The following is a 72089-nucleotide window of genomic DNA, read 5'->3' on the forward strand; positions in this document are numbered from 1 at the left end:
AGAAATATTGCTCAGAAGTGATACATAATCTTGAGTATAGAATTGTTGGCATGAAGGAAAACAGTACTACCTTTCATGCATCTATACTGCACGAATTGGTTGCAATAACGTAAACGAATGATCATAAACTAGTTAGAGTACTCGTTTACGTTATTGCTACCGATTAATGCAGTGTGGATGCACTGCCTACTTTATTGTATACCAAAAAGCGCAACTAAACTCTTACTGCTGAAATATTTTTTGCTGGGCATATCGTTGAGAGATTTGCGGCAGTCGATGGCCGTTGTCGAGTTTAGGAACAGTGCCCAAGGATTTTATTGCAGGTTGACTTTCTGAGTATATATTCATGCAAAGATTTGTTGGAACATTACTTCTCAGCTAATTCGCCACCTCTCCTATTGCTAATATTTCAGCCTGAAAAACACTACAGTTATTATGCAAACGTTTCGCTAGTTTTACTTCCAGGTCTTTAGAATATACCCACTTTTTCCATCCAGTTTGGAGCCACCGCTCGTTTTTTCCGACCACAGCGATAGCTCACTCAATTGTACTGGCTTTGTTGCTGCTGACTGGTTGGCTAATATGTCTATAGGCAATATATGCAACATGACATTAAGGGAATCTGTTCCTGTCTTACTGAATGCGCCTGAGATACACAAGCACGCCATTCGCTGTACTTGTCGACTGCTGGATGGGAATTTTCCCCTGACCGCTAAAGCTACATCATCTGCGTATGGTACCAATTTTACCCTTTCTTGTTTTAGGGAAACCAGAAGGTTGTTTTTACCAACCTTCCAAAGAAGAGGTGATGGAACTCCTCCTTAGGAAGTGTCTAGTCTATATATAGGCATGCTTGGTTGTGATTTTTGGCTGTATTTTCCATCTGGACAAAAGGTAAATTGAAAATAAATGTTAAATCTAATATTTGTATTGTTTAAAGTCTTTGTACATACTATAGAACACGTCAACGTAAGCATTGAACTGATATACTTCAAATAATATAGAAGAAGGCGCTGAAATAAACAGTACAGCAAACTTGTTTATTATTTTTATACCCACCACCATAGGATGGGGGGTATATTAACTTTGTCATTCCGTTTGTAACACATCGAAATATTGCTCTAAGACCCCATAAAGTATATATATTCTGGGTCGTGGTGAAATTCTGAGTCGATCTGAGCATGTCCGTACGTCCGTCCGTCCGTCCGTCTGTTGAAATCACGCTAACTTCCGAACGAAACAAGCTATCGACTTGAAACTTGGCACAAGTAGTTGTTATTGATGTAGGTCGGATGGTATTGCAAATGGGCCATATCGGTCCACTTTTACGTATAGCCCCCATATAAACGGACCCCAAAATTTGGCTTGCGAGGCCTCTAAGAGAAGCAAATTTCATCCGATCCGGCTGAAATTTGGTACATGGTGTTAGTATATGGTCTCTAACAACCATGCAAAAATTGGTCCACATCGGTCCATAATTATATATAGCCCCCATATAAACCGATCCCCCGATTTGGCTTGCGAGGCCCCTAAGAGAAGCAAATTTCATCCGATCCGGCTGAAATTTGGTACATGGTGTTAGTATATGGTCTCTAACAACCATGCAAAAATTGATCCACATCGGTTCATAATTATATATAGCCCCCATATAAACCGATCCCCCGATTTTGCTTGCGAGGCCCCTAAGAGAAGCAAATTTCATCCGATCCGGCTGAAATTTGGTACATGGTGTCAGTATATGGTCTCTAAGAACCATGCAAAAATTGGTCCACATCGGTTCTTAATTATATATAGCCCCCATATAAACCGATCCCCCGATTTGGCTTGCGAGGCCCCTAAGAGAAGCAAATTTCATCCGATCCGGCTGAAATTTGGTACATGATGTTGGTATATGGTCTCTAACAACCATGCAAAAATTGGTCCACATCGGTTCATAATTATATATAGCCCCCATATAAACCGATCCCCCGATTTTGCTTGCGAGGCCCCTAAGAGAAGCAAATTTCATCCGATCCGGCTGAAATTTGGTACATGGTGTCAGTATATGGTCTCTAAGAACCATGCAAAAATTGGTCCACATCGGTCCTTAATTATATATAGCCCCCATATAAACCGATCACCAGATTTGACCTCCGGAACCTCTTGGAAGACCAAAATTCATCTGATTCAGTTGAAATTTGGTACGTGGTGTTAATATATGGCCTCAAACTCCCATGCAAAAATTGGTCGATATCGGTCCATAATTATATATAGGCCCCATATAAACCGATCCCCAGATTTGACCTCCTGAGCCCCTTGAAAGAGCAAAATTCTTCCCATTCGGTTGAAATTTGGTACGTGATGTTAGTATATGGTATCCAACAACCATGCAGGAATAAGAAGTTTTAAGATACCACAACCCAAGTAATTCGATTGTGGATGACAGTCTTTCGTAGAAGTTTCTACGCAATCCATGGTGGTGGGTACATAAGATTCGGCCTGGCCGAACTTGCGGCCGTATATACTTGTTAAAACTCATTACGTATAGTGACAACGCTTTATTTTAGGCTCATTGAGACTATTGGGTCTACTTCTCTCTTAACAATGAGTGCCGCCCGATTCTATGTTTAGTTAACGGCACTTCCGCATAAAAACTTCGTGACTCACGAAAACTTGGAAGACTTCACTAATGAACGATTTCCTGTCACACGACATTTAACTCATTCCGGAAACTTATAGTGAAAGACTATTGTGTGTTTCGTTTGAAATCTACTTCGTGAGAGTGCGTAGATGCGTGAAGCACGAAAATTTTGTGGCACATGAACACCTCTACCCTGAATATTATGGTGGAATGGATAGTAGATTAGAGGTGTGCACGTAACATGGCAACGGCGTAAGTGTGCGTTATCGTGATTAACAAACCAAATGTCGTTCGTGAGTTTGCGTGAGTAACGGATTTATTAAAAATACGCTTACGAAAGAAATTCCGTCCGCGGATGTAAAATACTTACGTGTTGAATTCATTTACAATTGTAGTGACACCCAGCATGTTCAGCGTTTAATAACGATCTCGATTTTAATCATGCTCATGTTTTCAGACATGTCTCTCAGGTAATTTACTCATAAAACTATTTGTGAGTCACGACATTTTTCTTGAGTCACGACATTTTCGTGCGTGAGTACAATTTTTCTATTCGGGAATGTGCGTGAGTCCTACCACACAATATCGTGCGTGAGCACGATTCTTCCGTCGTGGGTGAGCGTGAGTAAAATATTACAAGCACACCTCTATACAAGATCTATGTAATAACGCCATACTAAGAGTCGCCATCTTTGGATACTAAAACGAATCAAATCACATTGCACCATTGACACAAACCAGTTATGCTTGGTGCAAATGTTAGCCGTTAGATGTCGCCGATGTCGCAAGATTAGCTTGCATTGAAACATACTCAGGATGTATGTTATTTTCTACACCCTCAAAAACAATCGCCTCTCTAACATATGTTCCAAACATATTTAGCAGGAAGCACATATATTATTGGATACTGCCGAAACATTAATATGTTTGTTTTATGTGAACATATTCTATTTTTGGAAGCATTTTGAGCCAAAAATATTATATGCTTGGAAGAATTTTCCCCAAAGAAGATTGTGCTCATTCCCTAACATAATTTTCACTTCCACGAAATTTTTTAGTTCTTGGCACCTTTTTCTGTAATACAAATAATGTTGAAGAAATTATTCAATTTTATAATTTTTTTAAATTTTACCTTTCGCCTGGACGGAGAATCGAACCGAGGACCATATAGTTTGTAAGCCAACACACTACCACTGAGCTACGTAGCTGTTATAGTCACCAGAAGACAATTATCGTTATAAGTTACATTTATATAGCATAGTTTGCAGCGCCCACGAGCCCATGCAAACATAACATTATTTAACAGAAACATACATGTGTTGGCAACGTGGAGCAGTGGTTAGCATGTCTGCCGTACATGCAAAGGGTCGTGGGTTCAATCCCTGCTCCGACCAAACACCAATTGTTTTTTTTTTTTTTTTTTTAATTTACATATTTATATTTATACTATAAATTTTTATAATGAAACTTCGAAATGTGGGTTATTAAAGATTTACAGTCAGAAACAGTGCTTGATATAAACGAAATGGACTGAGCTTTTGGATAAAATATAATTTTTTTATTGCAAAAATAACAATTTTGTAATAAAAAACTGGTTTTGGTATAAAAGTTTGATATTTTGGAAGGGATTCAAAAACTCTAACAAAGGAAGAACGTGGGGTCGAGTATAAACATACATAAATAATTTTATAATATACACAAATTAAATAATATTTAGACTTAAATTAAATAATATTTAGACTTAAGCGTATAAAATTTTTGGCATTATCATAAAGCAGTTTCCGAAACAACATATAAGCGGTTTCACAGAAATTGCTCTCTTTCGATTCTCTCGCTGTGTTAATTTGATATCTTTCGTCAACCCTCCCGGTTTTTATCTCTATTTCTTTCTCTATACTCTCTCTCTCTCTCTCTCTCTCTCTTTCGCTCTCTGAATAAAATATCACAACATATATATGTTTAATCGAAATTTGTAAATTTATATATGTTTACATTCACACATATAATTTTTATGAAACATGCATGCCCCAAACATAATATATTCTAACATATTAACATATGTGTTCCAAACATTTAGTGTTAGTTTGAGAACATTACATGTTTGCACTTAAATATATTGTGTTTAAAAATTGTGCCCGAAACACATTTTGTTTATATCGAAACATATGAAAAACATATTTTTCTAACAGTGTATGAAATGCAACATGGTATTTGAAAATGATTAATTTTACCCAGAAATAAATTTCGGATGTGGACTTGATTGCTACAAATCAACTCTTAAGCGTATTTTCTATTATATAACTTTTGGTTTTGGACATATTTTATCTTAATGGCATGAAAAAAAAAAACCGTATAATATTGAATTCGAAAGCTCAAACACGAGCGATTTCAATTCGGCAAAATTTTGCGTGTTTGGATAGCCGGAACACAAAAAAAAAAATTCTGCGAAAGCGTTTGCCAGAACAGGCCTGTATGTTAAAGTGGATGGACTAGAAAACGGTGAAGTACAATGACTACAGCATGTCTGGATCCCATGCGGAGGAAAATGAATCAATCAACACACATCTGGTGCTTTTGTAAGACAGGCTTTAGACTTTAGGAGCATACAAAGGGGCAGGGTTGGTAGAGACCATAGACTAATATAACGTAACACATTTCAACCGGGTTGGATTAAATTTGATCATCCAAGAGGGAGGGGCTATACTTAAAAGTGGTCCGATATGGCCCATTTGCAATATCATCCCACCTAGGTTAGGTTAGGTGGCAGCCCGATGTATCAGGCTCACTTACACTATTCCGTCCATTGTGATACTGCATTGGTGAACTTCTCACTTAGTGCTGCCCGATTCCATCTTAAGCTCAATGACAAGGGACCCTTGTTATAGCCGAGTCCGACCGGCGTTCCACATTACAGTGAAACCACTTAGAGAAGCTTTGAAACCCTCAGAAATGCCACTAGCATTACTGAGGTGGAATAATCTACCGCTGAAAAACTTTTTGGTGTTCGGTCGAACAGGAATCGAACCCACGACCTTGTGTATGCAAGGCGGGCATGCTAACCATTGCACCACGGTGGATCCCTAGCTACATCAATAACAATTACTTGTGCCAAGTTTCACGTCGATATCTTTCGTTCGGAAGTTAGCGTGATTTCAACAGTCGAAGGGGTATGAAAAATATGCATATAAAGTGATTTTTTAACTATATCCTTTCGGCAATATGATTTAACAGATAGCGCACATTTAGTTTTTATACCCTCCACCATAGGATGGGGGGTATATTACCTTTGTCATTCCGTTTGTAACACATCGAAATATTGCTCTAAGACCCCATAAAGTCGTGGTGAAATTCTGAGTCGATCTAAGCATGTCCGTCCGTCTGTTGAAATCACGCTAACTTCCGAACGAAACAAGCTATCGACTTGAAACTTGACACAAGTAGTTGTTATTGATGTAGGTTAGGTTAGGTTAGGTTAAAGTGGCAGCCCGATTAAGATTCAGGCTCACTTAGACTATTCAGTCCATTGTGATACCACATTAACTAAAAGTACCTATTACATATGGGCACTTCTAGTTTTAACCGCTGAACCTTCTTGATTATTTTTCTTTGTTGAACCAACCAGATTGTTCCAGAAACATTAGCAGAGTGCTTAAGTTAACGTTTTCCAGATCCGCCAGTAATCTGAAGCTATATGCTCCAAAAAGTTGCTTGCGCTTTACACAAAATGCAGGACACTCACACAAGAGGTGTTTAATTGATTCTTTTTCCTCCGCATCATGACAGCTCATACAATAGTCATTATACTTCGCGCCAATAGTTTTTGCAAAATCGCCTATCAGGCAGCGACCCGTTATAGCAGATATCAGGAGTGATATCTGACGTCTCGAGAACATTAGCATATCTAGTGTGCGGTTTAAGTTGAAATGGGGCCATATTTGCTTGGTGTCGTTACAACCCTTGCAATTCTCCCATCGAACATTTGCCATCCTAACAGCCTTCTCACGCAGCATGAGCTTGCAGGTAGCTAGGGGCATACCAACAAATTCCAGTTCCCCTGGAATATGTAAGGTAGTCCCTAGCCTTGCCAACTCATCCGCTTCGCAGTTCCCCGGTATGTTCCTATGGCCAGGCACCCATATTAGGTGAATATTGTACTGCTCAGCCATCTCATTGAGAGATTTGCGGCAGTCGATGGCCGTTTTCGAGTTGAGGAACACAGAGTCCAAGGATTTTATTGCAGGTTGACTGTCTGAGTATATATTAATGCCAATATTTGTTGGAACATTACTTCTCAGCCAATTCGCCACCTCTCTTATTGCTAATATTTCAGCCTGAAAAACACTACAGTGATTAGGTAATCTTTTCGCTATTCGAATTTCCAGATCTTTAGAATATACTCCGAACCCCACTTGTCCATTCAATTTGGAGCCATCAGTGTAGAAATCTATATATCTTTTATTCCCCGGGGTCCGTGTACACCACGCCTCACTGTTGGGAATTAGAGTCTCAAACTTTTTGTCGAAAAGTGGTTTTGCCAGGGTGTAATCCACTACGTTAGGCACATCTGGCATTACTTTGAGGACCGAACTATGACCGTACATTTTTTCCGACCACAGCGATAGCTCGCGCAACCGCACAGCCGTTGTTGCAGCTGACTGTTTGGCCAAAATGTCTAAAGGCAATAGATGTAGCATGACATTAAGGGAGTCTGTTCCTGTGTTACTAAATGCGCCTGAGATACATAAGCTCGCCATACGCTGAACTTTATCTAAACAAGTCGGTTTCTGAAGTGCCGGCCACCAGACTACAACACCATATAGCATTATAGGTCTAACTACTGCAGTGTATAGCCAATGCACAATTTTTGGTTTTAGTCCCCACTTTTTTCCTATTGCCTTTTTGCACGAGTACAAAGCTACCGTGGCTTTTCTCGCCCTCTCTTCAATATTAAGCCTAAAATTCAGCTTCCTGTCCAAAATAACGCCAAGGTATTTTGCACACTCACCAAAGGGAATTTCAGTACCCCCTAAGGAAATAGGCCTAACCGTGGGAGTTTTACGATCTTTGCAGTACATGACTAGTTCTGTCTTTGCTGGATTTACACCAAGACCATTATCTTTCGCCCATTTCTCAGTCATCCGGAGAGCTCTCTGTATAATATCTCTGATTGTGGATGGGAATTTTCCCCTGACTGCTAGCGCCACATCATCTGCGTATGCCACCACTTTTATCCTTTCTTTTTCTAGGGAAACCAGAAGGTTGTTTATAGCAACATTCCAAAGAAGAGGTGATAGAACTCCTCCTTGGAGGGTGCCTCTGTTCACATACCTTTGTATGTTTGCTTGCCCTAGTGTGGCTGAAATACGTCTCTTTATTAGAAGTTCGTCTAACAGCCTAAGTATACCTGGATCAACATTCAGAGTTGTCAGTCCATTTAATATCGAGCTCGGATGGACATTATTGAACGCCCCTTCGATGTCTAGAAACGCCACGATTGTGTATTCTTTGACAGATAGTGAGCTTTCAATAAAGCTGACTAGTTCATGCAATGCGGTCTCAGTAGACCTGCCCTTCGAGTATGCATGCTGTCGTTTCGAGAGCAAACTTGAATCCACGCTAGTTCTAAGATACATGTCTATCATCCTCTCCAGGGTCTTAAGTAGGAATGAGGATAAGCTGATTGGTCGGAAATCCTTCGCACTCGAGTGAGAGGCTTTTCCTGCTTTAGGTATGAAGACGACTTTTGTTTCCCTCCACTTTTCTGGAATATATGCTAAGTTTACACATCGTTTATATATCACCGTCAACCAGGGGATAACTCTTTCAGCCACTGCCTGTAACTCCGCCGGAGTAATTCCATCAGGTCCGGGGGATTTGAATGGTCCAAAGCTATTTAAAGCCCATTTTATTCTAGATTCCGACACAATTTCCTCGATAGGAAATGATCGCTGAGCCTCTGTTACACCGCCGGAACATGGTTCAACCGTCTGATTTCCAGGGAAGTGTGTGTCCAAAAGTACCTCCAACGTCTCCTCACTGGACGTTGTCCAATTTCCCTCCGATGTTTTAATGAAACCTGGAGCGGTGTTAGTGGATGCTAGTACCTTCCGTAGTCTGGAAGCCTCTGACGTATTCTCAATACTGCTACAGTAATCATCCCAAGAGTTTTGTTGAGACCTTCTCAGTTCTCGTTTATATTCTCTCAGATTCATCTTGTAAGTGTCCCAATCCTCCGGAGCTCTTGTGGACTTTGCTTTGTTAAAGAGCTTCCTGCAGGATTTCCTCATATTACTTAACTCCGTAGTCCACCATGGCGGCCGATTTTTTCCCCTTGGCTTTCCTCTAGGGCAAGCAGCTTTCAGTGAAATGTTGAAGGCCTTAGTAATCCGCTCCACTGCGTGTTCGATATCTTGCACAGTGCTCATATTTGTCTCCGGCATTTCCGGTATCATCGAATTGAACGATTCCCTATACCTATTCCAATCAGCTTTCCTAACATTTGGCGGAAATATGGTCTTTGAAGTACGAACAGCCAATCTGAAACTGATGTAGCGATGATCTGAGAAGCTATGTTCCCTCAAAACTTGCCACTCAGATATCTTATCATTCAGTTCCGGAGAGGTCAACGTTACGTCCAAAACCTCTTGTCTGTTCCTGGTGACGAAGGTTGGTGCATCTCCCTTATTGCAAACTACCAGGTTACTACGCAAAATAAACTCTATTAGCGACTCTCCCCTTGCATTAGTATCACTACTTCCCCAAATACTATGATGTGCATTTGCATCGCATCCCATAATGAGTTTTGTCTTTGTTTTTAGTGACTCCTCAACTAAGGTCTTAACGGCACAGGGTGGCATCTCCCTATCATGTCCCATGTAGACCGAAGATACCCAATATTTGCATGTGGATATCTCTAGACTGGCTACGACAGTGTCTGCATTGCTCAATGAAGGAAGCAGAAACAAGTTTAGTTCGTTTTTAGCAATTATACATGCTCGATTTATATCAGTACCGGTATTATGGAAAAGTTTGAAACCCGGAGTGCTTAATTCACAGATCTTGTTCTTATATATGTATGGTTCTTGAATAAGAACTATATCTATGTCTCCTTTCATCAGGAGAACTTTTAAGGCAGCACAAGCGGCCTTACAATGGTGAAGATTTATCTGGAGGAACCGTAGAACCATCCAAATTTTCAACCACCGTCACATCAGCTTATTGATGTAGGTCGGATGGTATTGCAAATGGGCCATATCGGTCCACTTTTACGTATAGCCCCCATTTAAACGGATTGCGGAGCCTCTAACAGAAGCACATTTCATCCGATCCAGCTGAAATTTGGTACACGATGTTGATATATGGTCTCTAAAAACCATGCAAAAATTGGTCCACATCGGTCCATAATTATATATAGCCCCCATATAAACCGATCCCCAGATTTGACTTGCGGAGCCTCAAAAAGAAGCAAATTTCATTCGATCCGGCTAAAATTTGGAACATGATGTTGGTATATGGTCTCTAACAACCATGCAAAAATTGGTCCACATCGGTCCATAATTATATATAGCCCCCATATAAACCGATCCCCAGATTTGGCTTGCGGAGTCTCTAAGAGAACCAAATTTCATCCAATCCGGTTGAAATTTGGAACATGGTGTTAGTATATTATCTCTAACAACCGTGTCAGAATTGGTCCGTAATTATATATAGCCCCCACATAAACCGTTCTCCAAATTTGACCTCCGGAGCCTCTTGGAGGAGCAAAATTCATCCGATCCGGTGGTTGCCACTCGAGCCAAAAATAGTCCACCAAAATTTTATTTCTACTACTTGTGCCAAGTTTCAGGCCGATAGCTTGTTTCGTTCGAAAGTTAACGTGAATGCAACAGGCGGGCGGATGGACAGCGCTAGATCGACTCTGAATTTCATATCGACCCAGAATACATATACTTTATGGGGCCGGAGACCAATATTTCGATGTGTTAAAAACGGAATGACAAAGTTAATATACCCCCCATCCTAAGGTGGATTGAAAAGTCAACTTTTGATGTCGCATCTTTTTATGGGTACACACAAAAAAATAAAATATGAATTTGTACATAAATGTGTACATTTTTGAAAATTTATGGACTCTTTCATGAAATAGATGTATTTTTTATATTCTCCAAATTTGACCTCCGGAGCCTCTTGGAGGAGCAAAATTCATCCGATCCGGTTCAAATGTGGAACGTTGTGTTAGTATATGGCCGCTAACAACCATACCAAAATTGTTCCATATCGGTCTATAGTTATACTCCAATCACACAAAAATTGGTCCATATCGGTTCATAATCATGGTTGCCACTCGAGCCAAAAATAATCTACCAAAATTTTATTTCTATAGAAAATTTTGTCAAAATTTTATTTCTATAGAAAATTTTGTCAAAATTTTATTTCTATAGAAAATTTTGTTAAAATTTTATTTCTATAGAAAATTTTGTCAAAACTTTATTTTTATTGTTGTTTTTTTTATCTCAGCTTAAAGCCATGCATTGACTAAACTACAAGTGTAGCTTAACCAACAGAGGAAAAATATGCTTGTCAAATTTATTTGGGCAAAGCCCTATAGACTGCAAGATGGTTGGATGTACAGCTGTTTCGGAATTACCACATTCCTCATCAGCATCCTCTACTTGCAGCAAAACTATCAACCCATTATCAGAATAAATTCGGGTAATTCACTCAACCCAAAGTGAACTTTATTTCTATAGAAAATTTTGTCAAAATTTTATTTCTATAGAAAATTTTGTCAAAATTTTATTTCTATAGAAAATTTTGTCAAAATTTTATTCTATAGAAAATTTTGACAAAATTTTATTTCTATAGAAAATATTGTTAAAATTTTATTTTTATAGAAAATTTTGTCATCATTTTATTTCTATAGAAAATTTTGTCAAACTGAATTATATACGTATTTAATCGATCTTTTTTTATTTAATATATACCACGTATGCACTTACATACAATTTAGATCACGGTGTTAGGAGGTTTTAGGATACCTTGCCATCGGCAAGCGTTACGGCAACTTAAGTAATTCGATTGTGGATGGCAGTGTTTAGAAGAAGTTTCTACGCAATCCATGGTGGAGGGTACATAAGCTTCGACCGGGCCGAACTTACGGCCGTATATACTTGTTTGCTTTACAGTCAAACAATTTCAGTTTGGTCTATAATTTAACCATGAATGAAGGAACAACTTCTGCAAATTATTGTATTTTATTATTAAAATGCGTGAATTGTGTTTAGTGACGAAGCTATTTTTGTGGCTCAATGGGTACGTAATAAAACAGAGTTATCGATTTTGAAGTGAAGATCAGCCAGAAGCATTGCAAATACTAACAATGCATTCAGAAAAAGTCGCAGCTTGGTGCGGTTTATCGGTTGATGACGTCATTGGGCCATACTTCTTCAAAGAATTTGCGAATCGCAACGGAGTTGTTAATGATGAGCACTACCGTGAGATAATATTCACCTTTTTTGGATAAAAATGTAAGACCTTCACTTGCATGGTATATGGTTTTACCAACACGGTGTCACGTGACGCACATCACGCGTAACAATGGATTTATTGAGAGACGATTTCGGTGAACATTTTATTTCACGTTCGGGACTGGTCAATTGGCCGTCTAGATCATACGATTTAGCGCCTTTATACTATTTGGTGGGACTATGTTAAAGCTTGTGTATATACAGGTCTGTCCGTTTTAATTGACGCAGTGGAAAGCAACATTAAAGCATTCATTCATGAGAAACCTGCCGAATGTTGGTAATAGTATACGACAATTGGATTAAGCGGATGAAACAATTGAGGGGCGGTCGCGGACAACATTCGTATGAAATAATCTTCATCGATTATGAAATAATCGAAATCGATTATTTAAATAAAAATAATCGCAAAGCCGATTTTAGATTTTTTATTTTCAACTATTTCTTATTTTTGGCTATCAAAAATCGATATTAATATTTTGGTTTCATTTGAATTGAAAAGTACATAGACCGCTCATATTTCTTAATTTTTATTAATATAATTCCATTACCAATAAGAATAAAAATTCTGATTTGATTAAATAAAATATTAAATTGGTGGAATTGAATTGCGAAACAAAGTGTTATTAAATCTCCGTACATTTTAAAAATATTATATTTTTATATGTTATGTACATACGAGGGCAGTTCGGAAACTTCTGACCAAGAATATATATACTTTATATAGTCGGAAATCGATATTTCGATGTGTTACAAACGGAATGACAAACTTACTATACCTCCATCACCATTCTATGGTGGTGGGTATAAAAATAAAAATAAGAATAAGAAGTTTCCGAACCACCCTCGTACATATATAATGTATAAAAATGTAAATTTTTTAACATTTACAGAGATTTAATGACTCTTTATTTCGCATTTGCCCAAATAATGAAAGACACTTATAAATTAGAGGAAATTTAAAACCCAAAATAATTCAGTTCCATCAATTCGTAGATTGAATCAAAAGGAAAAAAGAAGAGACGTTTTTCCTTACAGTACCATTAAATGGGAAAAAGTAGGTGATGGTAGGTGATGTATGTAAGTCTGTGGACTACATCAACCAGTCCACAGACTTACATACATCACCTACCAAATTTCAACCAGATGGGATGAAAATAGTTCCTCTGCAAGCCAAATCTGGGGATCGGATTATATGGGGGCTATACCTAAAAGTGCTCCGATATGGCCCATGCAATAGCATCCGTCCTATATCATTAACAACTACTTGTGCCAAGTTTCAGGCCGATAGCTTGTTTCGTTCGGAAGTTAGCGTGAATGCAACAGGCGGACGGATGGACAGCGCTAGATCGACTGTGAATTTCATATCGACCCAGAATACATATACTTTATGGGGCCGGAGACCAATATTTCGATGTGTTACAAACGGAATGACAAAGTTCATATACCCCCCATCCTAAGTTGGATTGAAAAGTCAAGTTTTGATGTCGCATCTTTTTATGGGTAGTCAGAATAAAAATATTGTAGTGTGTTTGGTCACATATTCATGTTTGAATTCAAAATTGTCTTTTCGATTAGTCGATTTGTGTCACTAGCAAACTAGTTCGAGTACTCAGTGTGACTCGACCTTACCAATAGGAGACGATTTGCTCTTCAGAAAAGCCCGCTTGGGAATTATAGCATCTTGAGAATTCCATCCTACTTCCGGTGTTGAGCATGTGCCATTTTTAAGAATAAAACATAAAGCCTAAAAGCCATACTAAGTGTATATTATTAATTGAGTAAATTTAGCATAAAGAAACCACAATACCAAAATTAATTTCTTTTGTGTCTAGACATTGTCGCTGCATATATTTTACTTCAAGTAGACGGGTCAAAGTCATAGCATAGTTTTTGTTTTCTTCTGATATCTATTCATCCACTCCAATAAGCTTTTGATCATAATTTGTGTCAAATTATTCACGATCCTTTCGTGTTTGAAACCTATATCGTATACATTTTTTTTTTTCAAAACATCAGTTAGAGCATTAACTTTTGATTTTCCTGGTGTCCAGAAGCCTTGACCCTTAAAAATGAATGTATGAGGGAGATGAAGTGAGAGTATTGATGTTTAGAGTCTAATGCAAAAACTGCCTTGGGACTTTCATGACTGACAACTGACTGGGTGAGCTTTGCCTGGATGTGAGGCTTTCAGTGGCGATTTAATGATTTTAATGACGGTCAAAATTTGTCTGAATTACAAAAAGGAAAAAAACGAGTAAAACGAAATTGATGGAAATGATCAGCTAACTGAATTGCAAGATTATACCTGCTGTTCTAATTTTTTCACATTTTTTTAGTGCCTCAAATTTATGCAAATTGCCTATAACAAAGTTAGTTTTACCTGATGTTGCTAACGGAATTTTTTGTAAGGGCTTAAATCTACAGTTGGTTTCATTTAACGAATGGAACATTTTCAAGGCCAAATATTTATTGAAGGAAAAAACAAGATTCTTGGACATAAATATAGACGAATCGATTGAATTTGATTGATAACCTGAAGTCAACATTTGAAATGGGAGATATCGGGCCGTGATGCTAATTCATACAACCTGCATCACAATTTACATTCTAGTCGAAAGACATCAAAATGAATGAATAAGAACTAAAGAATTTCCTTTAGAGTTTGATGCGCTTATGGTTCCGTAATTTTTTTTCTACAAAATTTTCCCGATTCCCTATATAATGTGTGGTTAAATTTTAACGAAAAAGCTCTGGAATTGACTATAACGAATCTCTCAAACTCCAAAAAATAAATGACTGCTCAAACTGCGCATTTCGTTTCTATTTCACCGGCGCTAAGAAAATGAGACCCAAAAGCCAGATGAAACAGGGCCATAAATATGGTTCCGTAAGTTCCGCCAGACCGAATCTTATGTACCCTCCACCATGGATTGCGTATAAACTTCTGCGAAAGACTGTCATCCACAATCGAATAACTTGCGTTGTGGTAATACTTACCGATGGCAAGGTATCTTAAAACTTCTTAACATCGTTTTCTAAATTGTGAGTTAGTCCATACGTGGTATATATTAGACAAAAAAAGGTATGTGTAGGTAAGTCTACAAATAATTACGAATCGATATGGACTTTTACACGGTACGTAGACAGCCAGAATTGAAATATGGGGGTCGCTTATATGGGGGCTATATACAATTATGAACTTGATATGGACCAATTTTTGTGTGATTGGGGATCGATTTATCTGAGGGCTATATATAACTATAGACCGATATGGAACTAGTTAGGCACGGTTGTTAACGGTCATATACTAGTACAATGTACCAAATTTCAACTGACTCGGATGAAATTTGCTCCTCCAAGAGGTTCCAAAACTAAATCTCGGGATCGGGACTAATATGAACCACTTTTGGCATGGTTGTTAAATATCATATACTACCACCACGTACCAAATTTCGACCAGATCGGATGAATTTTGCTCCTCCAAAAGGCACCGGAGGTCAAATCTAGTGATCGGTTCATATGGGGGCTATATATAATTATGGACCGATGTGGACCAATTTTTGCATGGTCATTAGAGACCATATACTAAGACCATATACCAAATTTCAGCCGAATCAGATGCATTTTGCTTCTCTTAGAGACTCCGCAAGCCAAATCGGGGGATCGGTTTATACAGGGGCTATATATAATTATGGACCGATGTGGACCAATTTTTGCATGGTTGTTAGAGACCATATACTAACACTATGTACCAAATTTCAGCCGGATCGGATGAAATTTGCTTCTCTTAGAGGCTCCGGGGTTATATATAATTATGGACAGATTGGGACCAATTTTTGCATGGGTGTTAAAGACCATATACCAACACCATGTAACAAATTTCAGCCGGATAGGATGAAATATGCTTCTCTTAGAGGCCCCGCAAGCCAAATCTGAGGGTCCGTTTATATGGGGGCTATTCGTAAAAGTGGACCGATATGGCCCATTTGCAATACCATCCGACCTACATCTATAACAACTACTTGTGTCAAGCTTCAATTCGATAACTTGTTTCGTTCGGAAGTTAGCGTGATTTCAACAGACGAACGGACGGACATGCTTAGATCGGCTCAGGATTTCACCACGACCCAGAATATGTTACATATACTTTATGGGGTCTTAGAGCAATATTTCGATGTGTTACAAAGGAATGACAAAGTTAATATACCCCCCATCCTATGGTGGAGGGTATAATTAATTGAGTACTTTCGTGATTGAAGACAAATAGGGAGAACTTACAATGGACTTTGTTAGTCTCTGGCTATATAAAACACGTTAAATACGATTTCTAAAGGTATTGGCATAATAGTTCAAAATGTTTTTTTTATAGAAAATTTTGTCAAAATTTTATTTGTATAGAAAATGTTGCCAAAATCTTATTTCAGTAGAAATTTTTTCAAAAAAAAAAAAATTTTTTTCAAAAATTTAGTTATATGAAAAATTGTAGTCACATTTTATTTCTATAGACAATTCTATACCGATCCAGAAAATTGAATTCCGGATCTTCATGGAGGTGAACATTTCATTCGATCCGGTTTAAATGTGGTACGTGGTGTTAATATAGTCCACGACCCAGAATATGTTATATATACTTTATGGGGTCTTAGAGCAATATTTCGATGTGTTACACTGTTAGAAAAATATGTTTTTCATATGTTTCGATATAAACAAAATGTGTTTCGGGCACAATTTTTAAACACAATATATTTAAGTGCAAACATGTAATGTTCTCAAACTAACACTAAATGTTTGGAACACGTATGTTAATATGTTAGAATATATTATGTTTGGGGCATGCATGTTTCATAAAAATTATATGTGTGAATGTAAACATATATAAATTTACAAATTTCAAGTAAACATATATATGTTGTGATATTTTATTCAGAGAGCGACAGAGGGAGAGAGAGTATAGATAAAGAAATAGAGATAAAAACCGGGAGGGTTGACGAAAGATATCAAATTAACACAGCGAGAGAATCGAAAGAGAGCAATTTCTGTGAAACCGCTTATATGTTGTTTCGGAAACTGCTTTATGATAAGGCCAAAAATTGTATACGCTTAATTCTAAATATTATTTAATTTAAGTCTAAATATTATTTAATTTGTTTATATTATAAAATTATTTATGTATGTTTATACTCGACCCCACGTTCTTCCTTTGTTAAAGTTTTTGAATTCCTTCCAAAATATCAAACTTTTATACCAAAACCAGTTTTTTATTACAAAATTGTTATTTTTGCAATAAAAAAATTATATTTTATCCAAAAGCTCAGTCCATTTCGTTTATATCAAGCACTGTTTCTGACTGTAAATCTTTAATAACCCACATTTCGAAGTTTCATTATAAAAATTTATAGTATAAATATAAATATGTAAATTAAAAAAAAAAAAAACAATTGGTGTTTGGTCGGAGCAGGGATTGAACCCACGACCCTTTGCATGTACGGCAGACATGCTAACCACTGCTCCACGTTGCCAACACATGTATGTTTCTGTTAAATAATGTTATGTTTGCATGGGCTCGTGGGCGCTGCAAACTATGCTATATAAATGTAACTTATAACGATAATTGTCTTCTGGTGACTATAACAGCTACGTAGCTCAGTGGTAGTGTGTTGGCTTACAAACTGTATGGTCCTCGGTTCGATTCTCCGTCCAGGCGAAAGGTAAAATTTAAAAAAATTATAAAATTGAATAATTTCTTCAACATTATTTGTATTACAGAAAAAGGTGCCAAGAACTAAAATATTTCGTGGAAGTGAAAATTACGAGTATGTGAGGGAATGAGCACAATCGTCTTTGAGAAAAATTCTTCCAAGCATATAATATTTTTGGGCTCAAAATGCTTCCAAACATATAATATGTTCACATAAAATAAATATATTATTGTTTCGGCAGTATCCAATATTATATGTGCTTCCTGCAAAATATGTTTGGAACATATGTTAAAGAAGCGATTTTTTTGAGGGTGTATAAATTTCTTTAACAAGAAACGAAAAATACGAAAATTTGAGACAATTTTTGTACTGTATGTTTCTAGTAAATGGACATTTATACAAAAACTATAGCTGATATTTTTACGGTTTTTTTTTTGTATTTTTTCTCACACATTGAAAGATATTATAGGCCAAATAGCGCTTATTTTCGTAAGGCCATTTGGTCACAATTCAAGAATCAAGTTTTCAGAACAAGCTCATATAGCTCTTGAAGTAATTGAGGTAGGTTTTCCAAATGACAATTTTTGTTCTACATGCTGTAAAAATTTTGTTCTACATACAAGTAAAAAAAGAAGAAAAATAAAAGTTTTTATCATTAGGTTTATTTCGTTAGTGAAAGGGTTAATTACCCCCCATCCTATGGTGGAGGGTATAATTAATTGAGTACTTTCGTGATTGAAGACAAAAAATATTTTTTCTCTGTGTACAAAAAGGGAGAACTTACAATGGACTTTGTGAGTCTCTGGCTATATAAAACACGTTAATTACGATTTCTAAAGGTATTGGCATAATAGTTCAAAATGTTATTTTTATAGAAGATTTTATCAAAATTTTATTTGTATAGAACATTTTGTAAAAATCTTATTTCAATAGAAAATTTTTCAAAAAAAAAATGTTTTCAAAAATGTCGTTATATGAAAAATTTTATCCATATGTTATTTCTATAGACAATTTTATACCGATCCCCAAATTTGATTTCCGGATCTTCCTGGAGGTGAACATTTCATTTGATCCGGTTTAAATGTGGTACGTGGTGTTAATATAGTCTCTAACAACCAAGCAAATTTGGCCATATCGGCCCATAATTAAACCGACCCAAATTATTGACTTATGGAGCCTCTTGGATTAGCAAATTTCATCCCATCTGCTATCGGGCGTGATGTAAATATACGCCCTTTAACAAGCATTGCCCTATTAGACAAGATAATTTTTCGATGAAATTCCAGATGTAGTTTTCATGCAGTTTCAGGACTCATTATGAACTATAGAAGTAAATCCAATTAAATGTTAGATACCAAAAGACCATGGCTGATTTCACATACACTACTATATCCGATAGGAAATGCATGTCAAAATGGATCTTAAACAAAACCACATAACCATAATTTTGTCAAAATTTTATTTGTATAGAAAATGTTGCCAAAATCTTATTTCAGTAGAAATTTTTTCAAAAAAAAAAAATGTTTTCAAAAATTTAGTTATATGAAAAATTGTAGTCACATTTTATTTCTATAGACAATTTTATACCGATCCAGAAAATTGAATTCCGGATCTTCCTGGAGGTGAACATTTCATTCGATCCGGTTTAAATGTGGTACGTGGTGTTAATATAGTCCACGACCCAGAATATGTTATATATACTTTATGGGGTCTTAGAGCAATATTTCGATGTGTTATAAACGGAATGACAAAGTTAATATACCCCCCATCCTATGGTGGAGGGTATAATTAATTGAGTACTTTCGTGATTGAAGACAAAAAGGGAGAACTTACAATGGACTTTGTTAGTCTCTGGTTATATAAAACACGTTAAATACGATTTCTAAAGGTATTGGCATAATAGTTCAAAATGTTTTTTTTTTATAGAAAATTTTGTCAAAATTTTATTTGTATAGAAAATGTTGCCAAAATCTTATTTCAGTAGAAATTAAAAAAAAATGTTTTCAAAAATTTCGTTATATGAAAAATTGTATCCACATTTTATTTCTATAGACAATTTTATACCGATCCAGAAAATTGATTTCCGGATCTTCCTGGAGGTGAACATTTCATTCGATCCGGTTTAAATGTGGTACGTGGTGATAATATAGTCTCTAACAACAAAGCAAATTTGGCCATATCGGCCCATAATTAAACCGACCCAAATTATTGACTTATGGAGCCTCTTGGATTAGCAAATTTCACGCCCTTTAACAAGCATTGCCTTATTAGACAAGATAATTTTTCGATGAAATTCCAGATGTAGTTTTCATGCAGTTTCAAGACTCATTATGAACTATAGAAGTAAATCCAATTAAATGTTAGATACCAAAAGACCATGGCTGATTTCACATACACTACTATATCCGATAGGAAATGCATGTCAAAATGGATCTTAAACAAAACCACATAACCATAATCACATTTCCAGAAATGGAAAATATTTTTTTTGATACAAAATTAATTAGGCCCATTTTAAAAAACAAAAATTACATTTTCCCACAATGCAATTTGTGTGCGTCGTTCTTCGATTTTTAATAATCTCGAAAATTCACAGGATTACCACCAAATTGTTATGGACCATTTGATAGTATGTAAATTATTGATACTTTTTACCAAATTGGTTTTAATTTAATACATCGTCCTCCGTTTTGCCCCGAAGGTGCTTATTTAGATGGGTGATGGGTCTCTGCTCTTCTGCGACGACAAACAATATAATTTATAAAATCTACATATTCTACCAAAAGATCTGACAATAATCACGGGATATGGTCGGTGGTGCTGGTGGTAATGTGGTTAGAATTGATTGCCGTCATTCGATTGGCTACTTGCATGCAAAATACAAATCAAGACACCCATTATGAAAATTTTGCAAAAAGGTCTTCTTTGGACACCACATCAGGTAGCTACCAAGGCCATCACCAATATTCGATATTCTCCCAAAAACAAAACAAGAAAGAAAGCTCCACCAAAATGCAAGCACCTTACTGAAAGTGACTAAAAAACCAAAGCGCAAATTACAGTCATCAAATTAAAAAAAAAGAAAAATTCAAATTCAAATAAGTTGAAGACAAGAAACCATGAAGAAGATCCTCCACAAAAGGGTAAAGAGTTCCCAAATGAATGGGAGGAGGCAAACAGTAGCATCCTGACAGTAGCAGTAACTGAAACATTAAAGAAAATTTGCTATGTGGTTACACTCTCACATATGTGAATATGGTTGTGTAATTTTCATATTCAAATCCGGATAATTTTTAAATAGGGGGTATGGGTAATAAATGCAAGAAAAGGTATCCAAAAGCTGAAAATCGGTTTATGTAAAAAATATAGAAAAAATCTATATAAATATGTTGTATCAAATTGACTAATCCACTTTTGATGCTCGACTAAAGGGTGATACGGTCAAAATTTGGTCAATATAAACTTGACGTATTTCTTCCAATTTTGCATTTAAAAAACCTGAACACCCCTCATTTTGAAGGTGTGTGTGTGTGTAGAATGTTGCTCCTATTTTGATTTTGGAATTCACTCTTCAGTTGTCAAAATGCCGTCCAAGCAAGAAGAGCAGCGTATCAAAATTTTGCTCGCGCATCGCGAAAATCCGAGCTACTCGCACGCAAAGCTGGCAAAATCGCTAAAAGTTGCCAAATCAACCGTTACAAATGTAATTAAAGTGTTTGGGGAACGTTTGTCGACATCCAGGAAGTCTGGATCGGGGGGAAATCGAAACCCGGAAGCTGCTGAGACGACAAAGAGAGTCGCCGGTAGTTTCAAGCGAAACCCTAACCTCTCTCTCCGAGATGCCGCAAATAAGCTGGGTGTATCGTCTACAACCGTGCATCGAGCCAAAAAACGAGCCGGACTATCGACTTACAAGAAGGTAGTGACTCCAAATCGCGATGATAAACAAAATACGACGGCCAAAGTGCGATCCCGGAGGCTGTGCACGACGATGCTGACGAAGTTTGACTGTGTGGTAATGGACGACGAAGCCTACGTCAAAGCCGACTACAAGCAGCTTCCGGGACAGGAGTTTTATACGGCAAAAGGAAGGGGAAAGGTAGCAGATATTTTCAAGCACATAAAAGTGTCAAAGTTCGGAATGAAATACATGGTTTGGCAAGCCATCTGTACCTGTGGCTTGAAAAGCAGCATTTTCATAGCTTCCGGGACTGTCAACCAAGAAATTTACGTGAAAGAGTGTTTGAATAAACGTTTGCTGCCTTTCCTGAAGAAACACGGTTATTCCGTACTGTTTTGGCGGGATTTGGCATCTTGCCATTACGGTAAAAAGGCCATGGAGTGGTACACCGCCAACAACGTGCAGGTGGTTCCCAAGGACAAGAACCCTCCCAACACGCCAGAGTTCCGCCCAATTGAGAAATACTGGACTATTGTCAAGCGGAACCTAAAGAAGACTAAAAAAAACTGCTAAGGACAAGCAGCAGTTCAAGGCAAACTGGCTTTCTGGGGCGAAGAAGGTGGACAAGGTGGCTGTACAAAATGTGGTGGCAGGTGTCAAGCGTGAGGCCCGGCAATTCGGATTTGGAAAAGCGAAAGCCTAACTGAATATTTTTTTTGAATTTTATACTAATTGAACTTGAAAAAGAAATTTAATTTGATTTTTTAAATAAACGCTTTCACCGATTTACACGCGTTTTCCCTTGACCAAGTTTTGACCGTATCACCCTTTAAAACACATTTTATAGTGACCAAAATCGAGAAATCGACCTTTAACGAAAAGGCCAACTCCTTTTATTCTGAATATTCCGTATTTACTTGTTTTTGATTCATTATGCTCAGCCCTATTTCTTATTCCAAACCATGATTTTTTCATCAATGCATCATCAAATTCAAACAGAAGGGGACCCGAGGTTGGACCTGTAGAATACCACTTTGCAGATTGCTTCCTTTCTCTAAGAGATGATGTGAAAATTCCGACTTATCAACATATTAAAGCGAGACATAGATTCAGCCATTGTTTGATCGCAGATATTCGATCACAACTGTGAGCAATCTAATCTTGGTGTCATTAGTTTAATGAAATTATGAATAAGTTCGCCAATTCGTTTTGTATTTGATTTTATTGAGAGGGAATATTTTAGGATTTCGTATTAATCTACACAACTATAACAAAAAGAATTCATATTTTGCAAAATCCACTTGACTAAAGTAAACGATTTCTTCTAAAATAAAAGTAAGTGATTTTCGATTTTATGGAGAACTAGTTTCTAGATTGAGTTTGAGTTTGAGCCAGAAACGTTAACTTGTAGAAAAATAAAGTCGAAATGGAATCTTTGTAAACTACAAGTTTGACTAATTGAAATTTTGTTAACATAAACAATTTTTCTAAAATCACCCTTTTTGTTGGACATAATCGACTTTTGAAGTTAACCAAAATCAATTAATCGAATTAAATTATTCGACCAAACCAACTCTTTGCAATTTTCAAACTCTACACGCAAAGAAAAAACCGTTTGAAAAACGTGCACCGAAAACGTCTTTCTTTTGTTAGAGTTTTTGAATTTCTTCGAAAATTTCCATCTTTTATAACCAAAAAGTTTTTATACCCTCCACCATATCGAAATATAGCTCTAAGACGACATAAAGTATATATATTCTGGGTCGTGGTGAAATTCTGAGTCGATCTAAGCATGTCCGTCCGTCCATCTGTTGAAATCACGCTAACTTCCGAACGAAACAAGCTATCGACTTTAAACTTGGCACAAGTAGTTGTCATTGATGTAGGTCAGATGGTATTACAAATGGGCCATATCGGACCACTTTTACGTATAGCCCCCATATAAACCGATTTGGCTTGCGGAGCCTCTGGGAGTAGCAAAATTCATCCGATGCAGTTGAAATTTAGTACATTATGTTAGTATATGGTCTCTCACTACCATGCAAAAATTGGTCCAAATCGGTCAATAATTATATATAGCCCCCATATAAACCGATCCCCCGATTTGGCTTGCGGAGCCTCTATGAGAAGCAAATTTCATCCGATCCGGCTGAAATTCGGTACATTGTGTTAGTATATGGTGTCTAACAACCATACAAAAATTGGTTCACATCGGTCAATAATTATATATAGCCCCCATATAAACCGATCCCCAGATTTGGCCTCCGGAGCCCCTTGGAAGAGCAAAATTCACCCGATCTGCTTCAAATTTGAAACGTGGTGTTAGTAAATGGTTTCTAACAACCATGCAAAAATTGGTCTATACCGGTCTATAGTAAGGTTAGGTTAGGTGGCAGCCCGATGTATCAGGCTCACGTAGACTATTCAATCCATTGTGATACCACATTGGTGAACTTCTCTCTTATCACTGAGTGCTGCCCGATTCCATGTTAAGCTCAATGACAAGGGACCTCCTTTTTATAGCCGAGTCCGAAAGGCGTTCCACATTGCAGTGAAACCACTTAGAGAAGCTTTGAAACCCTCAGAAATATCACCAGCATTACTGAGGTGGGATAATCCACCGCTGAAAAACTTTTTGGTGTTCGGTCGAAGCAGGAATCGAACCCACGACCTTCTGTATGCAAGGCGGGCATGCTAACCATTGCACCACGTTGGCTTGGTCTATAGTTATATATAGCCGATCCCCAAAACTAATCTACCAAAATTTTATTTCTATAGAAAATTTTGTCAAAATTTTATTTCTATAAAAAATGTTGTCAAAATTTTATTACTATAGAAAATTTTGTCAAGATTTTATATCTATAGAAAATTTTGACAGAATTTTATTTCTATAGAAAATTTTGTTAAAATTTATTTCTATAGAAAATTTTATCAAAATATTATTTCTATAGAGAATTTTGTCAAAATTTTATTTCTATAGAAAATCTTGTCAAAATTTTATTTCTATAAAAAATTTTGTCAAAATTGTATTTCTATAGTAAATTTTGACGAACTGAATTATTTACGTATTTAATCGGCCCTTTTTTGTTTAATATATACCCTGTATGGACTAACTTACAATTGAGAAGACGGTGTTAAGAAGTTTTAAGATACCTTGTCATCGGCAAGTGTTACCGCAACCCAAGTAATTCGTTTGTGGAAGACTGTCTTTAGTACAAGTTTCTATGCAATCCATGGTGGAGGGTACATAAGATTCGGCCTGACCGAACTTACGGCCGTATATACTTGTTTTTTGTTACAAAACTTTTATTTTTGCAATACAAAAAATTATTTTTAATCCAAAAACACAGTCCATTTCGTTTATATCAAACAATGTCCTTTTCTGATTTCAAGTCTTTAATAAGACACATTTTGAAGTCTCATAGTAAAAATGTAGTAGTAAGTAGTACGAAATGTAGGTTGGAATATATGTAAAGGGTGATTCTTTTGAGGTTAGGATTTTCATGCATTAGTATTTGACAGATCACGTGGGATTTCAGACATGGTGTCAAAGAGAAAGATGCTCAGTATGCTTTGACATTTCATCATGAATAGACTTACTAACGAGCCACAACGTCGAATTTTCAGTGAATGGGCCCTAGAAAAGTTGGCAGAAAATCCGCTTTTTTATCGACAAATTTTGTTCAGCGATGAGGCTCATTTCTGGTTGAATGGCTACGTAAATAAGCAAAATTGCCGCATTTGGAGTGAAGAGCAACCAGAAGCCGTTCAAGAACTGCCCATGCATCCCGAAAAATGCACTGTTTGGTGTGGTTTGTACGCTGGTGGAATCATTGGACCGTATTTTTTCAAAGATGCTGTTGGACGCAACGTTACGGTGAATGGCGATCGCTATCGTTCGATGCTAACAAACTTTTTGTTGCCAAAAATGGAAGAACTGAACTTGGTTGACATGTGGTTTCAACAAGATGGCGCTACATGCCACACAGCTCGCGATTCTATGGCCATTTTGAGGGAAAACTTCGGAGAACAATTCATCTCAAGAAATGGACCGGTAAGTTGGCCACCAAGATCATGCGATTTGACGCCTTTAGACTATTTTTTGTGGGGCTACGTCAAGTCTAAAGTCTACAGAAATAAGCCAGCAACTATTCCAGCTTTGGAAGACAACATTTCCGAAGAAATTCGGGCTATTCCGGCCGAAATGTTCGAAAAAGTTGCCCAAAATTGGACTTTCCGAATGGACCACCTAAGACGCAGCCGCGGTCAACATTTAAATGAAATTATCTTCAAAAAGTAAATGTCATGGACCAATCTAACGTTTCAAATAAAGAACCGATGAGATTTTGCAAATTTTATGCGTTTTTTTAAAAAAAAAGTTATCAAGCTCTTAACAAATCACCCTTTAATAAAATATTTGGTGTTTGGTTGAAGCGGGGATCGAACCCACGACCTTTGTATGCGAGGCGGCCATGCTAAACATAGATCCACGGTGGCTCGTGGGTGCCGAAAACTATGCTTTATAAATATAACTTCTCGACTGTTTGTTTTGCTTGTGCGTTGATTGCTATATTATATTTGTCTGTTGATGACAATAACAGCTACGTATCCCAGTGAATTATGTGTTGGCTTACAAATTGTATGGTCCGCGGTTCGATTCTCCGTCCAAGCGAAAGGTAAAATTAAAAAAAATATATAAAATCGAATAATTTCTTGTACATTGTTTGTGTTACAGAAAAAGGTGCTAAGACTCGTGGAAGTGAGAAAGATGTGAGGGATGTGAGATGCAATTAGGCAGATTTTATTTTTGTTAGTTTGTATGAAATTGTTTTTACATCCTATAAAAGAATCAACGTTTATCACAAAAAGTATACACTTTTCTCCCGAACAAACTTCCTTATAGCGAAAAGCAAATGGGAAACGATATTTGTTTGTCTGAAATTTCATTTGGGAGGTAAGAATTATTTTTTTTTGAGTGTACTAATGAACTTTTGATCTCTATGAAAACAATTGCTGACTAAAATAGAATAGTCGATTTATGAAGTTGGCGATTAAATCGCCAACTACTTCCTACCATCTGTTTGAGGTATAAAAGTCGAAAAAAACCTGTTGTTTTGGTTCTTGACGAGCGTGTGAATGGGGGTATACTAACTTTGTCATTTCGATTGTAACACATTGAAATATTGGTCTCAGGCCCCAAAAAGTATATACACTCACTGTCGTAACTACAAGTAAATTCCATAATATTGAGTAGTTAAAAATTTTACTCACAGTTAGTTAAATTTAACTCAGTGGAAGTAAATTGAACTTATGGCCATTACCAGCAAAATGGTTAAGAACTCCCAATAAGTTCGTAAATGGACTGAAGAAAATATAATAATAGGGAATACGTATTTTCTCGTACTTACGAAGAAGTTTCTCAGCGTTACTGAATTTTTACTGTGCAATATACGAAGTCTAGTTGGACACGAAATTTCCATTTTTAGTATAAATAAACTAACGATGCATGTCAATTCTAACTACCGTTAAGTGAATCAATTTCTAGACAATAGTTCGTCTCCGAAACAAGTGTTCGTGTGGTCTTGACTGGTAGACACCCTTGACTGCCAAAAAAAAAAAAGAATAAACAAAGTCACATTTGGTTGTTGATGAGTATAAGAGCTAAGTGGCCCAGTGGATAGTGTGTTTAGTTAGAAAACTGATGGTACGCGGTTCGATCCTCCGTCCGGACAAAAGGTAAAATTTTATAAAATGATAAAAATAAATTCTAACAAGTATATACGGCCGCAAGTTCGGCCAAGCCGAAGCTTATGTACCCTCCATCATGGATTGCGTAGAAACTTCTTCTAAACACTGCCATCCAGAATCGAATTACTTAAGTTGCGGTAACGCTTGCCGATGGCAAGGTATCTTAAAACCTCCTAACACTATCTTCTAAATTGTATGTAAGTCCATACGTGGTATATATTAAATCAAAAAAGATCGATCCAATACGTATATAATTCAGTTTGACAAAGTAGACATAAAATTTTGACAAAATTTTCTACAGAAATAAAATTTTAACAAAATTTTCTATAGAAATAAAATTTTCACAAAATCTTCTATAGAAATAAAAATTTTGACAAAATTTGCTATAGAAAGAAAATTTTGACAAAAATTTCTACGAAAATAAAATTTTAACAAAATTTTCTATAGAAATAAACTTTTGACAAAATTTTCTATAGAAATAAAATCTTGGTAGATTATTTTTGGGTCGAGTGGCAACCATGATTATGAACCGAATAAAATTTGAACAAAATTTTCTATAGAAATAATATTTTGACAAAATTTTCTATAGAAATAAAATTTTGACAATGATGCAAATTTTATTATGAACCGAATAAAAATTTAACAAAATTTTATCTAGAAATAAAATTTTGACAAAATTTTCTATAGAAATAAAATTTTGGTAGATTATTTTTGGCTCTAGTGGCAACCATGATTATGAACCGATATGGACCAATTTTTGTGTGATTGGACCAATTTTGGTATGGTTGTTAGAGACCATATACTAACACCACGTTCCTAATTTGAACCGGATCGGATGAATTTTGCTCCTCCAAGAGGCTCCGGAGGTCAAATCTGGAGAACGTTTTATATGGGGGCTATATATAATTATGGACCGATATGGACCAATTCTGGCACGGTTGTTAAAGATCATATACTAACACCATGTTCCAAATTACAACCGGATTGGATGAAATTTGCTTCTCTTGGAGACTTCACAAGCCAAATCTGGGGATCGGTTTATATGGGGGCTATACATAATTATGAACCGATGTGGACCAATTTTTGCATGGTTGTTAGAGACCATATACCAATATCATGTACCAAATTTCAGGCGGATCGGATGAAATTTGCTTCTCTTGGAGGCTCCACAAGCCAAATCTGGGGATCGGTTTATATGGGGTCTATATATAATTATGGACCGATGTGGACCAATTTTTGCATGGTTGTTAGAGACCATATATCAACATCATATACCAAATTTCAGCCGGATGGAATGAAATATGCTTCTCTTAGAGGCTCCACAAGCCAAATCTGGGGATCGGTTTATATGGGGGCTATATATAATTATGGACCAATATGGACCAATTTTTGCATGGTTGTTAGAGACCATATACCAACATCATGTACCAAATTGCAGCCGGATCGGATGAAATTTTCTTCTCTTTGAGGCTCCGCAAGCCAAATCTGGGGATCGGTTTATATGGGGGCTATATATAATTATGGACCGATGTGAACCAATTTTTGCACGGTTGTTAGAGGCCATATACCAACACCATGTACCAAATTTCAGCCGGATCGGATGAAATTTGCTTCTCTTTTAGGCTCCGCAAGCCAAATCTGGGGATCGGTTTATATGGGTGCTATATATAATTATGGACCGATGTGGACCAATTTTTGCATGGTTATTAGAGACCATATACCAACACCATATACCAAATTTCAGCCGGATCGGATGAAATATGCTTCTGTTAGAAGCTCCACAAGCCAAATCTGAGGGTCCCTTTATATGGGGGCTATACGTAAAAGTGGACCGATATGGCCCATTTTCAATACCATCCGACCTACATCGATAACAACTACTTGTGCCAAGTTTCAAGTCGATAGCTTGTTTCGTTCGGAAGTTAGCGTGATTTCAACAGACGGACGGACGGACGGACGGACATGCTTAGATCGACTCAGAATTTCACCACGACCCAGAATATATATACTTTATGGGGTCTTAGAGCAATATTTCGATGTGTTACAAACGGAATGACAAAGTTAATATACCCCCATCCTATGATGGAGGGTATAATAAATGATTCTAAAGGATTTGTACTACAGAAGAGTAAGTGGTTTGTATTAATATAATATGACATGTAGAAATGGGGATCTTTCCCCTTCATGTCTCCTTGCTCCAAGTCACCAGGTGGTCTAGGAAATCCAGAACATTAATTTATTTCGTTTTTAAAAAATGTATTATTTGGTTAATTTGTTACTTCTGAAGAGTTAAATTTTAACTTGACAAAAGTTAAAACAAATTACTAACGCATAGGAAAATGTTGAACTTACTATGGGTACATGCTTCTTTAGCGACATACGAAGTTCAATATTAACACTGGTTAGTTAAAACTAACTCGTTAATGGGTTCACTCTTCTCTGAGTGTATATTCTAGGTCGTGGCGAAATTCTGAGTCGGCCTAGCTATGTCGGTCCGTCTGTTGATATCACGCTAACTTCCGCAAAAACATGATGTCGACTTGTAACATGATACAAAAAATTTGGAAGTTATTCCAAAGGCACAACTTTAAAAGCACTTCCAGAAGATGCACTCCCAATGATGTTCTTTATTTTAACTACCCAGGAAGTTCTTTTAATTCAATTTTTTATAACTTGGTTTTTTCATACTTTTAAGAGTTAATTTTAACTTTTTTGTTTCAAATAGGTTAAAAACAAAGTAAGAATTCATAAAATGGTAGAAATCATTTAAATTTTGTCGAAAAAAATCCTAATTCCAATCTAAAAAAAAAATTGTGAATTTTTGAAAAAAATTGTAGTGAAACGTTTGCGAAAAGCGTTAGAATCCATTAAAATTATAAAAAATTATAAAAATTATTTATTTGACAAAATATAACAGAATTTGTTTATTTACATCCAAAACATTGAATTCGGATCACATCTAAAGAAGTGAAGAAAATTCAGGAAGACTTCCGTCCTATGACAAGCCCATGTTAAAATCATCGCTTCTGCGTCAATTTTGCACCACTTCCGGATCCAAAAAGAAAATTTTCATTACTTTTTTGCTGGGTAATTGTTATTGATGTAGCTCGGATGGGATTGAATATGTCTCATATGGGACCACTTTTAGGTATAGCCCTATAAACCGACCAACATTATTCACTTACGGAGCCTCTTGGAAGAGCAAATTTCATCCGATATGGTTTCGTGCGTGACGTAAGTACGCGCCCTCTAACAATGTTATAGTGACATAACGCCCCAATAAACCAATCCCAGAGCAGTGTTATATCATCTAATAACTGTGCAAAAATTTGTCTATATCGGTCCATAATTATATATAGCCCCCATATTAACCAATCCCCAGATCAGACAACCGCAGTCTCGTGGAAGAGCATATTTCAAGTAATTCGATTGTGGATGGCAGTCTTTAGTAAAACTTTGAACGCAATCCAAGGTTAAGTGTGCATAAGACTCGGCCTGGCCGAACTTTCATCTGTATATTCTTGTTTTTATGTCGGCTTATACTGCACAATGTAAGAAATAGGTTAGGTTAGGTTAAAGTGGCAGCCCTAATTATTGTCAGGCTCACTTAGACTATTCAGTCCATTGTGATACCACATTAACTAAAATAACAATGGGCACTTCTAGTTTTAACCGCTGAATCTACTCGATTATTTTCTTCTGTTGAACCACCCGATTGTTCCAAAAACATTAGCAGACTGCTTAAGTTAACGTTTTCCAGGTCCGCAAGTAATCTAAAGTTGTAACATATGCTACTAATATTCGCTTAAGCCTTTCACAAAATGCAAAACATTCACACAAGAGGTCTTTAACCGATTCTTCCGCATCATGAGAACTCATGCACTTCGCGCCAATAGTTTTTGAAAACTCGCCTATGAGGCAGCGACCCGTTATAGCAGATATCAGGAGTGATATGTGACGTCTTGAAAACACTAAGATATCTAGTGTGCGCTTTAAGTTTAGATGGGGCCATATTTGATTAGTGTCGTTGCAACCCTTACAATCCTCCCATCGGACATTCGCCATCAGAAGTAACGAACATGGTTTAACAATATTTGTTACTCTATCAATGTTCCGAAGATCCATATAACCCACAATTAACTTCACTTATTTGCTAGACTCTCGTATAAGGGAGTTCCAAACTATGGCTAAAATGTCTTTTCTCATTTAAGGCGAAGTCTTTCAATATTCTTCATGGTAAATGAGAAACATCCATTAGACAATTGAAATTTTGTTTTTGTTTTTGAGTTTATGTTGTTATTTTCAGATTTTGTGGCTATTTTGTTCATGTCCTAGCCATCCTCCCCATTTGATGTGGTGTGGTTGGTTGACTGGATATTGAGAATGAGCTGCAGAAACCAGAGCTGTATAAGACGTCATAATAATCTTAACTCTCATGTGGTCGTTGTGTTTGGTCACACAGAGTGCTTGGGTTCCAATCGTCCACCTTCCTCACCCAATCATGTGGAAAACATGGATTGGATATTGACTTGGTCGGCGACGACTGTAACTGCCACTTAATGATATGCCACACTAATATTGTAGCTGGTCTTTTTTCCTGCTTTTCTTCACTTGGTATCCTCCAAAGCCTGAGAAAATTTTTCATTTCACCATCTTCGTGGAGATGGGCTTCTTATGAGTTGGATTTTCTTGCAATATTTACGTTCTGATATTAAAACTAACGCGGATACTCTGCCATGGCATGGACACATATGGTTATGGAAGTGATTTAATGTTTACCCCTCTTGTATTTCGTGGAGATAGTATTACTACGTTTATGCTGGGACATCCAATGGATGACCAATTTGTGTATTTCGCTTATATTAATCTTTGCGTGCAGATACGATTGACCATAGTTGCTTTTGTGATAACCCACAAAACCGTTTGTTGAAGTTCTTCGATTTAATTTTAATCAATTTAGGGTGACCATTACATTGTAATGATCAATATGCTGGACTGGGATTTATAATAGGAAATAAAAAGAGGTTTTTATGTCATCTTTAGTAAGATCATCATTCTTACGATATACACAGAAAAAAGTCTGTTGTTAAATTGATGCTACACAGAAAAAAATTTCGTAGTAAAACTAACGCTAAGTTTAAATTATTTTTATTGAAAAAAATTATTTTACTAACGCAGTTAAATTTTATTATAGTTCTCGAACCTTTCCACAGTTTAATGAACTCTTACTTTTTTAATGTATATCTCAATTATTTTATGAACTAAAGGGTATAAAGTATATAACTTCGATATGAACGAAAGAAAAAAAAAAACAAGTATATACGGCCGTAAGTTCGGCCAGGCCGAAGCTTATGTACCCTCCACCATGGATTGCGTAGAAACTTCTACTGAAGACTGTCATCCACAATCGATTTACTTGGGTTGCGGTAACTTTTGCCGATGACAAGGTATCTTAAAACTTCCTAATACCGTATGGACTACGTATGGACTACGTGGTATTTATTAAACTTAAAATGGCCGATTAAATACGCATATAATTATGTTTGACAAAATTTTCTATAGAAATAAAATTTTGACCAAATAAAATATTGACAACATTTTCTAAAGAAGTAAAATTTGGACAAAATTTTCTATAGAAATACGATTTAAAAAAAATTTTCTATAGAAATAACATTTTGACAAAATTTTCTTAGAAATAAAATTTTTACTAAAATTTCAAAAGATTTAAAATTTTGACAACATTCTCTATAGAATTAAAATTTTGACAACATTTTCTACAGAAATAAAATTTTGTCAAAATTTTCTATAGAAATAAAATTTGACAAAATTTTCTATAGGAATAAAATTTCGACAAATTTTGCTGGATTATTTTTGCTCGAGTGGCAAGCATGATTATGAACCGATATGGACCAATTTTTGTGTGATTGGGCATCGGCTATATAAACTATAGACCGATATGGACCAATTTTGGCATGGTTATTAGCGGCCATATATTAACACCACGTTGCAAATTTCAACCGGAACGGATGAATTTTGCTCGTCCAAGTGGCTCCGGAGGTCAAATCTGGAGAACGGTTTATATGGGGGCTATATATGTAAGTTATGGGCCGATATGGACCAATTCTGGCACGGTTGTTAGAGACCATATACTAACACCATGTTCCAAACTTCTACCGGATCGGATGAAAACGCTTCTTTTAGAGATTCCGCAAGCCAAATCTGGGGATCGGTTTATAGGGGGGCTATATATAACCAATGTGGACCAATTTTTGCATGGATGTTAGAGACCATATATTAACACCACGTTCCACATTTGAACCGGATCGAATGAATTTTGCTCTTCCACGAGGCTCCGGAGGTCAAATCTGGAGAACGGTTTATATGGGGTCTATATATAATTATGAACCGATATGGACCAATTTTGGCCCGGTTGTTAGAGATCATATACTAACACCACGTTCCAAATTTCAACCGGATTGGATGAAATTTGTTTCTCTTTGAGGCTCCGCAAGCCAAATCTGGGGATCGGTTTATATGGGGGCTACATATAATTATTGACCGATATGGACCAATTTTAGCATGGTTTTTAGAGACCATATACCAACACCATGTGCCAAATTTCAGCCGGATCGGATGAAATTTGCTTCTCTTTGAGGCTCCGCAAGCCAAATCTGGGGATCTGTTAATATGGGGGCTATATATAATTATGAACCGATATGGACCAATTTTTGCATGGTTGTTAGAGACCATATATTAACACCACGTACTAAGTTTCAATCGGATCGGATGAATTTTGCTCCTCCAAGAGGCTCCGGAGGTCAAATCTGGGGATCGGTTTATATAAGGGCTATATATAATTATGGACCGATATGGACCAATTCTGGCGTGGTTGTTAGAGACCATATACTTACACCACGTACCAAATTTCAACCGGATCGGTTGAGATTTGCTTCTGTTAGAGGCTCCGCACGCCAAATCTGGGGATCGGTTTATATGGCGGCTATATATAATTATGGACCAATGTGGAACAATTTTTGCATAGTTGTTAGAGACAATATATTAACACCATGTACCAAATTTCAGCCAGATCGGATGAAATATGCTTCTCTTAGAGGCTCCGCAAGCCAAATCTGAGGCTTGTTCCGTTCGGAAGTTAGCGTGATTTCAACATATGAACGGACGGACATGCTTAGATCGACTCAGAATTTCACCACGACCCAGAATATAAGTTAATAATCAGAAGAAAGATTCTCCCATTGATATTTAGCTGCCTATACTTTGTCTCCCAAAGCGTAAGAGCAGATGAGTGTTAAAGTGGTGAATTTGAATAAGTAATAAAGTTCAATTCGATGTACTGATATAATATTACAATAACAACAACACTAACAACAATTCATTCATAAAGAGAGATTGAATGAATGTTGTGATGAATTGGAAATTTGAATGAAGCGAGTAGTCCAGTTATAGCAGCCGAGCTAAAATATTCTCATAGAGAAATAACATAAGCGGAGATTGCCTCTGGGTTATTTATTAGTACATTTAATTAAAAATATTTCTATGTAATAAGACCGTGAATGAAAGTAAATAAAATATTCTAATAAAAAACACTGAACTTGAATTTATTATTAATTTATATAAAGGGTGATACGGTCAAAATTTGGTCAAGGGAAAACGTGTAAATCGGTGAAATCGTTTATTTAAAAAATCAATTTATATTTATTTTTCAAGTTCAATTAGTATAAAATTCAGGAAAAATATTCAGTTAGGCTTTCGCTTTTCCAAATCCGAATTGCCGGGCCTCACGCTTGACACCTGCCATCAGATTTTGTACAGCCATCTTGTCCACCTTCTTCGCCGCAAAAAGCCAGTTTGCCTTGAACTGCTCTCGTTCTTAGCAGTTTTTTGGTCTTCTTTAGGTTCCGCTTGACAATAGCCCAGTATTTCTCAATTGGGCGGAGCTCTGGCGTGTTGGGAGTGTTCTTGTCCTTGGGAACCACCTGCACGTTGTTGGCGGCGTACCACTCCATGGCCTTTTTACCGTAATGGCAAGATGCCAAATCCGGCCAAAACAGTACGGAACAACCGTGTTTCTTCAGGAAAGGCAGCAGACGTTTATTCAAACACTCTTTCACGTAAATTTCTTGGTTGACAGTCCCGGAAGCTATGAAAATGCTGCTTTTCAAGCCACAGGTACAGATGGCTTGCCAAACCAGATATTTCTTTGCGAACTTTGACAGTTTTATGTGCTTGAAAATATCTGCTACCTTTCCCCTTCCTTTTGCCGTATAAAATTCCTGTCCCGGAAGCTGCTTGTAGTCGGCTTTGACGTAGGTTTCGTCGTCCATTACCACGCAGTCAAACTTCGTCAGCATCGTCGTGTACAGCATCCGGGATCGCGCTTTGTCCGTCGTATTTTATTTATCATCGCGATTTGGAGTCACTACCTTCTTGTAAGTCGATAGTCCGGCTAGTTTTTTGGCTCCATACACGGTTGTAGACGATACACCCAGTTTATTTGCGGCATCTCGGAGAGAGAGGTTAGGGTTTCGCTTGAAACTACCGGCAACTCTCTTTGTCGTCTCAGCGGCTTCCGGTTTTCGATTTCCCCCCCATACAGACTTCCTGGCTGTCGACAAACGTCCCCCAAACACTTTAATTACATTTGTAACGGTTGATTTGGCACCTTTAAGCGATTTTGCCAGCTTTGCGTGCGAGTAGCTCGGATTTTCGCAATGCGCGAGCAAAATTTTGATACGCTGCTCTTCTTGCTTCGACGGCATTTTGACAACTGAATAGTGAATTCCAAAATCTAAATAGGAGCAACATTCTACACACACACCTTCAAAATGAGGGGTGTTCAGGTTTTTTAAATGCAAAATTGAAAGAAATACGTCAAGTTTATATTGACCAAATTTTGACCGTATCACCCTTTATATGGCCTTATTGGAGCGTTTGAAGGTCGAAATCGCGGCAAAACGGCCCCATATGAAGAAGAAACAAGTAAGGAAAGTCTAAAGTAGGGCGGGGCCGACTATATTATACCCTGCACCACTTAGTAGATCTAAATTTTCGATGCCATATCACATTCGTCAAACGTGTTGAGGGCTATATATAAAGGTTTGTACCAAATACATACATTTAAATACCACTCGATCTAGACAGAATTTGATAGACTTTTACAAAATCTATGGACTCAAAATTTGTGTCGGCTAATGCGCTAGGGTGGAACACAATGTTAGTACAAAAAATATGGGAAACATTTAAATCTGAAGCAATTTTAAGGAAACTTCGCAAAAGGTTATTTATGATTTATCGCTCGATATATATGTATTAGAAGTTTAGGAAAATTAGAGTAATTTTTACAACTTTTCGACTAAGCAGTGGCGATTTAACAAGCAAAATTTTTGTATTTTGACCATTTTTGTCGAAATCAGAAAAACATATATATGGGAGCTATATCTAAATCAGAACCGATGTCAACCAAATTTGGCACGCATAGCTACAATGCTAATTCTACTCCCTGTGCAAAATTTCAACTAAATCGGAGCAAAAAATTGGCCTCTGTGGGCAAATGAGTGTAAATCGGGCGAAAGCTATATATGGGAGCTATATGTAAATCTGAACCGATTTCAACCAAATTTGGCACGCATAGCTATAATGCTAATTCTACTCCCTGTGCAAAATTTCAACTAAATCGGAGCAAAAAATTGGCCTCTGTGGGCAAATGAGTGTAAATCGGGCGAAAGCTATATATGGGAGCTATATGTAAATCTGAACCGATTTGGCTGATATTCTGCAAGTTTTTCGAGACTCATAAAATATTCGGATGTACGGAATTTGAGGAAGATCGGTTGATATACACGCCAATTATGACCAGATCGGTGAAAAATATATATGGCAGCTATATCTAAATCTGAACCGATTTTTTCCAAAATCAATAGGGATCGTCTTTGAGCCGAAACAGGACCCTATACCAAATTTTAGGACAATCGGACTAAAACTGCGAGCTGTACTTTGCACACAAAAATACATCAACAGACAGACAGACGGACAGACAGACAGACGGACATCGCTAAATCGACTCTGAATTTAATTCTAAGACGATCGGTATACTAAACGATGGGTCTCAGACTTTTCCTTCTTGGCGTTACATACAAATGCACAAACTTATTATACCCTGTACCACAGTAGTGGTGAAGGGTATAAAAAGTGTTGTTCCACCAAGACAACGCACCGTGCCACAAGTCATTGAGAACGATGGCAAAAATTCATGAATTGGGTTTCGAATTGCTTCCCCACCCACCGTATTCTCCAGATCTGGCCCCCAGTGACTTTTTCTTGTTCTCAGACCTCAAAAGGATGCTCGCAGGGAAAAAATATGGCTGCAATGAAGAGGTGATCGCCGAAACTGAGGCCTATTTTGAGGCAAACCCGAAGGAGTACTACCAAAATGGTATCAAAAAATTGGAAGGTCGTTATAATCGTTGTATCGCTCTTGAAGGGAACTATGTTGAATAAGAAAAACGAATTTGGACAAAAAAATTTGTTTTTCTTTGTTAGACCGGGGACTTATCAGCCAAACTGTTACGGAATGACAAAGTTAGAAGTGTTGGGTATAAAAAGCGTAACATATTGTGTTGTAGAAATTTAAGCTGCAGATGGCCACTCTTAAACGATTGTTTACAAAAATTTTAAACTTTGGAATAAAGTTAAAAAAGAAAAATAAACAGCAAATAAAAATTCTCATCATACGCAAATGTGGTAAGACCAGAAGCCATTCATTTAAGTAATTACAATTAATAAAAGGGAGTTGTTCACTTAACTGAGAAAGGAGTTTCATTGCCTTAACGCTCCAAAGGTGCAGGTTTCATTTATGTTTTCTTCGATGAGCCATGGATCGAAATAAATGTAGTTTGGGTCAGCAGTTAAGGCGGCCCAATATTCATAACGAAACACTTTGACATTAAATCAATATGGCAGTTCTGGTTTGAATTGCAGTAATCGACGGGTTATTCTCTCTCTCTCTTTCTCTCTATACACACATAATGCTAGAGCATTATGAATTGACTTTTTGACTTTCTTTTATAGAAGTGATTCAATGGTGATCACGATGATTCTAAGAAGACTTTACCATTTGCCACAATGTAATACATGACTGCTACACTGCACATATTTATATTCATGTGGATATAAGGCTGGAGTACTCACTACCATCTGCGATTGAATTGGTGGTAAGGTTGGTTGGTATGCGCAATGGAATTACCATGATATGGACAGAATTCGATTGCTGTATAACCTCAATAACTCTCTTTCATTATGGGGTACGCTTTAAGGATTTTTAATTTGTATGATGTGATGTACGTTGCGTCAGTTTGTAATAAATCTCCGAACTTCTTTTTGCCATGGCTCATGTCATGGCTAAATGACTTTGCTGTTGGCTAATCTTAAGGATCGATCCATTCATAAATTATTACTTCTTGGGGGCTCATTATTATCAGTTATTTGTGAAATTATCCTTTTTTTCTCTCAACTACAACAAATCAATTGTAGGTTAGATGCTGATGATTTTATGTTGGTTGCATTTACCCCAAAGTGTGGGAATATTTTTGTGATAGAATTTGAACCAAGAACATGAGCTAAATTGTGCAGTGTTATTGGATCAGAAATTATAAAGTGGCAAATAATTGGAAATTATAATTTCTGTCACAAAATGGACATTATACACATAGAGAAATTACCCAATACGGGCGAATATGGGTTTGGATGGACCGAATCAAGATAGTCTCTAATCTAATAAAGATTGGTTTAATGCTAACTACAATTTCTACCAACATGATCACGATCGATTAAGAATTAAATTTACTATATTCTCTACACAGAACACAAAAATATCACCAATATTTCCAACTAAAAAGTTGATTGAAGTTGAAATTTTTTTCAATTAATAAATTAATTGATACAATTAACATTTTAATCAAAATCGATATAAATATTTTTAATTAAAAATGTATCTCAAACAATGAATTTTTTAATCAAACTAAAAAAAACTAATGAATCTTTTTTAATGTAGCTCCGTTAAACTTTAACTGCCAGTTAATAGAAAGAAAAGTGGAAATATATTTACTCCGGTTAACTTTGACTTAAAAATTTTTAGCAGTTAAGTTCCTAACTGGCATATGAAATATATACGCACGATGACATATGTGTACATAGCATGGTTTAAAAGTTCGTTAGCTACGTGGCACTAACGGAGCTTCATGATCATGGTGATAAGTCAATTAAGGAATTAATTGAAAATAGTTACGTTTTGAATTAATCAACATCAATTAAATTTAATTGAATCAATAAAAAATTATTTGAAATTTGCTAATGAAATCAATTCATTTTATAATCAAGTATTTTTTTAATGTCCAATTAAAACTGTGATTGATACTATCATTCTCGTGATTGAAGACATTTCAATTAAAAAATTAATTGGATCAATTAATTTCGTGATTGAATCAGACTTTTTTTGTGTACATGCAAAGAAAAAATACTTTGCTCCGGATTTATGAGACGATTGTCTCTATGATGTTTAATTTTCCTTGAAACTTTTTTTCGGTAAATGGTTTGTCTCAACTTTCGACTATGAGAAAAGAAAATTCTTCATTCAGTGTATGGATTTAAAATTACATACAAATTGTGCTATTTGTGCAGAAGGAATATGACCATCTCAAACATGTTTCTAGAGCAAAATGTTTTTTTTTGTATGGGTAACATTTTTGCCGTAAAAATTTTGTTTTCTCACCAAACAAAAAATTATTCCCGAAATCGGATATATACACACAATTTTTTTTTTCAATCACGATCCAATTAATTTTTTAATTGAAATGTTTTCAATCACGAAAATGATACACAAAAACAATTCAGATTCAATCACGAAATTAATTGGGCGAATTAATTTTTTAATTGAAGTGTCTTCAATCACAGAAATGAGAGTATCAACCAAAAACTTAATTGAAAGTCAATTAAAAAATTTATTTATCCAATTAAAATATTAATTGATACTATTAATTTTCGGAATTGATTTTTATTTCAATTAAAAAATTTTTGCATCTACAAAATTTTTAATTGAATTATTATATTGTGAGAAAGTTTCCTTGACAGTAATTATTTTATGCGTACGTCATTCCTAATATTTCGCAATTTTCACTGAATTGCTTCTTCAGAGGGGATTTGATATATGAGACAATGATCACAAAACAATTCTTATTATAATGGAGCATCACTGCACTCGTCTACTTTATCTATTGCAAAGTAGACGAGAGCAGTGATGCTCCATTGAAAATTGCGAAATATTAGGAATGATGGATGAAAAATAAATAAAAAAAAACTAAGATCTCAAGCTTAATAAAACTATTTACATTTATTGAAAGAAAAAGATCGAATAATACACCAAAAAACAAAAAAAAAAAGACAAGTATATAAAGCAGTAAGTTCGGCAGGGCCGAATCTTAAATACCCACCACCATGAATCAAATATTACTTTACTTTGAAAACTCATCGTCGTAGCTGGTTACTTGATAATATATAGCATTTTAGAGGGTTTGATGACAAATATTCTCCCAAGCAAATCAGTTCAACCAGTACGCTTCCCGAAGAAAAAAATTAAAGATTCTACCCATGAAGTCCATATCAGATTCTGGATTTTTGAGAATTAATTTTGTTTGAGTTTTAGAGAAATCATAAACATATCGTGTATATGATGAAATAACGCCTTGAATTGAAGTCCTAGAAATAAATTCGGGAGTTAGGTCTATATGGGGCATATACCAAAACATGGACCAATACTCACCACCTCTTAATGTTCCTCAAATACCTCTAGAATTCCACTTTCAGACGAATTGGTGAAAAATACGAATTCTACAAGTCCAAGAAGTAAAATCGCTCTATACAGGGGCTATACCAAAACATGGACCGATACGGACCATTTTCGACACACTCTTTATGGTCCTAGAATACGTTTTTATTTCTAATTTCCGGCAATTTGGATAAAAACTACGATCGGTCTATATGGGGGCTATACCAAAATATGGACCAGTGGGCACCATTTGCGACACACCTATTTGTGATCTTAAAATACCTGTAGATTTTCAATTTCAAGCAAATCGGCTAGAAAATATAGTCTCTAGACGCCCAAGAAGTAAAACCGAGAGATCGGTCTATATGGCGGTTATACCAAAACATGGTCCGATGGGCACCATTTTAGGTACACCTCTTTATGGTCCTCAAGTACATCTAGAATTTCAATTTCAGACCGATCCCCCCATTTGGCTTGCGGAGCCTCTAAGAGAAGCAAATTTCATCCGATTCGGTCCATAATTATATATAGCCCCCATATAAATCGATTCCCAGATTTGTCCTCCGGAGCCTCTTGGAGGAAATTTGGAACATGGTGTTAGAATGTGGTCTCTAACAAACACGCAAGGATTGGTTCATATCGGTCCATAATTATATATATAGCCGTTCCACAGATGTGATCTCCGGAGCCTCTTGGAGGAGCAAAATTCATCCGATCCGGTTGAAATTTGCAACGTGGTGTTAGTATAAGGCCGCAAATATACATGCCAAAATTGGTCCATATCGGTCTATAGTTATATATAGCCGATCCCCAATCACACAAAAATTGGTCCATATCGGTTCATATTCATGGTTGCCACTCGAGCCAAAAATAATCTACCAACATTTTATTTCTATAGAAAATTTTGTCAAAATTTTATTTTTATGGAAAATTTCTATAGAAAATTTTGGCAAAATTTTATTTCTATAGAAAATGTTGTCAAAATTTTAATTTTATAGAGAATGTTGTCAAAATTTTAATTTTATAGAGAATGTTGTCAAAATTTTAATTCTATTGAAAATTTTGTCAAAATTTTATTTCTATAGAAAATTTTGTCAAAATGTTATTTCTATAGAAAATTTTGTCAAAATTTTATTTCTATAGAAAATTTTGTCAAAATTTTATTTCTTTAGAAAATTTTGTCAAAATTTTATTTCTATAGAAAATTTTGTCAAAATTTTATTTCTATAGAAAATTTTGTCAAAATTTTATTTCTAAAGAAAATTTTGTCAAAATTTTATTTCTATAGAAAATTTTGTCAAAATGTTATTTCTATAAAAATTTTTTTCCAATTTTTTTTTTCTATAGAAAATTTTTTCCAAATTTTACTTTTATAGAAAATGTTGTCAAAATTTTATTTCTATAGAAATTTTTGTCAAACTTAATTATATACGTATTCAATCGGCCTTTTTTAGTTTAATATATACCACGTATGGACTACCTTGCAATTTAGAAGACGTTAGGAAGTTTTAAGATACCTTGCCATTGGCAAGTGTTACCGCAACCCAAGTAATTAGATTGTGGATGACAGTGTTCAGTAGAAGTTTCTACGCAATCAATGGTGGAGGGTACATAAGCTTCGGCCTGGCCGAACTTACGGCCGTATATACTTGTTTTTATTTGCAGTTACATGATGTCTGCGTTGGTATATTTGATGTGCACGAAGTAAATATGGAATGATTATTTATTGTTGAAATTGAACCAAAATAGAGTGTGTAAAAATATGTGATGTTTGCTTGCACGACATTATAAATACAAATAAACAATGACTTAGATTATAAATAAATAAAAACAAATAAATAAAATTTTGTGTGTTTCTTTTCTCAAGTGGCGTCCTTTTTTCGACGACGAAAAAAGTTTTTTCATAAAGATTAAAACATTTTAGGTTGTGTCCATGTTATTTTAACTGGAAGAAAAATATTTTCGACGAATACCATAACAGTTTAGATCGTGACCATTGTCTTTTAATGGAAACAAAATTCTTCTTATCAATTTTAGATGAGGACAATATTATTTTTCTCAGAACCATGTTCACTGACTCAATATGGTTGCAGTTGAAAATGTTATCATATTATCATATTATTTTGCCCTTCGAATATGATTGTGACAATCATAATTCTTCTCTGCGTGTTACTTATTTTCACTTAATTGTGTTTCGTTTCACAGCGTTAGCCGATTTAAATTTCTCCAAGTCGGTTCTGATTTAAATAATTGTATATGGGAATATAAACCTTTATATAGATCCCAAAAAATTTGAAGGTGGTGAGATGGAGACTACTGTCCATGTTTGGGATGTGTACGGCTTTCAGAGTGTCCCAGGTTGAGACGTTTCACTGTACATTGTAACATGTACCGGATTTTAACCTTATCTAGATATTGGGTATGGGCTTTCACAAACGTTACGTATCTACTTGTCCATAAAAAAGACAACAGTTATGTTATGTATCATTAAATTATAAGCTAGGACAATATTTTTTCCGTGTACTAAGTAAACGATTCAAATGTTTCTTTTCTATTGATCTAAGGAAAGCTAGCTCTATAGCATAGATTCTACATTGTCTAAGGAATATAGAAACATAATAATTGCACACATATGAAACATATAAAGATCCTTCCCAACATATCGTGGTTTGACCAAGACTATGAACATGATGGCTGTCTGGTAGGCCTGTTGGCATACGTAAGCAAGTATTTTAAATGGGATTGCGTGTTCCATTTTATCTTAAGGATTGTCACCCATGCCAAAGAGAAACTTCAATTCTGTACTAATATCTGAGGACATAGACATATTCAACTGAACATATTCGTGTCACAACAAAGTTTTTTAGTTCCAACTATAAATATTTTGTAAGCTGGCATAAGTACATACATGTAGACAATAACGTTTACAACGACCTAAATGAATGAAGGTAGGAAAGATGGGTAAACTAATTTCAATTATGAATGATAGAATTTTTAATTGAAACAAGTAAGTATACAGCAGTAAGTTTGGCCGGGCCGAATCTTAAATACCCACCACCATGAATCAAATATTATAGTTTCCTTTGAAATTTCAGGGGGGTTGGATGACAGTTATTTTCCCAAGCAGAGCAGTTCAACCAGTACACTTCCCAAAGATAAATTTAAAGATTTTACCTATGAAGACTATATCAGATTCTGGATTTATAAGAACCATTTTTGTTTGAGTTTTAGAGGAATCATTAACATCTCTTGTAAGTGTGCAAGAAAATGATGAAATAACTCCTTGATTTGAAATATAAGATCTGCAGATTTTCACCCCAATTTTTTAAATGATTACGAGAAGTGAAATATGGAAAATTTACATTCAGTTTCAAGCAATTCTCATGATTAGGGCGCCTTCTATACCCTCAAGAAGTGAAATCGTTCTATATGGTGAGTCTAAAATACAATTTCAGGCAAATCGGGTAAAAGTTACGGTTTCTAGAAACCCAAGGAGTTAAATTGGGAGATCGGTCTTATGTGGGCTATACTAAAGCATGGACCGACACTCACCGTTTTCGACAAACCTCTTTATGGTCCTAAACTACTTCTAGACTTCAAATTTCAGGCAAATTGGATAAAAACTACGCTTTCTAGAATCTCAAACAATAAAATCATTTCTTGCACACCTATTTATAGTCCTAAAACGCCTCCAGATTTTTAATTTCAGACAAATTGGACAACAACTAAGTAAAAATTGGACAACAAAAAGTAAAATTGGCAGATCGGTCTATATGGGGACTATACTAAAACATTGACCGATACTCACAATTTTTGGCACACCTCTTTATGGTCCTAAAACACCTCTAGATTTCCAATTCCAGGCGAATTAGATAAAAACTACGGTTTCTATAAGCCCAAGACCTCAAATCGGGAGGTCGGATTATATGGGGACTATATCAAAACCTGGACCGATATAGCCAATCTTCGAACTTGACCTGCCTGCATTCAAAAGTCGAGTTTGTGCAAAATTTCAGCATGATTGCTTCATTATTGAAGACTGTAGAGTGATTAGAACAGACAGCCAGACAGACAGACCGACCGACGAACATGGTTGTAACGTCTTAGAATTTCCCCTGATCAAGAATATATATACTTTATATAGTTGGAAATCGATATTTCGATGTGTTACAAACGGAATGACAAACTTATTATACCCCGTCATCATTCTGTGCTGGTAGGTATAAAAAAGGGAGAAAGTACAAATGTCTATTGGCGGTGAATATTGAATGGTCTCGTGGGGTTATATACACGGATGCCACTACCAAAATTTTCAACACATTTCGCCAAAAAACTACCAAACGAAAAAATCTAAATTTGCAAAATTGTATTTCTTAACAAAATTTTGTCAAAATCTTAATTCTATAAAAAATTTTGTCAAAATTTTATTTCTACAAGAAATTTTACAAATTTTGTTTCTATAGAAAAAATTTACAAAATTTTGTGAAAATTCTATTTCTATAGAACATATTCTCAAAATTCTATTTTGTCAAAACTTTATATCTATAGAAAATTTTGTCAAAATTTTATTTCTATGGACAATTTTGTCAAAATTTTATTTGTATAGAACATTTTATCAAAATTTTATTTGTATAGAAAATTTTGTCAAAATTTTATTTCTACAGAAAGTTTTATCAAAATTCTATTTTTATAGAATGTTTTGTCTAAATTTTATTTCTATAGAAAATTTTGCCAAAATTTTAGTTCTATACAATATTTTAAAATTTTATTTCTATAGAAAATTTTGCCAAAATTTTATTTCTATAGAAAATTTTGCCAAAACCAACAATAACCAACAAAACGAAAAAAAAATATTTCTATAGAAAATTTTGCCAAAATTTTATTTCTATAGAAAATTTTATTTCTGTATGAAATTTTCTATACAAAATTTTGTCAAAATTTTATTTCTGTACAAAAATTTATTTCTATAGAAAATTTTGCCAACTTTTATTTCTATAGGAAATTTTGTCCAAATTTTATTTGTATAAAAAAGTTTGTCAAAATTTTATTTCTACAGAAAGTTTTATTTCTGTAGGAAATTTTCTATAGAAAATTTTGTCAAAATTTTATTTTTATACAAAAATTTATTTCTATAGAAAATTTTGCCAAATTTTATTTCTATAGGAAATTTTGTCAAAATTTTATTTGTATAGAACATTTTGTCAAAATTTTATTTGTATAAAAATTTTTGTCAAAATTTTATTTCTACAGAAAGTTTTATCAAAATTTTATTTTTATAGAAAATTTAGCCAAAATTTTATTTCTATAGAAAATTTTGCCAAAATTTTATTTCTAGAGAAAATTTTGCCAAAATTTTATTTCTATTGAAAATTTTGCCAAAACCAACAATAACAAACAAAACGAAAAAAAAAATATTTCTATAGAAAATTTTGCCAAAATATTATTTCTATAGGAAATTTTGTCAAAATTTTATTTCCATATAAAATTGTGTCCAAATTTTATTTCTATAGAAAATTTTATCAAAAATGTATTTTTTTTATTCACATGACCTCAAGCCGAACTAAGCAAATATAATTAAAAGTTTAAAGGTCAACTAATTAAAACAACAAAAAAATTTATTTCTATAGAAAAGTTTGTCAAAATTTTATTTCTATAAAAAGTTGTGTAAAAATTTTATTTCTATACAAAATTGTGTCAATATATTATTTCTATAGAAAATTTTGCCAAATTTTATTTCTATAGGAAATTTTGTCAAAATTTTATTTCTATATAAAATTGTGTTAAAATTTTATTTCCATAGAAAATTTTGTCAACATTTTATTTCTATACAAAATTTTATTTCTGAAGGAAATTTTGTTATAATTTCATATCTATAGAATATTATGTCAAAATTTTATTTCTATAGAAAATTTTGCCAAAATTTTATTTCTATAGAAAATTTTGTCAACATTTTATTTCTTATTGTTGTTTTTGATCTCAGCTTAAAACCATGCATTGACTAAACTACAAGTGTAGGTTAACCAACAGAGGAAAATTATGCTTGTCAAATGTATTTGGGCAAATCCCTATAGACTGCAAGATGGTTGGATGTACAGCTGTTTCGGAATTACCACATTCCTCATCAGCATCCTCTACTTGCAGCAAAACTATCAACCAATTATCAGAATAAATTCGGGTAATTCACTCAACCCAAAGTGAACTACACTTGAACCTTCCGAAAAAAGTTTTGATAGTCGGCTACTGCCTAAACAAATTTGCAAGCATATCTGTTTCCTTTGTCAAACTCAAATCATCGATTTGAATGTAGTTGGCTGGGCTTTTTTTTGAGCGTGCTTCCTCTATCTTCATTCGTTTTGTTTGTTATTGTTGGTTTATCTTCAATCATTACTGTTGTTTTTGATCTCAGCTTAAAACCATGTATTGACTAAACTACAAGAGTAGATTAAATAAATTTGACAAGCATACTTTTCCTCTGTTGGTTAACCTACACTTGAAGTTTAGTCAATGCATGGTTTTAAGCTGAGATCATAAAGAACAATAATGATTGAAGATAAACCAACAATAACAAACAAAACGAAAAAAAAATTATTTCTATAGAAAATTTTGCCAAAATTTTATTTCTGTAGGAAATTTTGTTAAAATTTCATATCTATAGGAAATTTTACCAAAATTTTATTTCTGTAGAAAATTTTGCCAAAATTTTATTTCCATAGAAAATTGTGTCAACATTTTATTTTATTTCTATAGAAAATTGTGTCATAATTTTATTTCTATAGAAAATTTTGTGAAAATTTTATTTCTATACAAAAATTTATTTCTATAGAAAATTTTGCCAAATTTTATTTCTATAGGAAATTTTGTTAAAATTTTATTTCTATATAAAATTGTGACAAAATTTTATTTCTATAGAAAATTGTGTCAAAATTTTATTTCTATAGAAAATTGTGTCAAAATTTTATTTCTATAGAAAATTTTGTCAAATTTTATTTTTATACAAAATTTTATTTCTTTAGGAAATTTTGTTAAAATTTCATATCTATAGGAAATTTTACCAAAATTGTATTTCAGTAGAAAATTTTGCCAAAATTTTATTTCTATAGGAAATTTTGTCAAAATTGTATTTCTATAGAAAATTTTCTCAAAATTTTATTTGTATAGAGAATTTTGTCAAAATTTTATTTCTATAGAAAATTTTGCCCAATTTTATAAAAATTCAACCGATCTCCTGGGGGGGTATGCTTAATCGAATCTACATGAAATCCTATATTTTATCAAGAAATTTTTTATATTTGATTCATGGTGGTAAGTATTTAAAATTTAGCCCGACTGAACTTATGACCGTATATACTTGTTTCTTAATATATTATATTCCTCAAAAATATGGTTGTTTACTAATACAGTAGGTTATGTTTGGTCATATAGTCGGAACACACAATTTTTAGTTCTATATTAGTTATGCAAAATAACCTTAAAATAAGAGGCAGGGAAACAAAAATATAGTACTCTCCTCTAATCCGAGTACCGAAAAGGAAACAAGTAATATATGAAATTGTTCTCCCACATTTAGTACTAAACTAGACTGCAAACTTTATAATCATTCCCAAAGTCAACCCTTTAATATCTTGTGTATGAAATAAACAATACACATGCAAATACACAGATACATTAATGCGTTTCTCCACACTGTCTTCTATGGTCATGCATTTTGTTTTTGATGAGCCACACGAAAGGACACCCACTTTCAGTTGCCTGTCAACTCTGTCATTTTGAGGGCAATTTTATGGTCATGTAAACGATTTGTGTTCGCATATAGCTATGGTTATGTAAGTGCGTTTCCCTTAGTATGTGTGCGTGTGTTTGTGGTGTCGTCAATTTTTATGAATTGGGTCTGTCATATGCCATGACATTAAAATAGACGACATGGAGTTCATTTTGTTTAAAATATTAATGACATGAAATATTAAGACTATCCTCTGTGGTCTGTCCTCTTCGGACTATGCCATTCGACCAGCCAATGGTTCTCCATATTTCCTTAAAGGTAAAATGTCATACTATTGTGGGGATAATAACCTCAATATGGGTTGATTTATGTATGTTGCAATGGTGGTTAAATAATCCTAACTAAAGGAGTAGATGGTAACCACCCACCTATACTATAAAAGGTTACTATGTTTCATTGGTGTGTAATAGGATAAAACGGAACAATAAAGGAACAAAAAAGGTGGATCGGGCACGATTTCGTACAACGGGACAAATTTGACCAATAACTGGACTGAATTACATCTTGTGAGTTCCAGACATTCGTCTATTTTGGAAGACTAGAGGTGTGCACGTGACACGAAATTGTAGTGACTCACGTAAATTTTCGTGATTCGTGCGTGAGTCACGCTCATGACAACAGCGTGAGTGTGCGTGAGCAAACAAACCAAAATGTCGTGCGTGAGCGTGAGTCACGAAAATAATATCTTCGTGAGTGTGCGTGAGTAACGAATTACACTCACGAAAATATTCCTGCTCACCAACATAAAACTCTTAAGAGTTGAATTCAAATACAATTTTAGTGACACCTAGGATGTTAAGAGTTTAATAACACTCTTGATTTTAATGCTCATGTTTTCAGACACTTCGGTAAGGTAAATTAATCATAAAATTTTTCGTGAGTCACGATATTTTTCGTGAGTCACGGTACTTTTTTTGAGTCACGACGTTTTCGTGCGTGAGTATGATGTGAGTGTGCGTGAGCGTGAGTAAACTATTACTCACGTGCACTCCTCTCGTTTCGACATTTCCTTTAGCAATTACTTTTTAACTGACTTAGTTTTTAGTTTGATGAAAAACAATATTGTTTGCAATAAATCTTTGTTTAAAATTAAAAAAAAAACATAATTTTTATACCCTCCACCATAGGATGGGGGTATATTAACTTTGTCATTCCGTTTGTAACACATCGAAATATTGTTCTAAGACCCCATAAAGTATATATCTTTTGGGTCGTGGTGAAATTCTGAGTCGATCTGAGCATGTCCCTCCGTCCGTCTGTTGAAATCACGCTAACTTCCGAACGAAACAAGCTATCGACTTGAAACATGGCACAAGTAGTTGTTATTGATGTAGGTCGGATGGTATTGCAAATGGGCCATATCGGTCCACTTTTACGTATAGCCCCCATACAAACGTACCCCCAAATTTGGCTTGCGAGGCCTATAAGAGAAGCAAATTTCATCTGATCCGGCTGAAATTTGGTACATGGTGTGAGTATATGGTCTCTAACAACCATGTAGAAATTGGTTCACATCGGTCTATAATTATATATAGCCCCCATATAAACCGATCCCCCGATTTGGCGTGCGAGGCCTCTAAGAGAAGCAAATTTTATCCGATCCGGCTGAAATTTGGTACATGGTGTTAGTATATGGTCTCTAACAACCATGCAAAAATTGGTCCATAACGGTCCATAATTATATATAGCCCCCATATAAACCGATCCCCCGATTTGGCTTGCGAGGCCTCTAAGAGAAGCAAATTTCACCCGATCCGGCGGAAATTTGGTACATGGTGTTAGTGTATAGTCTGTAACAACCATGCAAAAACTGGTCCACATCGGTCCATAATTATATATAGCCCCCAAATAAACCGATCCCCCGATTTGGATTGCGAGGCCGCTAAGAGAAGCAAATTTCATCCGATCCGGCTGAAATTTGGTACATAGTGGTAGTATATGGTCTCTAAAAAGCATGCAAAAATTGGTCCACATCGGCTCATAATTATATATAGCCCCCATATAAACCGATCACCAGATTTGACCTCCGGATCCTCTTGGAAGACCAAAAATCATCTGATTCAGTTGAAATTTGGTACGTGGTGTTAATATATGGCCTCAAACTCCCATGCAAAAATTGGTCGATATCGGTCCATAATTATATATAGGCCCCATATAAACCGATCCCCAGATTTGATCTCCAGAGCCCCTTGGAAGAGCAAAATTCTTCCCATTCAGTTGAAATTTGGTACGTGATGTTAGTATATATATGGTATCCAACAACCATGCAGGAATTGTTTCCTATCAGTCCAGAATTATATATAGCTCCCATATAAACCGATCCCAAGATTTGACCTCCGGTGCCTTTTGGAGAAGCAAAATTCATCCGATCTGCTTGAAATTTGATACGTGGTGGAAGTATATGATATTTAACAACCATGCCGAAAGTGGTCCATATCAGTCCATCAGATTCAGTCCCGAGATTTGGGTTTGGAGCCTCTTGGAGGAGCAAATTTCATCCGATTCAGTTGAAATTTGGTACATTGTGCTAGTTTATGGCCGTTAACAACCATGCCTAACTAGGTCCATATCGGTCTATAGTTATATATAGTCCTCAGATAAATCGATCCCCAATCACACAAAAATTGGTCCATATCAAGTTCATAATTGTATATAGCCCCCATATAAGCGACCCCCATATTTCAATTCTGGCTCTCTACGTACCGTGCAAAAAGTCCATGTCGATTCCTAATTATTTGTAGACTTAACTATACATAACTTTTTTGTCTAATATATACCACGTATGGACTAACTCACAATTTAGAAAACGATGTTAAGAAGTTTTAAGATACCACGACCCAAGTAATTCGATTGTGGATGTTAGTCTTTCATAGAAGTTTCTACGCAATCCATGGTGGAGGGTACATAAGATTCGGCCTGGCCGAACTTACGGCCGTATATACTTGTTTTAAAGTGACTTAGTCTTTTGAGTTGGATTAAAAAGTTAATTGCATGAATTATTTTTTAATTAAGAATTTTAAAATTTTGAATCTTTGACTTAATTAACTTAATGTTTCTATCTTGATTAAAAAGTTGATTGTATCAATTAATTTACTAATTAAAAAAATTTTCAACTTCAATCGACTTTTTAATTGGAAATATTTTGATGATATTTTTTTCTGTGTACTGAAATGAACTGACGGTTACGCGTAAGTTAGAATAAGTTCACCATTGTGGTATCACAATGAACTAAATAGTCTAAGTGAGCCTGAAATATCTGGCTGCCACTATACGTAACCTAACCTTGTACGCAATCGATGCTGTCGGGTACAAAAGTGGATCTAAAGATTTAGACTTTCCCTAAGGATTTTGATTTCCCTAAGCATTTTGATTTAAAATAAAGACAGTTTTTAGGCAGTTATCTGTCTTTAAATCTAAGCTCTATACATTTAAAATTAGGATAGAGATACATATATTTTTTATTAAATTAGAATGCAGATATATATTAACAAAGTTATTCATGTAGAAACACATTTCAGTTTAAAAATCTAAATTATAACAAATACTGTTAATTTAAAGACTATTTCTTTAAATCAAGCATGTTTTTCTTTGCATTAACGAAAATTTGCTTACCTCAAAGACGTGCGACTTTGACAGAGGGACGCGACTTTCAAAGATACATGTCCTAAAAATAAAGAAGAATATTTTTAAATCAAAGATTAGTAACTTTATTTTAATTAAAATTTCTTTATATTATTATACAAATGTGTCCTTAGTATTCTGTAAATTATATTTTTTATTAAATTAGAATGCAGATATATATTAACAAAGTTATTCATGTAGAAACATATTTCAGTTTAAAAATCTAAATTATAACAAATACTATTAATTTAAAGACTATTTCTTTAAATCAAGCATGTTTTTCTTTGCATTAACGAAAATTTGCTTACCTCAAAGACGTGCGACTTTGACAGAGGGACGCGACTTTTAAAGATACGTGTCCTAAAAATAAAGAAGAAGATTTTTAAATCAAAGATTAGTAACTTTATTTTAATTAAAATTTCTTTATTTTAAAGAAATGTGTCCTTAGTATTCTGTAAATTGCGTGACCTAAAATTAAGGTTGCATAATCTTTCACATAAATCAATATTTTTTCAGTGTACATAAGATTCTTCCTGGCCAAACTTCGGCATACTTTGAATATAAAGATTAATGCATCAGTTAAAAATGTACTTATTTATTTTAAAGAAAATATACTTTACGTCTAAGACAAATGATTTTAACGGAGAGACGAAAATTTCGAATATTATAATCCTATATTTTGTTAAAAAAAATTATAAAGCACGAATTATAAACTTAGTTTCAATATCCATTCGTAATTAGATATAGCCCCCCATATTGACCGATCCTTACACTCAAAACAAAAAAATTTACTTGGATCCAAAAGTTTTGACCTTTCCTTTGAGATTTTGGTATCCGAGTCAATAAAATAAAGAAAAATGTTAGGGACCTATTTAGCTTTAAATCTAGGATCAATAAAATTAAAATTAGAATACAGATCTCATTTATGGAGTTTTCATTCTCTTATTACAATATATTTACAAAGCTATTAATGTACTAGCAAATGCCAGTTTAAAAATCCATATCATAACAGATACTTGATATAAAAAAACCTTAAGCCAAATATATAAAATCCTTAAAATAACCCTGCAAAAGACACAACTTTAAAAGCACGTCCAAAAATTTCCTCCCAAAGATGTACTTTTTTATCTACACAGGAAATTCTTTTAATTCATTTTTTGTATAACTCGCTGTTTTATATTTTTAATGGGTAATTTTATTTTTTTTTTTGTTTCAAATGGGTTAAAAACATATTAAAAATAATAGAAGGGTACAAATTACAATTTTGTCGAAGAAATGTAAAATCCAATCTAGAACAAGTATATACGGCCCTAAGTTCGGCCAGGCCGAAGCTTATGTACCCTCCACCATGGATTGCGTAGAAACTTCTACTGAAGACTGTCATCCACAATCGAATTACTTGGGTTGCGGTAACTTTTGCCGATGACAAGGTATCTTAAAACTTCCTAATACCGTAATATATACCACGTAGTCCATACGTGGTATATATTAAACTTAAAATGGCCGATTAAATGCGTATATAATTAAGTTTGACAACATTTTCTATAGAAATAAAATTTTGATAACATTTTCCATAGAAGTAAAATTTGGACAAAATTTTCTATAGAAATACGATTTTAACAAAATTTTTTAAAGAAATAACATTTTGACAAAATTTTCTAGAGAAATAACATTTTTACAAAATTTTCGAAAGATTTAAAATTTTGACAACATTCTCTATAGAATTAAAATTTTGACAACATTTTCTACAGAAATAAAATTTTGCCAAAATTTTCTATAGAAATAAAATTTGACAAAATTTTCTATAGGAATAAAATTTCGACAAAATTTTATACAGAAATAAAATTTTGACAAAATTTTCGATAGAAATAAAATTTTGCTAGATTATTTTTGCTCGAGTGGCAAGCATGATTATGAACCGATATGGACCAATTTTTGTGTGATTGGGGATCGGCTATATATAACTATAGACCGATATGGACAAATTTTGGTATGGTTATTAGCGGCCATATATTAACACCACGTTGCAACTTTCAACCGGATAGGATGAATTTTGCTCGTCCAAGTGGCTCCGGAGTTCAAATCTGGACCAATTTTTGAATGGTTCTTAGAGACTATATACTAATACCATGTACCAAATTTCAGCCGGATCGGATGAAATTTAGGGGTCCGTTTATATGGGGGCTATACGTAATACGGTATACGTATACCGTCCGACCTACATCAATAACAACTACTTGTGCCAAGATTCAAGTCGATAGCTTGTTTCGTTCGGAAGTTAGCGTGATTTCAACAGACGGACGGACGGACATGCTCAGATCGACTCAGAATTTCACCACGACCCAGAATATATATACTTTATGGGTTCTTAGAGCAATATTTCGATGTGTTACAAACGGAATGACAAAGTTAATATTATATGGTGGAGGGTATAAAAATTGCGAATTTTTGAAAATATTTGAAGTCAAACGTTTCAGAGAAGCGTTAGAATGCATTAAAAATCATAAAAAGTTTTAAAATTTATTTTTGTCAAAATATCACAGAAATTCTTAATTCACATCTAAAACACTGAATTCGCATCACACCTTAAGAGTGATGCAAATTCAGTGCATCGGCTGTTGGAATGGTGGATATCCATCCTATGACAAGTCCATGTTAACACTCAAAAAAAAAGTTTACTTGGATCCTTTCTCTTTTCGCGGTTTATTAATAAATGTACTCACGTACAAACAAATGCCAGTTTTAAAATCCACATTATAATGGATACTTCAGATTAAAAATTGTTTTCTTAATTCCAAAAAAATTTTAAACCAAAGACGCTAAATCCTCAAAATAAGTCTTAGCCTATATTATGAGCGTTTTTATCTTAAATCAACGTTTTCTATATTTCAGTTAATTTAAGGACAATATCTTTAAATCAAAAGTGGGTTTCTTTACTTTAAGGAAAATTAGCCTTAATTCAAAGACATGCGACTTTAGCGGAGGGACGCAAAGTTACAAAATTTGTGTCCTAAATTTAATGAAAACAATTTTTGAAGCCAATATTATAAACTTTATTTTAATTAAAATTTCATTATTTTAAAGAAATTTGTCCTTAATATTTTGTAAATTTCGCATACTAAAATTTAGGTTGAGTAATCTTTAATATAACGTAAATATTTTTTTCAGTGAACTTCATTGCTTCTGTGCCAAGTTTGCACCACTTCCGGATCTAAAAGAACATCTTCTCTACTTTTTGGGAGATACTTTTTTTTTTGCTGGGAAGTCTTATCCTATATTTGAAGCGTATTTACCTCAAATCTAAAGATTCCATATCTCAGTTAATTTAAGGATGAGTTCCTTAGATCAAAAATGTGTTTCTTAACTTTAAGGAAAATTTGCATTATTTATTTATTTATTCATTGTCTTCGGATTACAAGAATTCCTTACAGACAAAAAAACTTAAAAATTATACATATATCAAAATCAAAAATATATGAATTCTAGAATTGCTAAATACTTTGATAAACTTAAACTAAAATCAAGTTCATAACAATTGGAGATATTATTAAATTCATTTAAGGCACGAGAAATAGGCTCATTTGCTGAATAATTACTTTTGTGTATACAAGTATAAAAAAAGCTCTACTACGCAAAGATCTTGCGGGTACATTAAATGAAATTAACTAAAGAAGTTGAGCACAATCAATAAAACCAGAGATTGTTTTAAACAAGAAAACTTGCGATAAATATGTTCTTCTATTTTCAAGAGTCATTAAGTGAATTAATCGACATTTATCAATATAAGAAGGAAAAGGATCCGAAAACGGTATAAAGCGTAAAGCGAACTTAATAAATCTTTTTTGAATTCTTTCAATGCGTCCCGAATAAACACCATAGAAAGGACTCCAAATACATGAGCAGTATTCAAAATGAGATCGTACCAATGCTGTATATACTAATTTCAGTGAATATGGATCCCTGAAATGTTTACAATTTCTCTTAATAAAAGCGAGTAAGGAGTACGCTTTTGGTATAATAGTATTTATATGACTAACAAACGTAAATTTGAAATCAAATATAACACCCAAATCTTTAACCTCCTCAACTCTCTCAATACTATATCCATTGAGTTTATACACTGTTAGAAAAATATGTTTTTCATATGTTCCGATATAAACAAAATGTGTTTCGGACACGATTTTAAACCACAATATATTTAAGTGCGAACATGTAATTTTCCTAAACTAACACTAAATGTTTGGGACATCTATGTTAATATGTTAGAATATATTATGTTTGGGGCATGAATGTTTCATAAAAATCATATGTGTGAATACAAACATATATAAATTTACAAATTTAAACTAAACATACATATGTTGTGATATTTTATTCAAAGCGACAGAGAGAGTATAGAGAGAAATAGAGATGGAAACCGGGAGACTTGACGAAAGATATCAATATAACACAGCAAAAGAGTCAAAAGAGAACAATTTCTGTGAAATCGCTTGTATGTTGTTTCGGAAAACTGTTTTATGATAAGGCCAAAAATTTGATATGTTTAAGTCTAAATATTATTTAATTTGAATAAAGAGAATATACATTCTGAACCAAGAGAATAGACATTTGAAAAACAAACAGCTTATGTTTTCACCTTGAGAGCAGCATTTTATATATGTGTGGACATGTGTTTTGTTTATCATTTTGGCATTATTTTTTTCTTGGTTCGTTAAAAGAAATCAGGGGTCTTCATAAAAATAACGAAAGGGCACTATACTCTTTTGAGAGTTGGGACGGTAAAATGAAATAAGGAGGAAATAGTGAAAAATTACACAGTAAAATGTAAAAAAACAAAGTTTAGTTTCTCTTTATTAAAAAGTAGTCCACGAGGAGTTGACGGACACCATCAAATATAAAAGCGGGCATTAAGTTCGACTTTTACAGCTAAAACAATTTAAAAAGTTTATTTTCTTTAAAATGAATTATTAAAGAAAAATAAAAGGAATTTTAGAGCGATGGTGTTAAATGCTAGTAAAAAACTGTTCACTCCTAAATAAATTAATGTTTATATTATAAAATTATGTATGTATGTTTATACTCGACTCCACGTTCTTCTTTTGTTAGTTTTTGAATTCCTTCCAAATTTTAAAGTTTTGTACAAAAACAGTTTTTTATTAAAGACTGTTATTTTTGCAATAAAAAATAATATTTTATCCAAAAATCATTCAATTTCGTTTATATCAAGCACTGTTACTGACTATAAATCTTTAATAACGCACATTTCGATGTTTCATTTAAAAAAATTAATATAGTATAAATATAAATGTGTAAATTAAAAAAAAAAAAATGTTCGGTCGGAGCAGGGATTGAACCCACGACCCTTTGCATGCAAGGCAGACATGCTAACCACTGCTCCACGTGGCAAACAAATGTATGTTTCTGTTAAATAATGTTATGTTTGCATGGGCTTGTGGGCGCTGCAAACTATGCTATATAAATGTAACTTAAAACGATAATTATCTACTGGTGACTATAACAGCTACGTAGCCCAGTGGATAGTGTGTTGGCTTACAAACTGTATGGTCCTCGGTTCGATTCTCCGTGCAGGCGAAAGGTAAAATTTAAAAAAATTATAAAAGTGAATAATTTCTTCAACATTATTTGTATTACAGAGAAAGGTGCCAATAACTAAAAAATTTCGTGGAAGTGAAAATTACGAGTATGTTAGGGAATGAGCACAGTCGTGTTTGGGAAAAATTCTTCCAAGCATATAATATTTTTGGCTCAAAATGCTTCCAAACATATAATATGTTCACATAAAACAAACATATTAATGTTTCGGCAGTATGCAATAATATATGTGCTTCCTGCAAAATATGTTTGGAACATATGTTAAAGAAGCGTTTTTTTTTGAGGGTGTAGTCATAGAAAACTGGATTTTTACATTTATAGAATGAGATCTTGCGACATTTCCCGACATTAATCGTCAGGAAATTGGAAGAACACCAATCTGCAAGACTATTTAGATCTTCTTAAAGACGGCGTATATGACTGATACAACTTATGCGCATATATAACTCCAGGTCATCTGCATATAACAAAATTTTAGACCATTTCAGACAAGAAGGAACATCGTTAATGAATAAAACAAATAACAAAGGTCCCAGTATACTACCTTGAGGAATCCCAGATGTAGCAATATACACATAAGAACAACTGTCATCAATATTCACAAAATAATTTCTATCGAGCAAATAAGATTTAATTCGTTGTAGAAATAAAGAATGAAAACCTAAAGCAGCTAATTTTTGGATAAATATTCTAATAGACACTTTATCAAAAGCTTTGGATAAATCAGTATATATTGTATCAACTTGATAACCACGCTCAAAATTAGAGATACAATAATGGGAAAATAAAGCTAAGTTTGTTGTAGTTGATCTTCCACGGACAAATCCATGCTGAAAGGGGGAAATAATGGACTTTACTGCAAAGTATAGCTTCTCAAACACAATGTGCTCAAAAATTTTACTAACATTACAGAATTTAGAAATAGGTCTATAATTGGATATATTATCCTTAGCACCCGATTTAAAAATCGGAGTAATCGACGCCAACTTCCAGCTGTCATGAAAAATACTTTCTTCTAAAGACATTCTAAACAACATCAGCAATGGTTCAACCAAAGAACTGGCACAATTTTTAAGAAAAAATCCGCAAAAACCGTCAGAATCAACACGATATGACGGTTTCAGTTTAGAAATCCCAAACTGTATATCATTTCTGCTTATATCAAGCGAAGAAAAGCCAACAGCAGCATTATAATTTACTTGAGAATTATATAAAAGGTCACTAGAGACAAAATTTGAGCTAAAAAAATCAGCAAAGAGATTAACAGCTTGCATAGTTGAAGTGGAAACTTTAGAATCTAAAAACATAACAGAAGGATAATGAGAATGAATTCTTTTAGAATTAACTTAACGCCAAAAAGCTTTTGGATCCTCTTTAATTCCATTCTCAATATTGAGCATATATTGTTTATATAAGAACTTATTTTAGAAATTAAACTCACGAAGAGAATTAATATAGAGATCTCTATTCGCAGTACTTTTATTTGCATTATATCGCTTATAAAGTTTATTGCGTTTGTTTTTTAATGCCTTTAAACCACTGGTGTACCAAGGTAACTTATATACTTTAGCCTTCATACGCGGAACATAGGATTCAATTAAATCATTAAGAATGGATTTAAACTTTTCGTAACACTCAGAAAGATTGCGGTTATGAAAAATATGACTCCAATTAATATCTCCAATCAACCTATTTATGATATTAAAATTACATTTATTAAAATCAAGCTTGAGACTATCTGAGCTTAGTTTAAAGTAAGAATAAAATGTAACCTCTAACTCTAGGGGCACATGATGCATGTCCGACTTACAAAAGGGATTTAAACATTCACCTACGATACATTTCAAATCCTCACTTATGAATACTAAATCTAACAATTTAGATAAACAATTGAAGAATTTGTTAATTTGAACTAGATTCAAAGAATATAAACCATCAATAACATCAATTTCAAAAGTTTTGTTTACATTATGTGGACATAATACATCAGCGTCTAATTTTAAGGACCAAATTACATTGCTAAGATTGAAATCACCAATCAATAGAAATTGAGAATGAGAATATTTCATATATAAATCAGTTATATTTTGAATGTGAGCATTGTATAAGCAATCACTACTATTCGGTGGAACACATGAAACCGATAGAATGAGCATTCCATTCCTGCCTGTTATTGCAATGCACACTGAAAAAAATATTGTCGTGAGGTCAAAGATTTCATGTCTTTCAAATACGAATACAAATTTTGCTTAGCATAGAAGACGCATTTCTCTAAAATAAAGTTATTTTCCTTTTCCAAAAGTCGATAAACTTTTCAATGAAGTCCTATTGTCCTTATAATTAAGTGATTTGACTTAAAAATGGGTATCTTAACATGAAAGAAAAAATTTATAGGCTAAGGTCAACTTGACTTTAATAATTCAGAAAAATTCTTTAAATTTAATGAAATTGTCTTTAAATTTGTTGTCTTTATGCATCTTGTCTACAAAGCAAAAAATCGTTCAAATATAGGACATGTTTTTCAAAACTTTATTTTAAAGAAGTTTTTTACTTCAAACATAGCATAATTTCTACTGGAAGTCGAGTCCTAATTTGGAAAATAAAGTTGCCGTTAACTCGTTTTTAAAAGACTTTGATAGCATATGAAGAAAAAAAGCTGAGAAAGCGAAAAATTAAAATTTTCTTCCTAGAAGCAAGTACACAAAACCTAAATTTAAAAGAGAATTGTGTCTTAAAAGTATCCTTACTTGTATTCTCCGCTTCTTTGGCTCGGAATCAATACCAACTTTTTTAAAGTAAAGACAAAATCTTTGGAACCGAGTATGCTTTTTTTTTAGTGCAGACTTGATCGATTATAGTATCAGGATTCATAAGCACCAATTTCGAGGTTGACAACGCTCTTCTGACTGCTATTAAAACACCACCCCCTTTAAGACAATTTGCTTTTAAATAATCTCTATCCTTACGGTAAACACAAAACAATTTCGAATCAAATAACTCATCATCTAAAAAAATTAGTTCAAAGACATGCGACTTTAACGGAGGGACGCAAACCCGGAAAATTTGTGTCCTAAATTTAATGAAAAAACTTTTGAAGCAAAGATTATAAACTTTATTTTATTTAAAATTTCATTATTTTAAAGAAATTGTTCCTTATTATTGTGTAAATTAGTCCTTAATACCAAGCAAATATTGTTTCAGTGTATATTTGATTTATTGAGCATCCTGTGATTTAGTTTTCCTCCATTCCTAACACGGTGCCCATATTAACTCCTCCATATTTAGATCCCAGCAAAAAAAATTGGAAGTTCTTCTTAAGGCACAACTTTAAAAAGCACTTCCAAATATGTCCTCCCAAAGATGTTCTTTATTTTAACTGCACAGGGAAATTAAAATTTTTTTTGTTTCAAATGGGTTAAAAACATATTAAAAATTAATAAAATAGCGCAATTTATTTAAATTTTGCCGAAAAAAATGCTAAATCCTTTGTAGAAAAATTAGGTTACGAATTAATAAGTTCCTCATGTTGTATTATGTCTCTGTACTAATATTAATATATAAATGTATAAATATTTCCAACTCCCATGCCCCTTACTTACCCAAACCCCTACAATTGTTATTTGTCTAATTTATCGGATTGTAGTCCATGCCGAGATTCCTTCATTATCCGGGCAAATACTAAATTATTTATAGGGAATATTTTAATATTTCTAATCCGACTAGAATACCACTTTTCATTTTACCTCATTAAATATTTACATCCAATGAATATCCCAATTGCAAGAACACAAGTAGTGGCAATGTCATAGTGTTGTGAGTGTGTGTGTGTGTGTGTGCGTATAACCGTGTGTAGCTGGGTTCAGGACACATCCTTTTCTCTTTAGTTTTGGCACTGGTAATGTCCGGCAAAAAGGATAGTTGCTATTAGCTTGTACAACATTAGTTCATGTGTTCCGCCTTTCGAATCCTTTGAGACAAAACAGAGATGTGCCATTGATTTTCCGCAATAAATCAATGATTTTTATTTATTGCTGTTCACTTTTGAAAGTGAATTGTTTTATGTTTAGTTCTACGGAAAATGACACACTATAAATCTTTTGTTTGTGGAAATGGAGATTGAAGAATATTACGTTAGTATTTTTATTTTTGTGTGTTTGAATGAAAGATTATTCTAATTAGTAATCGGAGAAATCAAGTAGAACTATTATTTGAATACACAAAGGGACTACACAATAGGACTTGATAGTGATTTATGCCATAAATATTTTTTGGATACTTGTAAATTTTTTATTGCAAACTAAGATTTGTTATGGACCAAATCTTACGTTGGTTTTGTAATTTATTGAGAAATTTGGGAAACATATAGGGAAGGTATAAAGCACAACGGATGTGAATTACAAAGCTCTGCTGCAGAAAAATTTGACTAAATGAAAATCAGGATCATCATTCGGGTTTAAAAAGAAGCTAAAGATACCGGAGATTACTAATTATTATATACCATTAATGCCGAAATCGACTAATCATTTTTTTTTAAATCAAAGACGATTTTTTGAAATATTCAAATTCGTCGAATCGACTTTAGACAGCGAACCAAATCGACTAATTGGCGTTTAGGAAAACTCTCGAAAAGTCAAAATGAGAATATTATGTGGATCTCTCTAAGCTCATCTTATCAAAACACAATAAAAACAGTAAAAACAGCCTAGCCAAAAAGCAATGAAAATGTTCTTTAGTGGTGCAAAATTGAATATCTTTTTTCTTACCGTCCGTTTAGGATGTATTTTTATACCCTTCACCATCGGAAGGGGGGTATATTAACTTTGTCATTCCGTTTGTAACACATCGAAATATTGCTCTAAGACCCCATAAAGTATATATATTCTGGGTCGTGGTGAAATTATGAGTCGATCTAAGCATGTCCGTCCGTCCGTCTGTTGAAATCACGCTAACTTCCGAACGAAACAAGCTATCGACATGGAACTTAGTACAAGTAGTTGTTATTGATATGGGTCGGATGGTGTTGCAAATGGGCCATATCGGTCCATTTTTACGTATAGCCCCCATATAAACGGACCCCCAAATTTGGCTTGCCGATCCTCTAAGAGAAGCAAATTTTATCCGATCCGGTTGAAATTAGGTACATGGTGTCAGCATATGAACTCTAACAACCATTCTAAAATTGGCCCACATCGATCAATAATTATATATAGCCCCCATATAAACCGATCCCCCGATTTGGCTTGTGGAGCCTCTAAGAGAAGCAAATTTTATCCGATCCGGCTGAAATTTGGTACATGGTGTTAGTTTCCCATATTTGTTATACCCTCCACCTTAGGATGGGGGGTATATTAACTTGTCATTCTGTTTGTAACACATCGAAATATTGATCTAAGACCCCATAAAGTATATGTTCTGTCCGTCCGTCCGTCCGTCCGTCTATTGACTTGAAACTTGGCACAAGTAGTTGTTATTGATGTAGGTCGGATGGTATTGCAAATGGGCCATATCGGACCACTAGCCCCCATATAAACGAGCCACCGATTTGGCTTGCGGAGCCTCTAACAGAAGCATGTTTCATCCGATCTGGCTGAAATTTGGTACATGGTGTTGGTATATAGTCTCTAACAACCATGCAAAATTGGTCCACATCGGTCATTAATTATATATACCCCCCATATAAACCGATCCCCCGATTTGGCTTGCGGAGCCTCTAAGAAAAGCAAATTTCATCCGATCCTGCTGAAATTTGGTACATGGTGTTGGTATATGGTCTCTAACAACCATGCAAAAATTGGTGCACATCGGTCCATATTTATATATAGCCTCATATAAACCGATCCCCAGATTTGTCTTGCGGAGCCTCTAAGAGAAGCAAATTTCATCCGATCCAGATGAAATTTGGAACATGGTGTTGGTATATAGTCTCTAACAACCATTCAAAAATTAGTCCACATCGACTCATAATTATATAGAGCCCCCATATAAACCGATCGCTAGATTTGGGTTGCGGAGCCTCTACACGCATGAAAAAGACTGTTTTTCATATGTTTGGCTATAAACATTATATGTTTGGAACACAAATTTTTAAACACAATATTTTTGAGTGCAAGCATATAATGTTCATAAACTAGCACAACATGTTTGGGACATATATGTTAATATGTTAGAACATATTATGTTTGGGACATAAAATGTTTGTAAATATAATATGCTTGGATGCAAACATATATTAATTTAGAAATAGCCTAAAAACATATATGTGTTTAGTAGCTTGAAGCGCTATTTAACAGGGAGCGATATTGAATTAAGTTGGTGGTTTTTGCTTGTTATTACAAAATTAACATTTTATTTTTCCTTGGGCAATTGATCAGCTACTTCTTTGATCCTTACAAACTGTGTGGTCCGCTGTTCGAATCCCCGTCCGGCAAAAGGTAAAATTAAAATAAAAAAAATCATACAATTGAATAATTTCTTCTACAATGTTTGTATTACAGAAAAAGGTGCTAAGAACTAAAAAATCTCGTGGAAGTGAGAAAGATGTGGGGGAATATACAATTGGGCAGAAACAAAATTTTGAGCATTCAGGTTGAAAACCTATGTTGTTAGCACCTATATTACATGTTTATTTTCATAATTCATTATGATTGTAAATATATAAATAAATAAATAAAATTTTGAGCACAATATTGTTTGGGATAATTTTTTTTAAGCATATAATATTTTTGGGTGCAAAATGCTTCCAAACATATTATATGTTCACATAATAACATATTGTTTTTTAGAAGACAACATTATTGAATTTGGATGCAAAAATACAATATGTTTGGAACTTAGACTACCCAAACATATATTGTTTAGACCAATATGCTTTCAAACATATTATATATTGGAAGAGATCAAACATATAAATGTTTGGGCAATACCCAAAAATGTATATGCTTGAAGCAAAATATGTTTGGGAGTATATGTTACAGAAGCGATTTTTTGTGAGCGTGTACCCAGCAAAAAATGGAGCACTATTTCAGCAGGATTGTAAGGAAGAGAGGCAGTACCAACTGCTTACAAAACAACCGAATCAGCGCTCATTTCTTTGGGCGATGTCCCGATTTAGAGCAGATTCTACTAATTGCTCATTTTAATAGAAATATTGCTCAGAAGTGATATATAATCTTGAGTATAGCATTGTTAGCGTGAACGAACAGCACTACCTTTCATACGTCTATACTGCATGGTTGCAATAAAGTAAACGAATGATCATAAACTAGTTTGATTACTCGTTTACGTTATTGCCACCGATTCATGAAGTGTAGATGCACTGCCTACTTTATTGTATACCAAAAAGCGCAACTAAACTGAAGTATTTTTTGCTGGGTAAGTATTTTTTGCTGAAGTATTTTTTGCTGGGTAATGCAAATTTCATTCGATCCGGTTGAAATTTGATACGTGGTGTTAGTATATGGTCTCTAACAACCATGCCACAATTGGTTCATATCGGTTCATAATTATATATATAGCCCCCATATAAACCGATCTCCATATTTGAACTCCGGAGTCTCTTGAAGGAACAAAATTCATCGGATCGGTTCAAATTTGGTACATTTCGCTAGTGCATGCACCCTCACAAAAAATCGCTTCTGTAACATATACTCCCAAACATATTTTGCTTCAAGCATATACATTTTTGGCTATTGCCCAAACATTTATATGTTAGATCTCTTCCAATATATAATATGTTTGAAAGCATATTGGTCTAAACAATATATGTTTGGGTTGTCTAAGTTCCAAACATTTTGTATTTTTGCATCCAAATTCAATAATTTGTCTTCCAAAAAACAATATGTTATTATGTGAACATATAATATGTTTGGAAGCATTTTGCACCCAAAAATATTATATGCTTGAAAAAAATTCTCCCAAACAATATTGTGCTCAAAATTTTATTTATTTATTTATATATTTACAATCATAATGAATTACGAAAATAAACAGGTAATATAGGTGCTAACAACATAGGTTTTCGACCTGAATGCTCAAAATTTTGTTTCTGCCTAATTGTATATTCCCCCACATCTTTCTCACTTCCACGAGATTTTTTAGTTCTTAGCACCTTTTTCTGTAATACAAACATTGTAGAAGAAATTATTCAATTTTATGATTTTTTTATTTTAATTTTACCTTTTGCCGGACGGGGATTCGAACAGCGGACCACACAGTCTGTAAGGATCAAAGAAGTAGCTGATCAATTGCCAAAGGAAAAATAAAATGTTAATTTTGTAATAACAAGCAACAACCACCAACTTAATTCAATATCGCTCCCTGTTAAATAGAGCTCCGAGCTACTAAACACATATATGTTTATAGGCAATTTCTAAATTAATATATGTTTGCATTCAAGCATATTATATTTACAAACATTTTATGTCCCAAACATAATGTGTTCTAACATATTAACATATATGTCCCAAACATGTTATGCTAGTTTATGAACATTATATGCTTGCACTCAAAAATATTGTGTTTAAAACTGTGTGTTCCAAACATATAATGTTTATAGCCAAACATATGAAAAACAGTCTTTTTCATCCGTGTGGCTAATAACAATATAGATCTACATTATATATATCCCCCAAATAAACCGATCGCCAAACACAGAAAAATCACTATTGCCACTCGAGACAAAAATAATCTACCAACATTTTGTTGTCATAGAAAATGTTGTCAAAATTTTATATTTCTATAGAAAAGTCTATAGACAATTTAGTCAAAATTTAATTTCTTTAGAAAATTTTGTCAGAATTTTATTTCTTTAGAAAATTTTGTTAAAATGTTATTTCTATAGAAAATTAATGAAGCATTTCATAGTTGGAGAGAAATATTTTGCAAAATCTTCCAAAATATCAAGAATTCTACCAATCTACCAATTAGTAAAAAATCTGTCATTTTTGGTAGACTCGTGTTCATAATTGTATATAGCCCCCATATAAAGCGACCCCCATATTTAAATTCTGGCTCTATAATTACCGCACAATAGTTTATATCGGTTCGTAATTATTTCTTCCCTATATATACCGATCAAGAACTGAATATATAAGTATTTAATCGACCTTTCTTTTGTCTACTATATATCCCGCATGGACTAACTTACAATTTAGAAGATGATGTTAAGAAGTTTTAAGATGCCTTCCCATCGGCCGCAACCCAAGTAATTAAATTGTGGATGACCATCTTTAGTAGAAGTTTCTATGCATTCCATGGTGGAGGGTACATAAGATTCGGCCTGGCCGAACTTACGGCCGTATATATTTGTTTTTTACTAACATTATATTCCACCCCAGGGCATTAGTCGACTTAGGATATTATCTCCCGTACATTAGATTATTAGATTTTTTATTTCCAATAAATGGAAATAAATGTACACGCAAAGAAAAAAACGTTTGGAAAACGTGTACCGAAAACGTTTTTCTTTTGTTAGAGGTTTTTGAATTTCTTCGAAAATTTTAAACTTTTATCACCAAAAAAATTAGTTTGTTACAAAATTTTTATTTTTTCAATAAAATTTTTTTTTTGAACCAACAACACAGACCATTCCGTTTATATCAAGCACTGTTCTTTTCTAACTTTAAGTCTTTAATAAGACACATTTTACAGTTCATAATAAAAAATTAATATAGCAGTATATAATGTTGAACATTTTTCGGAATTTTAGGAAAAGATGTAAAAAAATATATGTAAAAAAGAAAGTTCGGTCGAAGCAGGGCTTGAACCCACGACCCTTGGCATGCAAGGCGGACGTAGCAACCACTGTTCCACGGTGTCCAACTAAATGTTTGTTTCTGTTGAATAAAGTTTGTTTAATCGGCTCGTGGGCGGCGCAAGCTATGCTATATTAATATAACTTACACTGAAAAAAATATTGTCGTGAGGTCAAAGATTTCGTGTCTTTAAAATATGTATGTAAATTTTGCTTAGTATAGAAGACGCATTTCTCTAATATAAAGCTTTTTTTCTTGTCCAAAAGTCGATAAGTTTTCAATGAAGTCGTATTGTCCTTATAATTAAGTGATTTCACTTAAAAATGGGTATCATAACATGAAAGAAAAATTTTTTTGGACTAAGGTCTACTTGACTTTAATAATTCAGAAAAATTCTTTAAATTTAATGAAATTGTCTTTATACACGCAAAGAAGAAAAACGTTTGGAAAACGTGTACCGAAAACGTTTTTCTTTTGTTAGAGTTTTTTGAATTGCTTCGAAAAGTATACACTTTTATCATCACAAAAATTCGTTTGTTACACAATTTTTATTTTTTCAATAAAAAGAGTTATTTTTGAACCAACAACACAGCCCATTTCGTTTATATCAAACACTGTTCTTTTCTGACTTTAGGTCTTTAATAAGACACATTTTACAGTTCATAGTAAAAATTTAATATAGTAGAATGTAATGTATAAAATTTTTTCGGAATCTTCCGACCATATCTGGAATATATGTAAAAAAAAAAAAAAAAAACTTTGGTCGAAGCAGGGATCGAACCCACGACCCTTGGCATGCAAGTCCGACGTAGCAACCACTGCTCCACGTAGCAACCACTGCTCCCAAACTAAATGTATTTTTCTGTCAAATAAACTTTGTTTAATCGGCTCGTGGGCGCCGCAAGCTATGCTATATTAATATAACTTATATGGATAATTAGCTATTGATGACAATAACAGCTACGTAGCTCAGTGGATAGTGTGCTGCCTTACAAATTGCATGGTCCGCGGTTCGATTCTCAGTCCAGGCGAAAGGTAAAAAAAAAATTTTAAAATTTATAAAATCGTATAATTTCTTCTACATTGTTTGTATTACAGAAAAAGGTGCTAAGAACTAAAAAACTTCGTGGAAGTGAGAAAGATGTGAGGGAAAATGCAATTAGCCAGAAAAAAATTTTTTGAGTTAGTCTTTATGAAATTGCTTTTACATCCTGGAAAAGAATAAACGTTTATCACAAAAAGTATATACTTTTCTTCCAAATACACTTCCTTTCAACGAAAAGCAAATGAGAAACGAACTTTGTTTGTCTAAAATTTCGTTTGGGAGGAAAGAATTATTTTTTTGCGTGTATTTGTTGTCTTTTTGCATCTTGACTACAAAGCAAAAAATCGTTCAAATATAGGACATGTTTTTCAACACTTTATTTTAAAGACGTTTTTTACTTGAAACATAGCATAATTTCTACTGGAAGTCGAGTCTTAATTTGGAAAATAAAGTTGTCGTTAACTCGTTTTTAAAGGACTTTGATAGCATATGAAGAAAAAATGCTGAAAAAGCGAAAAATTAAAATTTGATTCCTAGAAGCAAGTACACGAAACCAAAATTTAAAAGAGAATTGTGTCTTAAAAGTATCTTTACTTGTATTCTCCGCTTCTTTGGCTCGGAATCAATACCAAAATTTTTAAAGTAAAGACAAAATCTTTGGAATTGGGCATGCTTTTTTTTTCAGTGTATATGGATAATTATCTATTGATTACAATAACAGCTACGTAGCTCAGTGGATAGTGTGCTGGCTTACAAATTGCATGGTCCGTGGTTCGATTCTCCGTCCAGGCGAAAGGTAAAATTTAAAAAATTTATAAAATGGAATAATTTCTTCTACATTGTTTATATTACAGAAAGAGGTGCTAAGAACTAAAAAACCTCGTGGAAGTGAATGTGAGGGAAAATGCAATTAACCAGAAAAGATTGTTTTTTGAGTTAGTCTTTATGAAATTGTTTTTAAATCCTGGAAAAGAATAAACGTTTATCACAAAAAGTATATACTTTTCTCCCAAAGAAACTTCCTTACAGCGAAAAGCAAATGAGAAACGAACTTTGTTTGTCTAAAATTTCGTTTGCACGGTTGAAAAAGACTGTTTTTCATATGTTTGGCTATAAACATTATATTTTTGGAACACACATTTTTGAGTGCAAGCATATAATGTTCATAAACTAGCATAACATGTTTGGGACATATATGTTAGAACATATTATGTTTGGGACATAAAATGTTTGTAAATATAATATGCTTGGATGCAAACATATATTAATTTAGAAATAGCCTATAAACATATATGTGTTTAGTAGCTTGGAGCGCTATTTAACCTGGAGCGATATTGAATTAAGTTGGTGGTTGTTGCTTGTTATTACAAAATTAACATTTTATTTTTTTATTTTTCCTTGGGCAATTGATCAGCTACTTCTTTGATCCTTACAAACTGTGTGGTCCGCTGTTCGAATCCCCGGCCGGCAAAAGGTAAAATTAAAATAAAAAAATCATAAAATTGAATAATTTCTTCTACAATGTTTGTATTACAGAAAAAGGTGCTAAGAACTAAAAAATCTCGTGGAAGTGAGAAAGATGTGGGGGAATATACAATTAGGCAGAAACAAAATTTTGAGCATTCAGGTCGAAAACCTATGTTGTTAGCACCTATATTACCTGTTTATTTTCATAATTCATTATGATTGTAAATATATAAATAAATAAATAAAATTTTGAGTACAATATTGTTTGGGAGAATTTTCTTAAGCATATAATATTTTTGGGTGCAAAATGCTTCCAAACATATTATATGTCCACATAATAACATATTGTTTTTTGGAAGACAACATTATTGAATTTGGATGCAAAAATACAAAATGTTTGGAACTTAGACTACCCAAACATATATTGTTTAGACCAATATGCTTTCAAACATATTATATATTGGAAGAGATCAAACATATAAATGTTTGGGCAATACCCAAAAATGTATATGCTTGAAGCAAAATATGTTTGGGAGTATATGTTACAGAAGCGATTTTTTGTGAGCGTGTGGGAGGAAGGTTAGGTTAGGTTAGGTGGCAGCCCAATGTATCAGGCTCACTTAGACTATTCAGTCCATTGTGATACCACATTGGTGAACTTCTCTCTTATTACTGAGTGCTGCCCAATTCCATGTTAAGTTCAATGACTAGGGACCTCCTTTTTATAGCCGAGTCCGAACGGCGTTCCACATTGCAGTGAAACCACTTAGAGAAGCTTTGAAACCCTCAGAAATGTCACCAGCATTACTGAGGTGGGATAATCCACCGCTGAAAAACTTTTTGGTGTTCGGTCGAAGCAGGTATCGAACCCACGACCTTGTGTATGCAAGGCGGGCATGCTAACCATTGCACCACGGTGGCTCCCACGGTGGTTTGGAAGGAAAGAATTATTTTTTTGCGTGTAATGTGCCTACATATCAAATGCGATAATCTTCCATACTACACTCAAAAAAAAAAAAGTGATCTCTCTATTTCACTAAAGCCAATTTAACTTTATTTTAGTTCATGGAATTATTATGTTTGGAGAAAGTTTCCGTTACTCTAATAATTTTTTGTGTACGTTAGTTAAATTGACTAAAACCGAGGAAAAAAATATACTCAAATGAAGCATAAAGATTAACTAAATTTGTGTCTTCCACAAAATAGTTCAGAATTTCTTTAAATTTGTAAATTTGACCAAAAATGCGTCCATCGTGAACTTCGTATGTCACTAAAGACATTCTTGCAATTTTGAACTCCAAGTTTTTTCTTCAAACTACAAAATTTTCTTTAACAAGTGAAAAAACTTAGTTATGTCTAATAAATTCTCTTGTATTTGTCGAAAAATATTTACTTATTTTTATGACATCGGCGTGATGCCAACGTTTGTAATACTGTTTAGTTCAAATTTTCTTCAAATATTCAAAATTTTCTAAA

The sequence above is a fragment of the Haematobia irritans genome, chromosome 3 (genome assembly GCF_050003625.1).
Source record: "Haematobia irritans isolate KBUSLIRL chromosome 3, ASM5000362v1, whole genome shotgun sequence".
NCBI lineage: Eukaryota > Metazoa > Arthropoda > Insecta > Diptera > Muscidae > Haematobia > Haematobia irritans.